Raw genomic sequence first — 72089 nt, 5'->3', positions numbered from 1 at the left:
CCTTATGGGGCTCACTGAATAGTAGTCTTGTCTTGATTTAATCACACTATCTGGCTCTAACCACACCATAGGCCGCCAGACTCAATAAAGCCACTGCCCTTAGCTAATTACTGCCCCCAAATTCACCATTTCCTGCAGTGAGCCACTGCCCCCAATCCAGCTCACACATTTGAACAGGTGTGTTCTTGTACTCAATCACAATCACTTCAACCATTTAGGCCAAGACAGGACCTCAATAGCTAGTCAATCAGAAAGCAGAATGACCAGGATGTTTGACCACCAAAAAATAGAAGGGACCCCTCCACATTACATAATGCCTTAACAAATCCCTCCTGCCTTTTTAATACTCATAATTTATGTTGTGTAATCAGCATCATTACACTATAAATTAGCCTGTGTTATCTTACTAAGCTACTGGTTCCTCTTGGAACCTAGCCTACTTTTGAGGGGTGGCAATCCTTAATAAATACCTATACTTGGATTAGAGGTGGTCTGACTCTGAATTCTTTGAGATGGTACCACCAGAATATACCATGAAACCTCAACATGACCATATCACCCTCCCCTGGCCAAAGAGCTGAAGTGGCTCTCTATAGCCATTTGGATCAAATATAAAATCCTCAATTTGGTTTTCTGAGCCCTGCAACTGGCCTCTTTTTACCTTTTCAATACTCTTAGATTTGACTCTTCTCCATGCCCTCTATGATCCAAACATGCTAGCTTTCTTGTAGTTTGTTCACCCATAACATTCATCTCCTGCTCTCTCCCCCTTCCCTTGCTATCCCCCATGGCTGGAATGACCTCTCTGTACTTCTTGGCTTTCCTGGACTCTTTCAAGACTCAACTTCAATCTCAGCCCCTTCATCAGGCCTTCCTGGGTCACTGACCAGTATTATTCATGTCTTCTCTTTCAAATTACTTCCATTTACACCATATCAATCTTGTTTGTACATAGTTGTTTGCATGCTGTCTCATTAGAATTTCAGCTCTATGAGATCAGGGCCTGTTTTTTGCCTTCATTTGTACTCAGAGTGCTTAGCATAGTGCCTGACACATAGAAAGCCTTTAGTGATTTACTGACTGACATATCAGTCTTCTGGTCTTCACTGGTATCCATTATTTTCTTCCAGTTTGTGAAAGAAAAGAAGATAGTTGTTAGATGAAATAAAATGTTCCAAACAACATGTGAATCTGTCCAGGCCAAGATTCTGCATGGAGGCTCACCCAGGGAGATTTCTGTCCTTACAGAAAGTAAACATAGGGTTAGAAATAGGGATTGGGCCTATGATTTCATTGGTAGAAGCAACTCCAAGGCGAGTAAGGACTTCTCCCCAAAAGTTTGGCACACATTCTCTAACTTACGGGCATAGTTATTAAGAGCACTGAGAGGGCTTTGCCCAGGATCACTCAGCCTTTGTGTATCAAAGGTGCCCTTTGAGCTCCAGATTTCTTGGCTTCAAGGACAATTCTCCATCTACTAAACGATGCTTCAGCTAATATGAAACAAAAGATACTAGTGCTCAATATTGATAGCAACTAAACAAGAAATGAATATGAGCACATTTCCTGAAAATCAGTCAACCGAATCACTCCTACAGAGAAGAGACGACTTAGTTTGTGGGGAAAAATCCTGGCTAGAATTCAGCAATAATGAATTTCTTTTCCCAGTACATGTACTTGTAGCTGTCTTCTTACATGCTAGACATTTATCCATTTGAACTTTAATCTGCAAATGCCTACTCAGAGAATGCTAAAGCAACACCCCCAACAACAGGCCGACTGAGAGGAGAGGGAAACCGGGCAGTTCAGCAAAAGTCAAATGGAGTTAGGCAGCATGACCCAAAGCTCTGACATGCAAGTCATTAAAAGGAGCTGAAAGTCTCCCTGTTTGAGGCATACAAAGATTAGTTGAGCCTTAGTGGAGTGGTAGGGATTTGGACCTAACCCAACAGGGCTGAGGGAATAATGCTGATGTACTAGATTTTTCTCTGGTCAAACATCAGCCTAGACACATCACCCACAGGACTGATGAACCCTACTATGTATGAGGATCTAAGCAACTGGGATTTGGTACAGTTTGGAAGATCCTGTGGAAGGCATGGGGGCTTGCTTTGATTCAAGAGGATCAAGAACTCTCAATGGACTCTAGAAAAAAAGAAACAGAAGAACTCTGCTCTGTTCCCAGAGCTGAAGATGTCTTAGAGATTGATTGTCACAGATGGATATTGTGATACTGCAATAATGAATGATTGTCCCATTCTGAGGCTTCTCTCCACTGACCTAGATCCAAACCTCTTGACATATTAGCAGACGGTCTTGGAGGATTGGTACTTGATCGCTCCAATGTGATGGGATAGTTCCTCCAAAGATGCCCCTTTCATGACTGCCAATCTTATCCAATTCTTGGTCAGGTCCTCTAATCATGTTGCCACATGTTCCAACCAATGTAATGAAGATATTCATTTTCTCCAGAAAATCTTAAAGATGGGATTTGAACCCACATCATAGAAAAATGAAACCAAAACACCAGGAAACCCACCTCAGATTTAAGCAAAGAACAAGTATGGAATTAGTCAGATAGATTCTCGGGAAGCTTAAGAAAACAATGACAACCACTAAATCTTACTCCATCCAGGGATCTTCTCATGGTACCCTGTATGTTACAACCTGTGCAAACCCAAAGTGTTCTTCTCTGTTGCCCTCTATGGGTCATTTTTTTACTTCCCTGAGATGGCAATGGTCTACTACTATAAGCCACACAAGACAGAGAGTTGGCATAGTTGGGAAAGTCATCACTCCAGGGACAACTTGGTGATAAGCATCTCTTCATTGAGCTAGGCAGCTTCTTGGAGAACCACTTACAGTGCACCCATGAAACCCTTCCATCTGAGTAGCACCCACCAGAGTTAGTACTTTCCTGCAGTCATCTTCAGGGACTAGGCTCACCTAGTTTATTGAGGATAATCAGTCCAAAAGTGAACAGGATTTTATTAGGTATTTACTATATGCCAAGCATATTATTAATTCCCGAGAATACAAAGAAAAGCATTAAACCAACACAAAAACCCTATTCCCACAGTTGCAAATGGTGACATGCAAGTGGTGGAGGAAGTATCCTCCATATCCAAATATTTACATAATTTAGATTATTAGATATTTACAATTAAATATATTATATGTGTAATAAAATAGATATTTAGAATATCTAAATATTTAGATAAACCAAAGATATGTTCAGAGTAGATGGAAGGTGATCTCAGAGAGAAAGCACTAGCAGTTGGGAGTGAGGAGGGCAGTAAGCCTAGCAACACACTGGAGCTCCTTGGGGGGTGACATAACTCACTTATACCTATGCTTTTGAAATAGTACCTTCAAAGTGCAGTGGAGGATGTTGGAGTTAGAGCAACCAGTTAGAAGGGCATCAACATATTCTTGCAGTGGGGTGAAGTGGGAATGGAGAAGAGCAGTAACTGTGAATGGAGAAAAGGGAATATGTGGGAGAAATGCTGTGGAAGTAGAAAAAAGGATTTGGCAATGGACTGAATCTGAGGTTACAAGCTTGGGTGACCAGGAGGATAGTGGTGGCCTAGACAATGATAGCTGGTCTCAGAAGTGGGGAGGCTTTGGGGTAAAAGCTAATGTCCTCTGGTCTTGGTCCACCATTCCCAGAGGGACTCTCAAGAATCCAACAAATTGTACCCATTGGCTGGAGTTGTGAAGTGCCCATTGGAAAGGTCTTCCCACTGAGGAACCACTGTGGATGATCATGCTATGTATCAATGGGCCCAGGGCTGTCCACTGCCCATCTCAACCCTTAGAAAGCTAAAGTCCTCCGCTCATGCCTTTTCTCCAAGAGGCATCATGGTGTATTGTTAATAGCTCAGGCTTGGTCTTGGCATAGGCCTAGGTTTATATCCCATCTCTGATACTTGCTAGATGCTGTGTGATCATGGGCAAGTCTCTTAACCCCTCTGGCCCTAACTGTCCTCCTTTGCAATACAGAAAAAAAACACTTTAATTATCTTTTTGGCCATGTGACTCTGAGCAAGTCACTTAATTGCTATCTGCCTCAGTTTTCCTAACTATAAAGTGGGGATCATAATGGCACAAACTTCACAGGATTGTCATGATGGTCAACTAAGATAGATAGTCTCTCTCTCTCTCTCTCTCTCTCTCTCTCTCTCTCTCTCTCTGTCTCTCTTATCCTGAGGTATGGGGAATAATGCCCCAAGTTTCAGGTCCTCCTTACTATTATATTCTGAGGTCTTGAGCTCTTCTCTCCACTCATAAGGCATGGATAGGGCCCCCAGCCACACTGTCCTGCAAATGATCTTGCTCCCTGTGGTCCCCAAGGTGGGCCTTGTCCTTTCTGCACTGGAATTGAAACCAGGGCCTCTGTTCTCCTGCAAGTGCCCACAGCCAGTGGGAGTTCCTGCCCCTCTGCTATTGCATTCATGCTGTGTGCTAGCCCCTTCTCTCTGTAGCCACAGCCTGGAACATGTCTGGTCAGCACATCTGTGCTTATCACCCATAAATAGTGTAAGGTTCTTCAGTCTTCTTGTACTCAGTCATGAGACCCCAAACTGTCCATAAGATGAAAGTTTCTAGGACTGGGGCTCTTTCCCAACCCAGCTGCCCCCAGGGCTTATTGTTTATTGATTCTGCAGAGTTGGCTTGGAGGTCGCACTTCACTCAGGCAGATGTACCCGTGGAAGTGGAGAATCTTTCCTGGGGTCTTCTCAAGTTGTCATAGGAGGACAACTGCTTTACTTCAACTTTTGTTTATTTCTGCTGCTCTGTGTTTCCTCTGAGGTGATGTTCTGTCTTTTTTGTGGAGGAAATTTGGAGAGCTGAAAGTTTTTTGACTTGCTCAGTCATCTTCTTAGAATCTTCTCAGCTGAAATACTTTCACTACATAAAGAGAAGATGGGGCTCATTGGGAAAGACCCCAGTGTTGGGAAAGATTGAAGGCAAAAGGAAAAGGGGTCGGCAGAGGATGAGTTGGACAGAGGAGTGTCATGGAAACAACAAACATGAACTTAGGCTTTGAGAGACAGTGGAGCTAGAAGGGCCTAATGTGCTATGGTCCATGGGCTCATGAAGACTTAGACACAACTGAATAACTGAACAACACCAACAAAAAAATCTTTAATGTTAGAAATGTAATTGTTTTGGGGTACCATGAACCACACCAATATAAGACAGCAAACTTAATTGATAAATGTTGTGTGTGTTCTGGCTAATCTACTGACTTTCTGCTCTCCCCTCTCCCATCCCCTGAGACACAACAATAGAGAAATTAGGCCAGTTAATAATAACCCAACAATGGCCTCTAAGTGTTCAAGTGAAAGGAAGAGTCAATTAATGTGACAAACTTCATTGTTGTCTTATTTTAAGAAATTGCCACAGCCACCCCAACCTTCAGCAACCATCACCCTGATCAGTCAGCAGACAGCAACACTGAGGCAAGACTCTCTACTGGTGAAAAGAGTTCCACTCACTGAAGGCTCAGGTGATGGTTGGCATTTTTCTAGCAATAAAATATTTTTAAAAATTAAGACATGTATATTCATTAAAGATATAATACTATTGCATGCAATCAGCTACAGCATAGTGTATTTTTATATCCACATCCATAATTTTATATCTATTGGGAAACAAAAAAAATTCATGTGACTTGCTTTATTGCAATATTTGCTTTATTGTGGTGTTTTGGAACTGAACTTGTAATATCTCTGAAGTATGCCTGTGTAATGGAGAAATCTACAGTATAACCTGGTGAGAATTGAAGAGATGAATGGCCTGGGTACTTTCCTTAAGTGGAGGATCTAGATTAAGGAGCTATCCACTGGAAGGGAGAGGCCACAGGGGCAGAGGGGACTTGTAAGGTATAGAATGATTTTCCAGGAGGAAGAGGATTCTGCAGCAGGTTTCTGTAGTAGTCCAAAGCGCAGCCCTTTGAGAAGTGAAGAAAAGACAAGATCCAGGAAAGGGGTCAACAATTAGACCATTGCCTAAGATATGTGGATAGAAGGAAAGTGAGTCAGAGATCTTAACACAAGGAGGCCAGTGGTACTTCCAGGTATCATGGAAGCTTGGTGGGGAAAGTACGTGACTTCAATATAGCATGTATAACACACATATACACACATATGTGTGTATACTATATATAAATATGTGTATATATGTCTGTGTATATATGTCTGTGTATATATGTATGTGTGTGTGGTTTTATTAGTATAGGAGAATTCCTTGTGTAGATATTTTCTCCACTGACCAGACTAGCATGTGCTCTGTAAGAAGAAAATTGCTTCAAAATCTAAGAGATTAAGTGACTTGTCCAGTGTCACACAGTCGAGATGGGTCAAAAGTTAGACTTGAACCTAGATCTTCCTGACCTGGCCCTAGGGCTGTCCCTGCATCTGCTGTACCATCTTGCCTCTCATAAATAATAAAGGAATATAATAATTACTAAATCTTAGCTATGCCTGCTAATGGTAGAGCTCACATGTATAAAGTGCCTTCTAAAGTACTTAGACACTGAACAGCCTGCTAAAACTATAAGAATAGGTTTCAGCACTTCAAATTACATCTCTTGCTTAAATATTCAACCCCATTATGAAAGCAATTGATTTGAGCAAACTCATTCATGGAAAGTTCATGGTCTTTAAAATCTGTGACATATCTCCCTGGGCTCAATTCAAGTGATAAATGTAGCCTCACAAAAAACAGACAGAGATATTGGATTTTAATTTAAGATTTACGAGGCAAGTCAAATCTTCGGATGGAGTAAAGATAGTACATCAATAAAACGTATTCCTGGCTGAGAGAGGCATATGCCCACATGAAGCTGATGAGTTGGGAGTCTCAAAATCCAAATTCAATCAAAATGTCTCATTTGAAGCCAGTTACCTCAAAAGGGAACATTTGTAGGGTACAGGAAGAAGCACATTTTGTTTCCTTCACTGGGCTTAGAAATGAAGAATTTCCAAATCATGTGTACGTACGCGCCAGGAGGGGTCTTGGACACGACATCAATCTCTCACCCACTCTCTTCTAAACACTGTGCTAGGCAGGGAAGATGTGAAGCCAAAGGTCAAAGGAGTTCTGCCCTCAAGGAGCTTGTAGTCTATCAAGGGAGACGACAAAGTTGTACAAAAAACAAACCAAAACAAAACAAAACCAAACCCCCCAAACAAATACAAGGTAAGTTGTGAGGAGGCCAGTGCTAGGATCTCCTCCATGAGGCGGTACCATGAGGTAGTAGGTAGAGTGCTGGACAAGGAGTCAAGATAAATCTGGGTCCAAATCCTACCCCAGACACTAGATGTGTGATTCTCAGCAAATCATTCCAATGTTTTTGGCTTGTTTTCTCATCTATGAACAGGGATAATTACAGCACCTACCTCATGGGGTGTGGAAGTAGCAAGTGAAATAATCTATTTAAATGCTTTGCAAACATTAATGTGCTACGAGAATGTTTATTTTTCATATTAGTTGCTAGGGATACATATGCACACAGATACATATTTATAAAGAGAGACATCTACATACATACATACACACATATGTATATGTCTATTCAAAATTGATCAGTCCACAAACTTGTTTAAATGACTACTATGTGCCCAGTACTATGTTTGGAGAATGGAAATGGATAATGAGTTGGATTCAAAATTGGCTAGGTCCTGGGTACCTTTGGGAAACATTATGACATTGAGCCCAACCTCCTTTGGGAAACAAAAGCTCTTTTGAAAAATGCCAGCGACAATCTCTTTCCAGTGCAAGGCATAGAATTCTCTGAAGCACCTAGAGGTGCATGGAGATCAGCATACCCCATTGTGAACAAGGGAGGAATGAGTAGGAAGAGATCTCAGAGAAAGATGTCAGAACCAAAGAAGCTAGACTCAGCAGAGAGAGAATGAGGGATCCTGGGCATGGATGGCCTGCAGCTTGCTTTAGCAGCCATATAAGGCCAGGAGAAAGCCAGTTGAGCACTGGGCACACAGGGCAGAGCCTCTGGGGGTGACTATTGGAGACTGAGGCAGAGAGTTGTGCCAGATGGATAGGCCTGGAGGGGGAGCTGGCCATCTGCACCAATATTCCCGAGGTGATGAGCTCATAGATCATTTGGAGTCATTATGTTCTGGTATGGGAGGGAAGGATAAACAAAGATATTAAGAGATTCCCACACAGTATGGATTAGAATAATCTCATTTAAGTCATCAAGAGAGGTAGTGGTGGGGCATAAATTATAGCCCATTGTCAGGCAGAAGACAGCTGCATTCACATCCTCTTCCTAATGTTTATAGCACTCTAACATTGCTGTTTGCCTGGCAATCCTTCTGGCCACGGCAATATTGTCTAAGCATTCAGAGCCTTGCCCAAGAGAAAATACCGCCAACAATTATTATAAGGCCATGGCTTGGCCTGGGGCCAACCTCTCGGTGATGGACTTCTCCAACGTTAGCCAACCTGGACCTTAGGCAGAACACACACAAACCATCACTGGGATTCAGTCTGTGGCCTGATGCCCTTGTAGTCGGACATTCCTGGCTCTAGCTTAGACCCTATTAGCGCAGCTTTCTTCTCCAGGAAACACAAACATGAAGACCTCTGATCTCAGATGGATTTGTTGTGGTGTGACCTATTCACACAAGCCTCTTGAGGATAGAAGCTACATTCAAAGGAGGAAAGTGATAGAGAACAGATCTTCCTGAGAGTTTAAAGATTGATTCTTACCATTCTTTACTATTCTTACAATTTGTGAAGCCTAGATCTGATGGCACTTCGAAGAATCTAGTGTAAAATGTGAAATTCTGGAGAAAGGGGTTTGGCTGCCATCCTGTAGGTGATGGGCATCCACTGAAGGGTTGTGATATGATCAAAGTGGTTCCCTAGGAAGAGGGGTTAAGCTGTCGGTGACCTCTAGGGTGGATTAGAGGAAAGGAGAGACTGGAGCTAAGAAGATGAGTCAGATAAGGAAAGAAAGCTACTTGGAGGGATCTGGGTTTGAATCCCAGCTTGGATACTTCTGGTTGGTGTGACCTTGGGTAAATCAGTCAGTAAGTTCTCCAGCATTCATTAAGCACGTTGTTGATGTTCGGCCTTTGTTCTCCAAGAGGACCATGGCATCAGGAAGGTGATGTCACGACTCGCAACAGAGGGTATCATCTGCTCAAAGGAATTAAAGACCTACAGAGAAAGGCAAAAGACAGTCCTTAGTCTCAAGAAGCTCACTGTCTGATGAGAGAGATAGCATGCAAACACTTATGACAAACAGGCTATGGATGGGACAAACTGGGGATGATCTTGGGGGAAAGTGCTAAGATTAAGGAGGACAGGGAAAGGCTTTCTGTAGAAGGTGGGACTCTAATTGAGACTGGAAGGAAGATAGACATTAGGAGGCAGAGATGAAGAGGGAGAGGGATGTGGACCAGACAGTTAAAGTGGCTGGAGGGGAGAAATTTAGTGTTGTGTTCCAAGAACAGCAAAGAGACCACTTTCACCGGCCTGCAGAGTTTATGGCAAGGAACGAAGTTTAAGAAGACTAGAAATGGAGGAAGGGACCAGGATATGAAGGGAATTCAAGGCTAAATGGATGATTTTCTATTTGATCCTGAAGGTTATAGGAAGCCACTGGAGTTCATTCAATAGTAGCATGATGTGACGTAGTCAGGTTTGTGTTTTAGGAAGCTCCATTTGGCAGCTGACTGCAGGAAGGATTGACATGAGGAGAGATATGAGGCAGGGAGAAAGTCCAGTAGCTATTGCTATAGTTTGGGCATGAAGGGATAAGGGCCTTCATTGTGGGGTAGCAACATCAGAGGAAAGGAGGAGGTATGTTTGATCTCTTCGGTTAGGAAGGTAGAAATGGCAGAACTTGAGAACTGACTGGATATAGGGATTGCGAGAGTGAGGACTGTGAACCTGGGTCATTAGGAAGATTTGGTATGAGAGAGAAATAGGGAAATTAGGAAGATGCGAGAGTTTGGGGGAAAAGAAAGTGAGTTAGGCAGCCAGGTGGCACAGCAGATAGAGGCCTGGGCCTGGAGTCAGGAAGACCTGAGTTCAAATACAGCTTCAGACACTTCCTAGATGGGAGTTCCTGGGCAAGTGAGTCACTTTGCCTCAGTTTCCTCAATAATAAAATGGGGATAATAGCACCTACCTCTCCAGATTATTGTGATGATCAAATGAGATCGAATTATAAAGTGCTTAGTACAGGGCTTGGCAGACAGCAAGCACTACAGAAATGTTAGCTATGATTTTTCAGTTTGGGACATAGTGAGTTTGAGGTGTCTATGGAACATCCAGTTCATGATGAAAGATTAAAGTTCAGGGGAGAGAGTAGTGCTGCACAAATAAAGCTGAGAATCATCTATGCAGAGATAATAGCTGGATCTGTGGCAGCTGATGAGATGACCAATCAAAAGATGACTGATAGGCAGTTGGAGATGCAAGACTGGAGGTTGAGAAGAAAGTAGGGCTGGCCAATTGGATCTGGTGGTCTTCTATGACTATATGACTAGATGAGCATTGAAAGCTTGGAAGTTGTTGAGATCACCATTTAAGACAGTATAGAAGGAGAAGAAAGGAAGGCCCAGAGCCCTGGGGGACTGCAATAGTTTGTGAGCACGACCCAGATGAAGATTTAGTAAAATAGAAAGAGAAGCAACAGCTAGATAGGTAGGAGGAGACCCAGGAGAAAGCAGTTTCAAAGGCTCCATGGTCAAGAACAAAGTGGATGGAGAAAAGGCCATTCGATCTAGTAATTAAGGGATCGTTAGTGACTCTGGAGAGAGTAGTTTCAGCAGAATGATGAAATCAGAAGCCAGCCTGAAAAGAGTTAAGAGAGTGAGAGAAAAGCAAGTGGAGGCACCTATTTGACATACTCTTCTCTCAATGTCACTTGGCCTTAATCACGTATCTTGTAAAATGAAAGGGTTGAACAAGATCCCTTTTGATTAGATGAAACCTTCAAGGTCACTGTTGGTATTCAGGCATGGGGGGGAATGAGAACTGGGATTGGATTGGGGGCCTTGGAAAGAGAGAGGAACTAAACCCACACAACCTTTTGTATTTATTCTGTTCTAAAATCCATCCAACAACCAATCAAACAAGAAACATGTATTAAGTTCAGGCATCATGCTAGTCAGTGTCTCTGAGAAAGGCCTCATCTCTAAAATATACAGGGAACTGAGTCAAATTTATAGGAATACAAGTCATTCCCCAATTGATAAATGGTCAAAGGACATGAACAGGTAGTTTTCAGGGGAAGAAATTAAAGCTATCTATAGTCATATAAAAATGCTCTAAATCACTATTGATTAGATTAATACAAATCAAAACAACTCTGAGGTACCACATCTCTCCTGTCAGATTGGTCAACATGACAAAACAGGAAAATCATAAATGGTGGAGAATATGTGGGAAAATTGGAACACTGTTACATTGTTGGTGGAGTTGTGAACTGATCTAGCCATTCTGGATAGCAATTTGGAACTATGCCCAAAGGGCTGTAAAAATATGCATACCCTTTGACCAAGCAATACCACTTCTAGGGCTGCATCCCAAAGGACTCATAGAAGTGGTCAATGGACCTGTACCTACAAAGCTCTTATAGCAGCTCTTTTTGTGGTGACAACAAATTGGAAATCAAGGGGACGCCCATCAATTGGGGAATGGCTAAACAAGTTGTGGTATATGAATGTAATGGAATGCTATAAGAAATGGGGAGCAGATGGACTTCATAATAACCTGGAAAGACCTACATCATCTGATGCTGAGTGAGGGGAGCAGAACCAGGAGAACATTATACATGTGGTATCTGTGATGACTAACTTTGATAGACTTGGCTCTTCTCAGCAATACAAGGTTCAAAGACAGCTCCAAAAGACTCATGATGGAAAAATCTCTCCACATCCAGAGAAAGAATTACTGAGTCTGAATGCAGAGTGAGGCAAACTATTTGCTCTCTCTCCTTTTTCCTTCTTTTTTGGTTTTGTTTCTTCTTCCTCATGATTCATTCCATTGGTTATAGTTCTTTACAACTTGACTATTATGTAAATAACTTTAATGTGAAGGTATATGTAAAACCTATATCAGTACGTGCCATCTTGGGGGGGGAGGGAAGGGGAGGAGAGGGAGGGAGAGAAAATTTGGATCTCAACAACTTGTGGAACTGAGTGTTGTAAACTAAAAATTAAAAAAAAAATTAAAAAAGAAATAAAAAACAATAAATGAGCTAGCTCTTACCCTGAGGTAGCTAACGTTCCACTGGCTTGACCTAGACAATGTCATATCGGATCTTGGACCTAGAATCCCATATCTATTTTAGCCCATATTGATTTTAAAGTTTGGCCCAAGATTAGGAAGATGTGTCATTGGCTAACAAAAGGGACAGTGAAGATGGTGCTTAAAAAAATGGAATCCTTTGTTCAAGCCTCTAATCTCTCCCTAGTTCCACCAAAACTAGCCGTCTAACTTCACAATGCTTTTTCTCTTGCGCTGGGTCCATTTCCCATCCTATGTTTGTACCTGATATATGTCTTGCATAATTCTTCCAAAAGAAGTCAATTATTTTCAGGGATGACAGACTGAGAACACTGTTTTCTGGGGAACTCACACTCAAAGCTGCATTTCCCAAGATGCTCAGGAGCCTTGGACAAGATCCCCACTCATTTATTTTCATTGAATTTACTCCATCAAGAAAAACCAGAACAAGGTTTTGCTTGTTTACATTCTCTTGTAAATGGTCCCCAGCTCCCAGAGGCACCCTCCTCTCTTGCCAACCTGGGAGCTGGGGGAGAGGCCCACAAAGGCCTCTTTTTAAAGTGCCAAGGTGCTGAGTGGGCTAGCTGGGCTAGCTTGACTTACAGCCAAGGTGCAGGAGCAGATGTGGCCAGCCACGTGTGGCTGGGTGTTTATATTTTCTTCTGGGATCATGGGATATGTCTTTGTGTCATGTCCTGATCCAGCTTGTGGGCCTGAGAATGTGCTGCTTTCTGATGCCTCTGGCTTTGTGGAAAGAACATCTATGCATTTCTCAATTCAATTCACCTCAATTTAATTTAATTCCATTTAGATAGGTCATAAAAATGATGAGCTACAATAAATAGAATGCTTAAAGGTTTGCAAAGCACTTCATAATGACCCCATTTTAACTACATAACTTCAGGAAGCAATTGTTAGTAATATTCCCATTTTATAGAAGAGGAAACAGACAAATATAAAAGTCAAGGGACTTACCCATGGTCACAAAGCTAGTATGTGTCTGACGTCTGACGTCCAGTGATCTTTCCATTGTGCCCTCTAGGGGGCATCAGCAATGATATAGTCAAACCCCTTTATGTTCTAGACAAAGAATCTGAGATCATGGAGGTGGAGTGACTTAGGGTTACACACCTGGAGAGTGGACCAGGAGGAATTCAAACCCAGGTCACTGGATTCTTCCTCTGCTTTCCCAAGTCACACGTGGACTCCATAAGGGCAGGGATTATCTCATTTTTGCATATGCATGTGCAGCCTCCAGCATAGTATCTGGCACCCAACTGATACTTAATAAATGTTTTTCAATGAGGTGGCCCAGTAGATAGAATGCTGGGCCTGGAGAAAGGAAGAGCTGAGTTAAAATCCATCCTCAAACAGTTCCCAACTGTGTGATCCTGGACAAGTCACTTAATTCCTGCTTGCTTCGGTTTCCTCATCTGTAAAATACGGATAACAACAGCGCCTCTTTTCTCCCCAGGATTGTTGTGAGGGTCAAATAAGATACTAGTTTTAAATGCTTAGCACGCTGCTTGGCACATGGTAAGAGCTATAAAACATTAGCTATGATTATTTTTGCCCATTTGCCAATCCGTACTCTTGCTACACAATTGGACTAGTGCATTTTCTTGATGGAACGCTTCCTTGAAAGAATCTTTTTATACCACATTCTGTACAAAAGTCATCACTGAAAATATGTTGCAGCCTACTTGGATCTATCATATAATTCTTCTTTGCTTCTAGATCATCTGAAATTTTGAGTCTTTAGTGATTGTGGCATTCAATAAATTATTTAAAAGTAAGGCCTTTATTAAGCATTTGCTCTGTGCCAAGCATTGTACTAAGTTCCAGAGATAGAAATACAAGCGACCAAAATGGTCTTTTCCCTTAGAAGCTTATAATTTATGGAGGGGAACCAGCACGCACAGGGGCGCCGGAAAGGGGGTGGTGATCTAATAAGGGGAAAGGTTACTAGCAAGGAGACAGAGAAGTCTGGAGAGCGAGCTGACCTGGGAGCTAAGGGAGCATCTCTGGCGTCCCCCATGAAACAGCAGTGTCAAGTAGGAACTCACCAATAAGGGGAGCAGACAGCCAATGTCATTGAACATTGAAAAAAGTGGCTTGCAAGTGTATAAGCCTCTTGAGATTGTTAAAATTCCTGTACTATCTGCCCATTGTCATCCCTCCTGCTCTCTTCCTTTCATTCATTTCTAACTAAATGGAGAGGGACTAATGGAAAGACTGGCCATTAGTCAATGGACCTTACAGACATGGCAGCTCTCCAAGGCTTTCTCCTAAGACATCGGCACCTGTGCTGGTGGAAGGTGCATCAATATGGATGAACTTGCTGTGAGGGATGCCAAGTCAGAAGGTAATTTCAATGAACAGGCCAAGAGGGCCCAGAAACAGCCTATACCAGCAAATATAAGCTCCTTGCCAAAGGGCAGAAGCGGCAGCGAAGGGCAACACTGATATAGAATACAATCTCATTTGTAAAACACCACCAGGGAAAATTTTGTTTAAAAAACAGGAAAAAGCAATGGAGGTGAAAATAAATGTATTGGAAAGTTTGGTGTGAGTTTCAACCTCACTTTTCCAATGAGCACTCATGAATAGAAAAGGCGAGAGGACAGTTAAGAGGCGGAAAGTGAAACAGGTTTGCTGAAACTTCTATAAGGATCTGTTTTTATCATCAGTGACAGTGGAACCATGACATTTGGACCCTAATATCCCAGGTCTCCAGTGTCTTTGCCAAGCAAAGTACAAATGGAGTCATGAAGAACTGGACACTACTAAAAAATGACTGAAGAGCATCCTAGGTCTCAAAGTGCTAAAATGAAGCTAAGGGGTGCCAGAATACACAGGCTTGGAGTCAGGAAGAGCTAATTCCTTTTGGGCTGCTAGGGGGCATCAGAGTGGACAGAGGAGGCCTAGAGTTAGAAAGACCTGAGTTCAAATTCAGCCTCAAATACTTACTAGTTCTGTGGCCCTGGGCAAGTCACTTCTCTTTCTGCCTCAGTTTCTTCAAATGTGAAACAGGATAATAATAATACCTACCTCCCATTGTTGTTGTGAGGATCAAATGCGACAATATTTGTAAAGCTCCCAGCACAGTGCCAGACATGTAGAAGGCACTTAATAAATGGTTCTTCCCTTCCTCTCCCTTCTTTGCTGTCCAGAAGTCAAATTATACTTAAAGTAGTGATTGGGAAGAGTGACAGAAGCTGATCACATGCACACTGAGGTGCTCTGTGTGGATGGGCCAAAACTGAGAGGGTGAATTCCAACATGTGGTGACATAGGCAAGTTCAAAACTATCTTCACAGGCAAGAATGTTGGGGGAATCTGATGCAAGTCAGCATTGGGATGTGGCAGCCCAGAAAGCTAAAGCAACTCCAGACTACATTACTGGAGACATGATATCAAGGAAACAGGAGCAGAGGCCCTTGGTACTTTGAAAGAGTTGGACCACCTCTAGAGGATTCTATTCAATTCTGGGCACCGCATTTTAGGAAGGAAGGGAGGGAGGAAGGAAGGAAAGAAGGGAGAAAGAAAGGAAAGAAGGAAGGAAATAAGAATTGTAAGTGCTTGTTATGTGCTAGGCACTGTGCTAAGTACTAGGGATACAAAGACAAGCAGAAAGAAAGACCACACCTGGCCTAAAGGAGCTTACATTCTAATGAAAGGAAGACAGCACTCGAAAGGGAGCTGAACAGTGGGGTGCATAATGAGGGCATTGGATGAAGGTTTGGTTTTGAAGTCCAGAAAGTCAGGAAAAAGACCAGGAGGAGAATAAAAGTGGTCTGGCCTGGCACATTCCACAAAATGGAGGTCCAGGAAGAACTCATCAATGGCAAGGGGCTGGGCAGGCTTGGAGGAATACTTCAAGAGTGAGCAGGCCAGAGGGGTAACAAGCTATCCTAGGAGAAAGAGGCTCCAGGAATTGAGGGAAGCTCCACGATGAACCAACAATACATCGAGGATGCTTTTGAAGTCCAGAAAGTCAGGAATATGGCCAGGAAAAAGTATGAAAAAGGAGAAAGGATGTTAATCTGGAAAACATTGAAAAGAAGGCAAGTGCCAGGCTGAAAGGCTTCCCATTCATTCCCTTTAAGTAATGGTGAAAGAGAGTGGGGAGGTTCAACCTGGATAAAAGAAGACTGGGGATGGAGGATTATAGTGGTTTTCAGGTGTCCGAAGGACTCTCAAGTATGAGGCAATTGACTTTTCCTGCTTATCTTTAGAGTGGGGAACCAGGAGCAATGACCAGATTTCACAAAGAGAGACCTGTTAAAGGCTTTAGCTTCAAAAGCCAAGGTCCCCCAGTGTATTCTGGGCCATCGTAGTTGTCCTGATCCATATCTGATCACCAGACCCAGACGGCTCCAGAGAAGAAAGGAGTTCAGCCTCCCAGGTTCGGCCCATTCGCACAGAGCACCTCAGTGTGCATGTGATCAGCTTCTGCCACTCTTCCCAATCACTATCCTAAGTACAATTTCACTTCCATATAGCAAAGATGGGACAGGAAAGGGAGAAGCATTTATTAAGTGCCATCTACATGCCTGGCACTGTGCTGAGATCTGTACAAATATTGTCACATTTGATCCCCACAACAACCCTGGGAGGTGGGTATTACTATTATCTGATTACTTTGCACAGCTCTCCCTCCTTTCAATCCAATTCACTTGCATGTCATAGCAACACACCCCTGATGTCATGATCTCTTCTGAGAACATAAGGTACATACCAAAGACTAATTACAAGGGACTCAGTAAAGGCAGTTTACTTTTTGTGCATGTAAAATGTAAACTGTATGTCTGAGATTGTTACTAGTAATTGGGTAGTTCATAAGAAAGACTGGGGTAGACCTGAATCTGATGTGACTTTAAAGAATAAAACCATTTAGGAACAGTCAAAAAGAGTTATTATTTTATACAAATGAGGTATGAGAGGAAGAGCTGACAGAGGAATTAGATGCAGGAGGATGGTTGGTAGTTCTGGAACCCTACTTTCATTGGGAATGGGTTCACGAGGGAACAATACGTATATATTTAGAGGAGTATAAATTATAAATTCAGAAAGAAATAAAACCCTAAGGGGATAAGGAGGGGGAGAGGATAATGGAGGGATCTCTAGAGGGGAAGGTGAGGGAGTGGGTTAAAAGGGGATATAGAAGGGTATTTAGATGAATGGGGATAGGTAGATAAGGGAGGGATCCTTGGAAGGGTAAAGGAGGAATCTTTAGAGAGAAGGGTAAGGGAATAGATCAAAAGGGGTTATAGAAGGGTGTTTAGATTTATGGGAATGGGAAGATGAGGGAGGGATCCTTGGAGGGTGGGGTAGGTTAAGTAATCGGAGGGCGAGATAGCTGGTAGAAGTAAAGTAGAGGAGTTAGGAGGGATAGGAAATAAGAGATATGCACAAACAGAAAAATAAAGATCAGAAGTAGAATTTGTTAGAGAAAGCATATGTCTATGTATGTATATATGCATGTGTATATATGTATATGTGTATCTATAATTATACATAAATATATCTGTGCTTAATTGTAGCCTTCTGTGGGGGTGTGGGAGGAGGGAGGAAAAAAGAACAAAATCCAAAGTGCACAGCAGAGGACAAAAGAAAACTAACAAGGAAGCAAAGAAAAGCTGGACAGCTCTGAACACAACACATACCATTTATTATATAGGCTTTCTTGAAATGGAAATTTATTGCTGTATATTTTGAATCCTCTCCTACCTTCTGCTGTGCACGACATGCTTTTTTCCCCTTTTCTTATTTTCTATTCAAGTTTCAATATTTAAGTTTATGTTTCTTTTTCTTTTCTTACTGTGTATTTTAGTTTCAGTAATTAAAAAATATATCATAGGTCAACATAAGAAACTAAATGGGAATTTTTTGGGAGTTTTGTAAAAGCTACAGATGACATGCAAAGGCCAGCAAATGACACAGAAAAAAGTTTAGAAACTCAGAAATGCATAAAACATATGTATAGCATTGTAAAATATCAACATATTTTATCTTTTAATACCATAATAATCCAAACTCCTTCTCTGATGTTCAGGGAGGGTCCAAAAATTTTACATGGATTTTCCAGATCATGGGTGTCACCCTAACACCCTGCAACGTAGAAGGATTAACTGTAGATGTCTTTGGTGAGCTCCCTGTCATTGTGGGCTTTAGCCAAAGACTGGATGATCATTTGTCACATGGGGGGTAAAAGGCTTTCTCATAAGGCATTGGTTGGAGTTGTGGCCACGGAGAGCTTCCAGTTGGGAAATTCTTTGATTTCCTGATAATCATTGCTGCATATTAATAATATGATATGATACAATATGATATAATATAACATAATATAAGACATAGCATAGTATAACACAACATAACATAACGACATAACATAACATAACACAACATAACATAACACAACATAACATAACACAACATAACATAACACAACACAACACAACATAACATAACATAACACAACATAACACTACATAACATAACATAACATAACACAACCGTAACATATCATGATATAATATAACATATAACAACATAATATAATTAAAGACACATAATCTATTCACATGTTATGGGGGAAAAACCCCACTGGACCTGATCACTTTATGTCTCTGGGACTCTGTTTCCTCACCTAGAAGATGAAGGAGGTCAGACCAGATGGCCTTTAATGTCCTTCCAATCCTAAGTTGATGGTTCTTTGGTCTGATGTTCATTTTTATGTATGTCTGTATACCCCAGACATTACCTGAGTCCTACTGTGAAAATTCATCTAATTTGATCCTCTCTTCTTACAGAAAAGGAAACTCTTTTAGTTTGGGGAATTTCGTCAGCTTAGTCGCGAGCATCCAGCTGGCAGAGTAGAGCCACATGAATCCTTTTGTATTTGTTCTGCTATCTAAAATCAGCCAATCAGCCAACCAATGACCAATAACCCAACCAACAAGCATACATTAAGTACCTTTTATGTCCCAGCCACCATGCTAGGCAATGGGGTCTCCTGACTCCTCGGTTCCTGAGTTGCTTTTTACTCATTGTACCATGTTTCCAAGAATCTTTTCTGTATTGTTTTTATCAGCAGCTTTGGGAAACACCTTGGGACCTTTTATTTGATAACATCACTAATTAAGAAATAATTGGGATCTTAGAGATCATCCTACCATCTCATTATCCCACTGATTTCAAGATGAGAGAGCCTCAGTCAAGGCAGAGAAAGTGATTTGCCCTAGAGCACAGGTAGTGATGATCAAAGGTGGGATTTGAATGAGGGCCTCTCATCCCAAAGCCAAGTTCTATGGTACCATGTGGCTGTTATATAATGAGCTGGCTTTGACATAGAACTTTAGGCTTTGCAAAATGTTACACGTGCAGATCTTATTATCTTCACAAGGACCCTGTGAAATGATTGCTACCAAATTTCTAATTTTATAGACCAAGAGCCTGAGCCCTAGTCAAGTAACTTGACCAAGGTCACACTGGTACTTAGCAGTAGAGGCAAGATTTGAACCCAGGTCCATTCAGTCTCAATGTCTATCATTCTTTCTTACTGAACTATGCAACCTCTGATGGAATAGAAAAGGCCCAGGACTTGGAATCAGGGCACACCCAAGTTGAGCATCTTACCTCCCCTTCAGGGCAGTTCTCTGGACTATAGATTTACTCTGTCTAGAATTTCATCTGTTCTTAAAAAATGTGTTATATTAGGAAGGCAGAATTTATGATTTCAAAGAGAATCTCATATGTGCCTTAAAAGGTCTGGAACCACAGGATATAAGGAATTATCTAGGCAGAAGGCAGGAGAACTAAAGCATGTATTTATACTCCACAGTAACAAGCCCACAAACCAGCGTCCCCATTTTGATATTTTGATCAAAAGCTTCCAGGCCCAATAAGTCCGCCTCACAAGGGTAACCAGGAGGCCACAGAGAAGTGAGATAGTATAAGGCAAAATCGTATACATGCTTCCCCTCTGCGGTGAAAAGATTACCCACTGGCCTCCAGTCCTTGCTCAGCACTCCAGTCAGCTCTGCTACTGGCAGCTCAGCTTCGGCTGTAGGAGTCTCTGGCTCCAACTGGAAAAGGAAGAGAGGATCTTCAAGCTGTCCTCTCCCCTCTTATAGAGTTTTTGACATCATCAAGTGCCGCCTGAATGACCAGAGCCGATTGGTTCTTGACTTGGCCCCTCCCCCTAGCGTAGACCAGGTTAACACACCTCCCCTCAGCCAGCCCCATGACTCATCACACAGGAAGTTCTCTGATTCCTGGCATGGTCGCTGGGCTTCCTGCCCCAGAAGAGCAAGCCCCAGTGTCCAGGGAAGCTCAATGAGGTAAGCTGAGTCATTCAAAGAAAACAAAGTCCATTCTGGTTACATGTGTGCAAAACACCAAAGATAGAGAAAGAAACGCATAGTCTAGAGTTGCTAATGAATATTGATCCCAAAGGATTGCACATAGCTATCAAATAGAAGGGCAGCTAGGTGGCACAGTGGGTAGAGTGCCGAGCCTTGAATCAGGAGGACATCTTCCTGAGTTCAAATGTGGCCTGACACTAACTGTAAGATGCTGGGCAAGTCACTTAACCCTGTTTGCCTCAACTTCCTCATTTGTCAAATGAGCTGGAAAAGGAAATGGCAAACACTCCAGTATCTTTGCAAAGAAAACCCCAACTGGGGTTGAGAAGAGTCAGATGCTAGTGAAAATGACAAAACAACAAAATAAAAAAGAACCCAATAATCTGGCAACAATTCCTCAGAATGACCAAGTTAGATTTCTCTTAGGATTTTAAGGATGGCTCCGAATGAGGACATTACATAGTATAGTGAGAAGGATGTTGGAGTCCAAGGACCTGGGTTCAAATCTCAGCTCTGCTGCTCACTCTTTTAGGAACTTAAACAATCTTCGGCCTCAGTTTCCTTCTTTATGACATTAGGAATTTAGACTGGATAACTGTTAAGGTCTCTTCCAACTCTAAATCTATAATCTTATGTTAGAAATCATAGAAACCACATGATTAGAGAATCAGGTATAGAAAAACCTTTAATAAAATGCAGGACTTTTGTTTTCTGCTGACTCCTCAATGCTTAAAAAAGTTTAGTGATGGAAGGATTTTTTTCCTTAACGTGATAAGGGGAAAAACAAAAGCACAACTTTTTAAAGCTGAGATAATATTATAATGGAGAAAAATTGGAAGATCTTCCACTAAGAATGGTAGTTGGTGGTGTAGAAGGGTGTGTACATTCATTGTTATCATTAATCATAATTCTAGGCACTTTAACTTTAGCAATAAGACAGTGAAAAAGAATTAAATCAGTCAATTCTTTGATTATTTCCAATTTATCCCGCTTGTAATGAGCATACATTGTAATCTCCTCGGCAGCAGGGACTGGCATTAGCCTTTCTTTGTATCCCCAGTGCCTGACAGCATGCCTGGTACACACTAGGTGCTTTACAAATGTTTATTGACTTATTGACTCACAGGATAGCTATAGTAATAAGAAAAAAAGAATTAAAATGCTCAAAAACATTGGAAAAGAGAAGTTTAAAATATCTTTATATGTGAATTATTTGGAAAACCTAGGAGAATCGACAAAAAATAATTGTGATTATAGTTAGGTCTACCAAAACTGTCGGATATAAAATGAACCTACAGATATTATCAGAATTTTTATGTACTACAAGCAAACAGAAACTCATAAAAAATTAGATTTAGCACTGGAAGGGACATTAAAAGTCATTGAATCCAAACACCTTATTTTACGAATGAGAAAATGAAGGCCCAGAGAATGAGAGTTAAAGAGCCTGTAGACGTTAGAGGCAGGATTTGAATCCAATTCTTTTTGACTACAAAACACTAGCTCACAATCCACTAGGCCACATTACCTTTTCAGTATAAAATTGAGAAATATCATTTAAAATATATTTAAAATTTTGGCAATAACCTATCAACACAAAGGAACTTATAAACTATAAACTTTTTGCAGAAATAAAAGAACCAAATAATTAGAAAGGGCTTCAATGTTGATGATTCATTGTGCTAGTTCAGTAAAGCATCATAGGTTTTAGACATGAGAAGGATCCTTTTGATGATCAGGAAGTAGAAGACATTAGAACGCTTTTGAGCCCTTGAGGGCAGGAGCCATATTCACTTAGGTTGTGTTTTCCTAGCACCTAGAACCATGCCTAGCACACATTATGGTGCTTGATGAATTCTTGTTCATTGATACTGAAAATAAAATATAGATTTAATATGTGATGTAGCAAAAACTACCTAGTTATGGAGTCAGAGAACTTCGGTTCCAAACCTGGCTCTGTTACTTATTAGTTGAATGACCTTGGCAAAGTGTCTGAAGCTCAGAGTCCCTTTGTGTGAAATGAGGGCTCTGCTGCAACTCAAATCTAATCTAATTCAACAAACATTTTTCCAAAAAAAATGTTTATTACAAGGGATGGCTCTCTGGGAGGGGAAGGGGAATAGATCCTGGGGGAAGCTATGGTGACATAGAAAATAAGAGGCATTAATGAAAAACTTATTTAAAAAGAAAACAACAACAAGCAGGCAGCAGTTAGGTGGTGCAGTGGATAGCTCACCAATTAGGAGGACCCAAGTTCAAATCTGATGTCAAACACTTGACACTCACTAGCTGTGTGACCCTGGGCAAGTCACTCAACCATGAATTGCCTTGCCAAAACAAAACAAAATGCAACTGGCATTTGTCAAGGGCTTCCATATATCCAAGGCACAAGGATGTAAAACTGAAATATTAAAAACTTTCTTCCCTGAAGGGGCTATTGTGGATCGAATCCAAGAAGCTTCCCAGCTCCAATCCTATGAGTCTCCAAAGTACTTTGAGGTGGCCCTCTGGAGAGAGCTCATAAAGCCATATGTAAAAAGTATTGCCCAAAAGGACCTTTGGACTCTCAGAAGTTTTGTGACTGCCTGTGTTTGTTGAGAGATTAGTGATGTCTGATTCTGTAATGATATATTTAGAATAATCAGTTATTTTCTCATTATTTTTAGCTTTCAAAATTTTAGAGGGGTATAAGATCCTTATTTAGTTAGTAATATGCAAACATACATGCGTACTCTATAATATAGATGTTTACATACATACATGCATGCTTGTATATATGCGTACTAGTTTGTGCCCAGTTAGATCCTAGCACTAAAAGACCCAGGAGGTTCCAACACAGCACACTGGGTGGATCTTCTCTGTAGGATTCATTGGAAGATATGGACAAGAGTCCAGCAGAATATGGATGAGGTTTATGATTTTCTGTGCTCAAGGAGGCATGCCAATCAATGAGATTTCACATACATTAAAGCAATGAAGACCTTAGTGAAGACAGTACAAAGTGGTTGTTGTTCGGTCACTTTCAGTTGTGCCTGACTCTTCATGATGCCATTTGAGGTTTTCTTGGCAAAGCTACTAGAATGGTTTGCCATTTCCTTCTCCAGCTCATTTTACAGATGAGGAAACTGAGGCAAACAGGGTTAAGTGACTTGCTCAGGGTCACACAGATAGTAAATGTCTAAGGGAAGATTTGAGCTCAGGAAGATGAGTCTTCCTGACTTCGGTCCTGACACTTTATCTCTCCTGCGCCAAGGTAGGGCCAAACTCAAACCCACCCTAGTGGTTATACTAAGACTGAAAGGTCTATAAAAGTTTAAAGGCATTTTATACAAACATTGACAAAGGTTTGATGTTAGTTAGGCCTGCTCTGTATTTCCATAAGTAAATTGCATTCAATTCAATTCACCAGCTGTCTACTGCCTTTAGGTTGGTGGGTGTCAGATCTGGCCTCTGTTTCCCTGACCTTCCAGGCTGAAGAAGGCAGCCTCTCCGTTTAGTTTCTCTCCTTTGCTAATACAATCTCCCCCTAAGTGCAGTTCCATTCAACAAACATTTCTAAAACACCTACTACGTGAAAGACACTGTTAGGTGCTGAGGATAGAAAGCCAAAAATGAAAAACCTTTGCTGCCTACCGGGGCTTACATTTTACTTGAATTATAGTAGGAATTGGATTTACCAGGCAGCCTGGATTCAGGGTCTTGTTTCTTACTTGGTGGTTGACCGGAGATTGACATAGGATGGAAAAATCGAATTACAGGCCATCGCCCAGAGGTTTGCCACCAACACTGTGAGCAAGCCCATTTCTGTGAGATGAAGGCTCCTTGCCAAACCTAGACATTTCAATGCTCCCTAGGAGCTTGAAGGCCCCCATTCATCACACAATGTCATCTTCATCTGGGGCATGCTCTCCAAATAACTTGACATTTAGTCAGTGAGTTCTTTCTTGCAGAGGCTTACACAACCTTCATTCATCTCTGGGTTCCTTTCTCTTCTGCCTTCATTCTTAGAAATAGAACCCTTGAAGGGAAATCTCTGCAAGAAAACAGACCCACCAAACACTGTCAGAGTTTGGGGATCTTAACAGTTAATGTCAGACACCAGCCTTCCTTGGTTCCCTCTAGTCATATGCTTTTTCATTAATACATTAAGACATGAAAAATAATGAGGAATGTAGCCCCCAGATGACATTGAATGATTAAGGTTGATGAGAAAATCCCAAAGAACAATCATGCAATTCAATAAACTTCTGATGGATGTCTTTTCTTGGTGATTCCTAAATATTTAAGTCAGACCCTGAATCACATTGAATTCTGAGTTGAGAAGATAATTTTCTCATTCCTAGTAAACTATGGCTCCCCACCATATCTTTGAAATGATTCAGTTCTAACTCTGGGGCTCTCCCATGGACCAGTACCCAACTAACCTTTTCCTGGGACACAGATTGGAGGACTCTGTGGCTCAGAGAAACCATTTCCAATGTTCACTATTGGGGTAGTTTAGGTATGAGGAACTGTTGCTTCTGGGGTACAAATGGGTTCAGACATCTTTTCTTAGTCCATAGCTGTGTTGGGGGTTTGCCCACAAACCTTTGGGCAAGCATTACCATTAACCCAGTGGTTTTGATCACCCCAATGAATGTTCTGGGAAGGACTGAGTTTTCACCCAGCCAAAGTCTGAATTCTTGGGCCCTGGAGTATATTAACTTACATGTTTGTGGCTTTTTTTGCATTATTCAATCCAATAGACATTTTTAAAGCACCTGTAAGGTGCTAATTACTAGGAATTCACAGATTAAATACAAAATAGTGTTATTTAGAGGAGTATATAGACTACTAAAAACTATACAATTTGTACACAGGCCCCTTCCACCTTAAAATATATAATTTCATGATCTTTCTAAATTTAAGATTGAATACAAGGTAATTCAAGGCAGGGGAGAACATGTTTTTTTCAGGTGTGACAGGTCAGTAAGCATTTATTATGCATTTGCTTTATGCCAGGAACTACACTAAATAGCGGGTGAGATACGAGGAATGATATGGGCAGCAGACCTGGGACTGGAGGCCTGGTGCCTCCAACTGACCACTCTTCCCAATATTCTGGGGCTGTTTCTCCCAAACCTTCCCCTGGAGAGTCAGACGCTCTTGCTCAGGACAGTTGCCAGATACTGTTGAGTGAATCTCATTCCTTTTCTCCTTTCCAAGCTGGAAAGACAAGCCTTCCTTGCTACGAATTGGATGTTAGTTATTTTTCCTTCCAGTTTCATTCATTCTTCCTTCCAGACTCATTTACATCTTCCTCTATGCCCATTAAAAAAGTGGCTATAGCTTGATATCCCCCAACACATCTAACCTGTTTAGTCTCTGCTTGGAAGTTGGCAAACATCAGGTTTTGGAGAAGTGGCTAAGAGGAGTGGAAGCAAGTCCCTGATGGACCATATCCATCTCGGCATCCTTCATCTCTGCTCTGAAGAAAGAAGTACTGGATGACACTGAGCCCTCCAAGAGACGTGGAGGGAGAACGTCTTCTCATGTCCTCTTTGGGGCTTTGCTTGTGATTTAAATTTCACAGGATTCAATTTCAATTTTTGCTGTTGTTATTTTTGTTTATACTGTTAGAGTAATTGTGCATTTTTCTCTGGTCTTGCTTACTTCATTTTTCAGCAGTTAATGTATATTTTTCCATGCTACTATGTGTTTTTCTATTCACAGTTTCTTTTTTAATTTATTTTTTATTTTTAGTTTATAACACTCAATTCCACAAGTTTTTGAATTCTAAATTTTCTCTCTCTCCCTCTCCTTTTCCCTCCCTCCTCAAGATGGCATGTAATCCAACATAGGTTCTACATATACCTTCACATGAAACTTATTTATATAATAGTTAAGTTGTAAAGAAGAATCACAACCAACGTAATAAATCATAAGAAAGAGGAAATGAAACCAAAAAAGATGGAAAAAAGAGAGAGAACAAATAGTTTACCTCCATCTGCATTCAGACTCCATAATTCTTTCGGATGTGCATAGCTTTTTCCATCATGAGTCTTTTGGAGCTGTCTTTGACCCTTGCACTGCTGAGAAGAGCCAAGTCTATCAAAGTTAGTCCTTACAGATACTATGTGTCTGTAATTGTATATAATATTCTCCTAGTTCTGTTCCCCTCACTCAGCATCAGTTCACATAAGTCTTTCCAGGTTACAATGAAGTCTATCTGCTCCTCATTTCTTATAGCACAGTAGTATTCCGTTACATTCATATATCACAACTTGTTTAGCCATTCCCCAATTGATGGGCATCCCCGTGATTTCCAGTTCTTTGTCACCACAAAGAGAGCTAGTATAAATATTTTTGTATATACGGGTCCATCTCCCACTTGTGTGATCTCTTTGGGATACAGCACTAGAAGTGGTATTGTTGGGTCAAAGGGTATTATTCATAGTTTCTAACAGAACAACAGTAAATGTTATATTCATATACCACACTTTGTTTAGCCATTCTCCAGTTAATAGACATCCACTTTGTTTTAAATTCTTTGTTTCTAGTTTATTGTGCTGTTATAAAGATATTGGTATGTATAAGGCCTTTCTTTTTGTTACTGACCTTTGGAGAGTAGATGCCTTGGGATGGTTTTTCTTGTCACAATTCAGTTGTGTTTCATTCTTCATGACCCATGGACCATTACTGTCCGTGGAGTTTTCTATGCAAAGATACTAGAGTGGTTTGCAATTTCCTTCTCCAATGGATTAAGGCAAACAGAGGTTAAGTGAGTTGCCCAGGGTCACACAGCTAGAAGTGTCTGAGGCTGGATATGAACTCATGTCTTCCTAACTGCAGGCTCAGTGCTGCATCCACTGAGCCACCTAGCTGCCTCCTATAGCTATATCCCTAGGGGTAGTATTTATGAATAAATGAGTATGAACAGTTTAGTCATTCATTGTATAATTCCAAATTGCTTTCCAAAGCAATTGAACCAGTTTATAGCTTTGCCAACAAAGCATAAATATGCACATCTTTCCATGAGCTCTCCAAGACTTAATATTTCCATTTTCTCATTTACTGAGTGACATAAACCCTAAGAAATTTTTATGCTAATTGTCCTTTGTTCTTCATTTTCTTTTTTATTAATTAATTTAGTTTTGGTTTTAGTTTACAACATTCAATTCCTCAAGTTTTTGAATTTCAAATTTTCTCCTCTCCCTCTCCTCCCCCCTTCCCACCCAAGATGGCTTCCAATCCAATATAGGTTCTACATATACCTTCACACTAAAAAAATTTTCACAATAGTCAAGTTGTAAAGAAGAACTATATATAACCAATGGAATGAACCACAAGAAAGAAGAAACAAAACAGAAACAAACAAAAAAAGAGAGCAAATAGCTTGCTTCAATCCACATTCCGACTCCACAATTCTTTCTCTGAATGTGAATCACTTTTTGTATCATGAATCTTTTGGAGCTGTCTTAAACCTTGCATTGCTGAGAAGAGCCAAGTCTCTCAAAGGTAGTCCTCACAGAAGCAATGTATCTGTGGTTGTGTACTATGTTCTCCTGGTTTTGTTCTCCTCACTCAGCATCAGAACACAGAAGTCTTTCCAGGTTATTATGAAGGCTATCTACTCCTCATTTCTTATAGCACAATAGTATTCTGTTACATTCATATACCATAACTTGTTTAACCATTCCCCAATTGATGGGCATCCCCTTGATTTCCAATTCTTTGCCAGTACAAAAAGAGCTGCTATAAATATTTTTGTGCATGTGGGTCCTTTTCCTATTTGTATGATTTCTCTGGGATACAGCCCTAGAGGTGGTGTTGCTGGGTCAAAGGGTATGCACATTTTTATAGCCCTTTGGGCAAAGTTCCAAATTGCTCTCCAGAAAAGTTAGATCAGTTCACAATTCCATCAACAATGCATTAGTGTTCCAATTTTCCCACACCCTCTCCAGGATTTATGATTTTCCTTTTTTGACATGTTAGCCAATCTGACAGGAGAGATGCGGTACCTAAGAAATGTTTTGATTTGCATTTCTCTAATCAATAGCGATTTAGAGCATTTTTTATATGACTACAGATATCTTTAATTTCTTTCTCTGAAAACTGCCTGTTCATATCCTCTGACCATTTATCAATTGGGGAGTGACTTGTATTCTTATAAATTTGACTCAGTTCTCTGTATATTTTAGAAATGAGGCCTTTATCAGAGACACTGGTCATAAAAATTCTTTCCCAATTTTCTGCTTCCCTCCTAATCTTTTTTGCATTGGCTTTGTTTGTACAAAAACTTTTCATTTTAACGTAATGGGAATTTCATAATGCTCTCTATCTCTCATTTGGTCACAAATTCTTCCCTCTCTATAAATCTGAGAGGTAAACTATTCCTTGCTATATCCAAATCATGAACCTGTTTTGACTTTATTTTGGTATATGGTGTGAGATATCGGTCTATGCCCAGTTTCCGCCATACTATTTTCTAGTCTTCCCAGCAGTTTTTATCAAATAGTGAGTTTTTATCCCAGAAGTAGTAGATCACTATAGTCATTGATCACTGTGTGTTGTGTGTCTAACCTATTCCACTGATCCACCACTGTACTTCTTAGCCAGTACAAAATAGTTTTAATGACTGCTGCTTTATAATACAGTTTAAGATCTGGTAAGGTTAGGCCACCTTCTCTAGCATTTCTTTTCATTAATTCCCCTGATATTCTGGACCTCTTGCTTTTCTAGATAAATTTGGTTATTATTTTTTCTACCTCTATAAAATAATTTTGGTACTCTAATTGGTATAGCACTAAATAAGTAAATTAGGCAAAATTGTCATTTTTATTATATTAGCTCAGCCCAACCATGAGCAACTGATGTTTTTCCAATTATTTAGATCTGACTTTATTCTGTGAAAAGTATTTTGTAATTGTGTTCATATAGTTCCTGCATTTATTTTGGCAGATAGAGTCCCAAGTATTTTATAATGCCTACTCAGAAATTTTTACATTTGTTGATAATGATTCAGAGTATGCTTTCTTATCATTGGCAATAGATTACTTTTTTTGAGAATGGCTTGATCATATCCTTTGACCTTTTATTTATTGAGGAATGTCTTTTGTATTTCCATATTTGAAGATCATAGGATTAATCAATCAGTCATCTATCATTCATTAAGTAATTAGTATGAGCCAGGTTCTGTGCTAAGCCCTGAGAATATAAAGGAAGGCCAAAACAAAACTATTGCTTGCAACAACCTTACGTGCTAATGGGGGAGACGATGTGAAAATCACTACATATATAACATGTGGCCACAATGGAAGGTAATCTCAGAGGGAAGGGCCTGGAGGAGGGAGCAGACCAGGAAAGGCCTCCTTGGACCCATTCTTCACTTGGTCTACCATCTAATGTATCCTCTTTCATATTTCCATTTCCTTGGATCATAGACATAGAAATGCAAAGACCCGAGAGGCCACTGAGTCCTACTCCTTCACTTTAGAGGTCAAATGTCTTACCTAGTATCACCCAGTTATTAAGTGTCTACAGTCACATTTGAACTCAGATCTTACTGGTTGCTACTCCACATTACCTCTAATTAGGTGAAAGTGTAAGAGATGAAGTGTAAAAGAAAATGCAATTAGGAGATTGGCAGGCAAGTGAGAAGAGAGAATCTCCATTTCGGATGTACAGTTCCATAGAGTCTGACTTGAAGTAAAAAGACCAAGGAAAGTCCTGATTTCCTCCAGAAGATTTTTTTCCTTTAAGGATAGAATCTTCTGTTGGCCAAGATTCTTTTCCCAATAGATTAGAAATAGATAGCATTTATATTTCGGGAGAGAAAATGCTAATTCCTTTAAAAAGAATATGTCTATATACTATAGGGTAGATATATTTTGCCATCATAATTGCTTAAAATAAAGTGGAAGCAGCTGCCCTGTTGAATTCTGGGTGTCTGCTAAAGAAGTAGCTATAGCCACAGTTAACAACATAGATGGATACAACATTAGCCCAGGAGTGTGACACTGAATCCTGGGCTGGCTCTTTAACAAACTCCAGAGACCACTATTTAAGACTTGTAGCAATGGGAAGCCAAGAGGCTCATGGGATTAACCACAGCTTTGTGAGGATAGGGAACATAAATGTCAAGGTCATTAGAATCTTCACGTATTTCCTTTGGCATGGCCCCAAATGTAATGTGCTAGAAACCCAAATCTAGACCATGGCCTGTTCTCATGAAATATGCTGTCAAATATTTGCCTATTCATTGATGCGATCTGAACTATTTTTCTGGACATCAATCTTAGGGTAGGGAATTCCTGAGTTCAAAGCCTGCCTCAGATACCTACTAGCTATGTGATTTCAGTCAAGCTACAACCTCTCTGAATCTTAATTTTCTCATATATAAATTTAGGAGGCTGACCTAGAGGGCCTCAAGCATCCCTTTCAGCTCTAGAATCTTTTTATCTACTCTTCATACCATGATAGAAGAGGATAAGAGGTCATCACCACGGAAGAATCAGAACCTTTATGGCTTGCCATGAAACAAAGAATATATCAGCTAGGGGCCATCCCATTGGCAAAAACCTCCATACTGAGCTCAACTAATCTTCTAATTGATGCCATCTGTCATTAGGAATCTGTTGAATTTTGGAAAATGAAGTCTTCTTTGCTTTTTAAGGCACTAAACCATGTAAAATGAAATATTAATCTGCCATAGACTCTTGGATCAGCCAAACTCCCGCAGCCTATAGCTGTGTGATCCTCAGCAAGTCTCTCTACTCCGCTTTCCCCATTTGGAAAATGGGGAGGGAAAGGGAGGGGTTGGATCTGTCCCTTCCAAGTCTTTCTATGACTCTCTGATGATCCTGCTTCATACCTTTACTAATTTCTTTTGAACATCTTGAAATCCCCTGTTTGGGGGTAAGGATGGAGGGCCATGAAAAAGTTACACTTGATTGTATTTGCCGGCATACATGCGTCTATCTTGTCTTCTCATCAGACCTTCATCAATGGATCTTCTCTTTGAAAACACTTTAAAATTGGCTTTGTTGTTCAGTTACTTTTCAGTTATGTCCAACTTTTCTTGACAACACTCCTTTTTTTGGCAAAGATATGGGAGTGGTTTGCTATTTCCTTCTGCAGATTATTTTACAGATGAGGAAACTGAGGTAAACAGGGTAAAATGACTTGCCTAGGGTCACAAAGCTAGTAACTTCCTGAGGCCAGATTTGAACTGAGGAAGATGAATCCTCCTGACTCCAGACTAGGCACTCTATCGACTGTACCACTTAACTGCCCCTTAAAAGTGGTAGAGTCTAGAATAAAAACAAAACAAAATATTTTTTCATGCAGAAAATTCCCTTTAAGATTTATAAATAATATACCTTGGAGGCATTAATCCTTACACAGGACTTTATTGCTTTAAAAAAATTATGTATTGAACAGTCAATTGGCCAGCATTTGAATGACTGCTATGTCCCAGACACTGAGGGTAGAAAGTAAAAATGAAAAAGTCCCTGTCATCAAGAGCTTACATTCTCTCTGTGTGTATGCGTCTCTGTGTGTATGTGCATGTGTATGTATCTATGTGTATGTGTGTGTGTGTGTATTGTGAGCTGAGGGTGGTGTCTATATATATACATATATTTGTCTATATATCTCTATATAGGTATATACCTCTCTGTGTTGTGTATATATATGTCTACACACATATATGTAATAGATACTATAGCTGTGCAAAAAAAAATAGGGTAATATTTTTTTTGGAGGGGGTGGGATGGAGGAGGCACTATCAATCAGTTGGGCAGATCGAGAAAGACCTCAGATAGGAGATGTTTAGTGCCCTGGGTCTTTTGTTGTTGTTTTCCCACTCTAACTGGAAATGAAGTGGCCACTAATTGCTCAATCCCACTGATGATCAACAAAGAATGCCCTTCTGCATTTCTGACTGGCCCAGTTCATCCTTCTTTAGGTAACTTGGCACCACCCTTAATCCTTGGGACTCACCATATTGGCACTCATCAGTGCAGCTCCTCAGGAAGATGTAGCCTTGCTGCAGCTCAGAACTCCCGAGCTCAAGCCATCCACCAATGTCAACCTCTCTGTTAACAGGGACTAAAGGTGTGCACCGCCATGTCTGGTCACCTTGACCTGAGTTTTGAAGGATACTGCCCCTCCATTCCAAGGACCCCAGTAGTATCAGTATCTGGTCTTACACTTTCCTCTCCACTCAAGATGTTGGCATTTTTGAAAACATTTGATTGACTCTAAAATCTCTTCTAACTAAAAAGTTCCGTGATTCTTTGATGCAATCAATTCAACCAAGCCACAAATCCATTCAAAGCAGTTACCTGACTGATAAATCCATTATATCAACACCCAAAATCTATCCAGCAGTGCCATGAGATAACCCCTAAAACACATGAAATTCACAGAGGATACATAAATTTATAGTTAATATATCATGTACTTATTTAAAGACCTACAGATATTGCCTCTGGGGGAGTTGAGCACAATAAGCATATTTCATTTAGAGGTGGATAAATACTTCATTTATGCTGATCCATCTTTAAGAATGGGGTAGCTAGGTGGCACAATGGCTCTTAAGTCAGGAGGACCTGAGTACAAATCTGGCCTTATACATATATTAGTTGTATGACCCTGGGCAAGTCAGTTAACCTTGTTTGTCTCAGTTTCCTCATCTGTGAAATGATCTGCATGGGGAAATGGCAAACCACTCCAATATCTTTGCCAAGAAAACACCAAATGGGGTCACAAAAAGCCAGATGTGACTAATGGACTAAACAACAGAAACAATCTTTAAGGATATGTCATCTTTGAAGAATCTTGTGGTTCTTGCTTTTAAAGAAAAGCTCTTGGTCGTATATCAGAGGGGGTGGACCTTAAGTCATGTTCCTAATGTTGGTGGTAGAGCAGGGCTAATACAAAGGTACATTCTGGTCTTTTGGTAAACAATGGACACTTATATGCTAACTGACAAGAGGAAGGGAGACATTTTGTGGCCATTGAATACATTGGACCTCAAAAATTTTGTTGGAACCAGCAAACTTGGCTTCATTAATTCTCTAACCAACTTTTCCAAACATTGCAGATGTGCAGGGAAGGAGCATCTGGCTCATGTGCAGAGCCCATCAGCTTATTTATATGGAATCTCCACATGGATGACACTACAGAGCTTTATGCAGCAGAATTGGGGAGAGAACAAAGGATGCGTGGACATTTGGTAACTGGTTCTGCTCAGCTATGGGCATCTAGGTGGTGCAGTGGATACAATGCCAGGTCTAGAGTCAGGAAGACCTGAGTTCAAATCTGGCCTCAGCCAGTTCCTAGCAGTGTGACCCAGGGCAAGTCACTTAACCCTGTTTGCCTCAGTTTCCTCATCTGTAAAGTGATCTGGAGAAGGAAATGGCAAACATTCCAGTAGCTTTGCTAAGAAAACCTCAAATGGGGTCACAAGGAGTCAGACACAACTGAAAACGACCAAACAATAACAAAATATGATCAGCTAACCACTTGGTGAAGGGGCTATACTCTGGCTTTGAAAGCATTCAAAAAACCTTGTTGGCTTTGGTAACTGCATTTTTGTCACATTTTATCTCATTGTCCTCAGCTGCTCTTTGATGGTGTGACAAGTGTCCAATGGAGAGACCATGCTCTAAGGGAAAGGGAAAGGTTCCCGTTGGGGACCAGATGACCCACCCCCAGAATGAAGCCATCTTGGCTTTTTCCTTCCATTTTAAGCACAGGAAGTGCAATCTCTGATCTGGATCAGAACTAGAAGTTATAGGAATCTGGGAGTAAAACTTCAGGGCAAGTGTTGTAACCAGCAAAATCTAGATGTTCCAAAAAGTTGAGTTTTGTATGTACCTTTGATAGCTAAGTTCAGCAGGACTCCTCCAGCACTGACCAGCCTTTAAGCGTGAACATCATAGGACTAGTGCTATGTAGCAGCCAAGCTAAGTTTTGAAATTCCTTTCTCCCTTCTCCCCGCCTCCCTGAATGATGTGGTATAGAAGGGATTGTGAGGTAAGGTATTGGAGGAAATTTGTCCTTGTATATTTTTAAAGTCAATATCCCTTTGTAAAAGCTCATCAATATTAAGTAGTTAAACAGAACTGGGGCTCTTGGCTACTAACCCTATAAAATGGAGGGGACATAGCACATAGACTCTGAGATACCCCTCAGACCCCTTAGGGGATTTTAGCACTCTGAGGGAATGATATAGCCTGCCTGGCCAGAGCACCTGAGTCACTTTTGCCCTGTTTGCTATCAGAGTGGATGGCACATACCAAAACCCTGTTTATCCAACATAGATACTTAAATGGACCTGACATATTGCTAGTATAGACTCTGGACTAGGTCCTGTGTGACTGATTCTAACAATAAACTTTGTTACGAAGCTGCCTAAAAACTAGTCCACTTGATCATAATGCTGAAGCATCGAAGACGTTTACATTTCAGTCACTATTCTCTGTTTAAGAAGGTGAGGAAGCAGTTAAAACATAAGTTCCAGAAAGATTCTCATCTCAAATGAACAAAACCAAGCTTTGGCCTTAAAGATGTGGGTGCATAGTGTACTTGGAGGCAGGAGGACCTGAGTTCAAATACAGCCTTGGATATTTACTAGCTGTGATACCCTGGGCAGGCCATAGTCTTTCTCTTGGCCTTAGATTCCACATCTAGAAATGGGTTTATGAATAGCACCTACCTCCCAGGTCTGGTGTAAGGATTGAATGGGGAAATATGTCAAAAAACAGAAAGTTCACATATGTGGAATACCTCATTCATGGAGGAGAATGTTACTTCAGTTTTCCAACATGACCATGGTATCATTGATGTGATGGCAACAACAGCAACTGCTTTAGGGTTTGTGAGCATTATCTTATTTGACCCTCACAACAATCCTGAAAGGCAGCTCTTATGATTATCATCCTTGTTTTACAGGTAAGGAAATTGAGGCATAGGATGATTAAATGACTTGTACAGGGTCACTCAGCTAGGTAGTATCTCAGGCCAGCTTTGAACTCAGGTCCTCTTGACTCCAAGACTGGCACTCTATCAACTGCCCCCCCTAGCAGCCAGCTAGGAATGAAAGCTATTGCAAATGACGGAGAAGAGAGTGGGTACTGAGGAAGTAGAGGTATGACTTTTCCGGACGTTTAGCAGTAAAGGAGAAAAGAGGGACGTGAGAGAAGAGTCAAAAGAAGGTATTATTATTATTATTATTATCATTATTATTATTATTATTATTATTATTAATGGTAGTAATATTAATTTGGAGAAATCTGAGTTTATTTGTAGGTAGATGGGAAGGAAACAATAGAGAGAGAGAGAGAGAGAGAGAGAGAGAGAGATTAAAGATGTAAGAGAGAAAGGTGAGGATTACCATGGCAAGGTCTTGGTGGAGGCTGGTCAGCATGTCACCAAGGGCACAGGTATAGTGATCGGTTTCAGTGACCATCAAGTAGACTTCTTTAAGGTGAGGGAAAGAGGATAGAGTGCTTGATAACATAAAGCCCTTCTGAGGAATCAGGAAGGATAGTTGGAGGAGCTCACATTGGATACCTCCAATCTGCTCTGACCCTTTCTTCCTTCCGAAGTAGAAGCACCTGATTTCATAAACTAATTGCATTGATCCAATAATAGAAGACTAATGGAATACCCCTGGAGTTTTCCCAAGTAACAATCTATTGCCAAGGTGATACTGTGTTTTTGGTTGTCTAATTAAAAGAATTAATTATTTTGAATTTTAGGCCAGTTAAGAGAAATACAGTGCCTTATTTCTATAGGTTGATTAGGGAATTTGTTTTTTGCCTGAACAGGCTCTGGGACACTAAGTCACATTGTATAGACATAGAATTTTCCCTGAGTTCATGCTAGTAGATTAAATTCAGTTTAATCAACATCTGCCAAGCACCTAAAAGGGGTGTAGTGCTGTGTGGGTGAGGTAGAAAGGGATCCAAAGGTGAATAAGTACAGAAGTGTACTCTCTCTTGCTCTGTCTCTCTGTCTCTGTCTCTGTCTCTCTCTCTCTCTCTCTCTCTCTCTCACTCACTTTCTTTCTGCCATGGGTGAGGACATAATGGTAAATAGACACGACTTTCAAAGGTGGGAATGTAAACAAGACAAAGTAGGAGAAGAGTGTGTTTGTGTGTGCAAGTATGCATGCTCAAATGCTCACACCTATGTTTGGGGTTGTATTCTTAAGGGACAGAAGGAAGAAGAAGAGTGAATAAAGGAGATAGAAACGGAATAGATGTAGTGATTGAAGGGGAACCAGGACAGCGTAGGGACCCAGAAGCTCAAGGTTAGGAGTGTCAAGAAGGAAGCGGAGAGGAGTCAAGAAAGATGACAGCTGAACCAAGGCCATGGGATTTGGCAGTTATGACATCACAAGATCTTTGAAAAAGGAATTTCAGTGAAATGGTGGGAGTGAGAGGCAGGATGTTAGAATCTGAGAACTGAGTAGGTGGAGAAGATGGGGAGGTGGATTAGTCCTTACAGATGTTTGACCCTGCAGGCCAGGGATGAGCAAGAAGGAAGAAGGATAGGGCAAGGAATAGGGTGGGTGTCAAATCCATTTCATTGTAAGAACTAATATTTCATCCACTCACTGTTTTGAAAAATAGAGCAAGAATGTTCCTAGTTTAACTATGGACTTCAAATGCAGGGCCAGAGGGAAATTCAGCATTCACATGGTCAAGACTAGAGTCCTTTGTTGCCAAAAAGTAAAAATGTTAAATATTTTAGAATGATGCAATGGGCCTGGAGACAGGAAAACTTATCTTCCTGAGTTTAAATATGGCCTTAGACACTTACTAGTTGTGTGACTCTGGCAAATCACTTAACCCTGTTTGCCTCAGTTTCCTCATCTGTAAAATGAGTTGAAGAAGGAAATGGCAAGTCACTCTGGTATCTTCACCAAGAAAACCCCAAATGGGGTTACAAAGAGTTGGACGTGACTGAAAGGACTGACTAATAAAAATGCAAAGGGTGATGGAGGCATGCACTATGGGTGTGAATAGGTTTTAATACATTACCAATCAGAAAATTCACACAGGACATGGTGAATAGTTGTCATTAGACAGAGAAGGTGAGCTGGTCAGTCTTATATCAAGTGGGAAGGGTAACCAATGGAATCTACACAGTGTGAAGAGAACTCAAATTCACCTGGGAACCAAAGTTGCTGAAGATGGGAAGGCATGGATGGGTTGCAATCTGCATCTTCGGAAAGAGCCCCTGCATTAATGAGATCAGAGATAGAGCCAACCATCAAATCAGCAGCTGTTAAGGCTGATGCTAAAGACTTTTCCCAGGTGTTCAGACATTTTGATAAGCTTGTTTCATCATATTCTTGAAAAATCGTCGAGAATTGAGATAAGATGTAGCTCCTTTCCCTGGGCAGGGTCCCTCCTGATATAAAACCTAGCTTGGTGAATACTCTCGGCTGCTTTCTTCCCAGGTTCTGTCCCAATCAGTATAGTTTACTTCTTCTCTAAGGAAAAGTTCATTTGTTGAGGAGTCACTTCTGTATGCACATAAAATCTGAATCCTAAGGAAGGAGATAACAGTATTGTGTCACGTTCCTGAATTGTACAAATCATGCCCAGCGCTCTCCTGGCGAGCAGGAAGCCAATGGCCCCTAATCCTATGCTTGGCAGATAGACACACTTCACAAATGCTTGCTGGTTGATTAACTGATTAGATTGTCTCCTCAAATACAAGGCTGGTAAGCCTAGCAAGCCTCAGTTATGCAAAGCTCTTTCTTTCCAGATAACTCAAAGTTGACGGAAAAGCAATGCCACCTATTTTTTATTTGAGATGGAAATGATTACAAGACCCATGGCATGCTTTTTTAATTCCTAGAACAAGAAGTTCTCAGGTAGCTTACTGTGTTCTTGTGACCCAGTGTCCTCATAAGAAAGCAGTTATTGTCCTGGGCTGCAGAACAATGATGGCCTCAGGCCCTTCTGAGATGGACTATTTGCTCCTTCCTGCAGGAAATGTGTTTACCTTGAGGTCTCATCTGGGTGATTTAAAAAAGTTGCTTTAAAAGTGCTGACTCATTAAAGTCCTTTTCTTCCATGTGAGTCAGACCAGTTCATTTCAGTCTGATCAGAGACTCTGGAAACATGGCTGGGCTGGCGGAATGGGGCTACAGACTGCCTGGGGCAGCCCGCTTCTTTCCCTCTAACTGGCTTTGAGTTTAGAAATCACATAATAATGGGCATCTATATAGTTCATTAATGTCGGCAAAGCCCTTTCCATACAGAACTCTTTTGAACCCCACAACCAACTTGCGAGGTAGAATTGGGGAGTATTATCATTGCAATTTTACCAATGAGAAAGCGGAGGCTCTATGAGGTTATGAGACTCATTCATTTTCATGCAGCCAAGAAGGACTTGGAGCGGGACCTGACCTGGCCTGGGAACTTCTAGACCCCCGATGTCACAGTGTTTCTCATACATGACAGCTCAAAGCCCTGCTTGTTTCTTCAGAGTAAAGGGCCTGCCCACTTGAGCTTTTGATCATAAACTTTCCTGTATTTGTTGTACTCTCTCTTGTTGGGGAGTCAGTGGGGAGTTGGGAAGATGCTTGGCTCTTGGCTACATTTCAAATACATGAGGGTGCCAGGCCTCTTCTCTGCTGTCTACAAATGCACCAAACGCACCCCTAAACTGAACACAAAACAAAACAAATCAAAACAAAAACACTTATTTCACCCCTGCCATCTCAAATGATTCTGCCACATCTCTCTTTTCTTTCACAGCCAAACTCCTGGGTGGCATGGGGGGAAACAAAATCTAACCGTAATCATTGTCTACATGGCTTCTTCTCCCATTAACTTCTCAACCCTTTTAAATCCAGTTTCCAACCTCATCACTTGAGTGAAACAGCTCTCTTTCAAGTTACCAGTTACCAAATTAGAAGGCCTCTTCTCATTCCTCATTGACCTCTCTCTCTCTCTCTCTCTCTCTCTCTCTCTCTCTCTGTCTCTCTCTCTCTGTCTCTCTCTCTTTCTCTCTCTCCTCTCTCTCTGTCTCTCTCACACTCTCTCTCTCCCCCTCTCTCTCCCTCACTCCCCCCACCCCAGTCTCTCTCTCTCCCCATCTCTCTCCCTCACTCCCCCCACCCCCTCTCTGTATCTCATCAACTCCTGTGGGTCACTGATCATCTTTATGCAGATGACTTCCTTATATGTATAGCCAACTCTAACCTCCCTTGAGATATCTCAAACAGAGCATACCTACAACAAAACTTAGTATCTTTTCTCCAAAACCTATCCTTCTGAACTGTCCAATTTCTGTTTGGAATAATCCCATTCTTTTTTTATAGAATAACCAAATCTTGACATGGCCCTCAGCTCTTCCCTCTTACTTCCCCTCCCCCATACCTAATTAGTTGCCAACTCCTATTATTTCTACCTCTCCAATATTTCTCAAATAAATCCCCTTCTCATCACTAACATGGCCACCATCCAATTCAAGCCTTTATCACTTCTTCCTGATCTTTCCCATCTCCAATCCAATCTCAGCCATTGGTCTACCAAATTAGTTAATTACTAGGCATTTATGGAGTGTCTACGGATACTATAGGCACTATACTAGGCCCCAGGGATTCAAACACAGAAACAAAATTGTCCTTATTCTCAAGGAGTTCCTGTTCTACTAGATGAATCCCCAGTTTTTTTCAAGGTATCCCTCTATGGAAGGCTTTTCCTAAATCCTCTAGTCATTTGGGCTTTCTGCCTCCCCACATTATCATGTGTGTGTTTCTCTGTTGACATGCTCCATACTATCTCCACCCCTCCCCCAAGAGAATATTAGCTCCTTGTTCATCCAGACCACTTTTTATCTTGTATTTGGGTCTCCACACTTAGCATAGACTTGGTACCTCATAGGAGCTTGATAAATGCTTGTTGAACTGAATTGGGTAGATTGGCGATCAGACTGCAATGACCTCCAAGGGCAGTTCAATGGGGAATGGAAGAATTCTGAAGGCCTGTAGCCTGAGTCTGTGGCATCAGTAGAGTGGGCACCACTATTTGATGGCAATTGCCCTGACCCGGGGTGCTCTGTGGGCTCTAAGTCTGTTGGTAGGGAAATATATTTCAGGGGGAAAGAAGTTGCATGCATTTTAGGAGAAAAATCACAGAATTCTTCAGCTTAGAAAACAAGGAATGTGATTCAGACTCATTTGTTACAAACTGACTCCACTGACTAATGGGTTTTCTTTAAGAAGGGGATTCTTTCTATTGGATCAACAAAGCTGGAGAATGGTGACAACACGAACACTAGATAGCTATAATAGGAAAAGCACCTCGCTTTTCTATAGGCGTTTTGTTTTCAGAGCACTTTCCTCGCAGCAAAATAACTTATGAGGGGGTAGGTAAGCATTAGTATTTGCTTTTTATTTTTAAATTAATTTTTTAAAATTAATCCAAATCTACCTTCTCTGCTGATCAATTCACTTTTGCCCTTCCCACCACTGGAAAGAAAGAAAAACAAAGGCCTTATAACACATATGTATAATTAATCTTGTCCAGTGAAAAATACCATGTCTCCATCTGCAGCCTGTTTAGGACCCACAACTTCTCTGTCAGGAGGCAGGGAGCATGGTTGTTATATGAGAGTTCTCTGAAGTCACAGTTGGCTGTTGTGCAGATTACAATTTTTAAGTCTGTTCAAGTTTATTAACACTTTTTGTTTTAACAGGGGAAGAACACAAGGCCCAGCCTGAGGCCTAGAGAAATTAGGGACTTGCTGACTGTCCCTCGGCTTATAAGGTTTAGAAGTGGGATTCACAATCAGGCACCCAGACTCTGGGGCCACTTCCCCAGCTGTGGCTCCAAGAGGCATTGTCAGAGAGCACCTGGAATGCAGAGAATTAAAGAAGAGAGATGCCCAGCCCTAAGCCAAACTGACACCTAAAGTCAAGATGTGATGCCCCGTAGCTCCCCTGGAAATACATTTAGGCTTCCCCCTTTGCCTCAAGGTGCCCAGTAAGGGCTTTATTCCTACAGAGTGGAACAGTAGGCTCTTTGGGCAACTTGGGAAGGGTCTAATACCTCTGCCCAGTTGTTAGTTGTTTAGGATTTAAAGCATTTTCTCTTTGGGGGTTTTTTGCACTTGGATAAGGTATTTTTAAAACTAGAGAAGCCTTCAAGACCCAGAGGGATGACTGAGTCATGGTGGTGTGTTATATCTGCGTGAATGCATGTTGACTTGGGAAGGGGCTTGGTGGCATATTTTCCCCATGGGAGCTTTTCTTCCCCAAGTGAGAACATTTCCTTGCTATGGAGATCACCACCCCAAAACCCTGCTTTGTTATATTCTCTCGATTCCTCTCACTGTTGTCAGAAATGCCAGGGGACTTAGCTGCCACCAGTTACATCATGCCCCACCTGGACCCTGTCCCTATGGCAACTCTATCCCAAACTCATCTTATCACCAACTCCTGCTGGGCTTTTGTTTTTTCGATGGCTCACTTTCCTATTATTGGTCCTAGTTCCTGGTAGTTTTTTGTGTGTAGTTCTGGGATGGATGTAGTCATTTATAGGTTTTCATTGATTTATCATTATTCATTTATCTTTATTGTGAGGGTTAATATTTTGCAAAAATAAAAATTCACAACACAATCAGAGATAAATGAGGAAATTATATTTTACCGAGAGTAACCATCACACCAAACAAAAAACAATATTACATGTTTTTAAAATGCCATAATATCTAAATTCATAAGTAAAGATTAACTAAATTTCAAGATGTATATAGTAAAATACTAGTGGCAGATTGTAATCTTTCTCAGAGTTGTACAAATCCAACAGAAATGAAAATTATAGAATAGAATAAATTAAACTAGAGCTAAAAACATTATATCTTCTAAATGAGAATGCTAAGAATGCACATATTTCTTAGCACTTCATGAAACTTTGAAAAAATTGACCATTCATTAAGGTTAAGATATTTCACAATAAATATACAAAGGCAGAAATAGCAAACACCACCTTTACTGATCATAATGCAATAAAATGCTAATCTGTTCAGGGTGCGCAAAGAAAAGACAAAGATTTAACTTGAGACTTAATAATGAAATCCTAAGTATCAAATGGGTCAAAGAAAAGATCATAGAAACAACTAATAACTACATGAAAGACAGTAGTAAATACCATACCCAAATTTGTGGTTTGCATTAAAACAGTTCTTGGTGTAAACATTATGTCTGTGAAAATAAAAGGATAGAATTAGCAAAACTGAATAAACATACAAAAATTAGTGGCCAAATAAGAACATTTAAAATAAGTATAAAATATTAAAATTAGAGGAAAATAAACAAGAAAATAATGCCATAGAAAGGATAAACAAAACTAAAAGCCAGTTTTTGAAAAGACTAACAAAGTCATTGAAGCTTTAACTAGCCTTATTAAAAAAAAGAAGGAAGAAAGAGAATCAACAGAATAGCATATAAATAAAATAAAATCACATAAAAACCAGAAGATTTAAAGAAAAAAGATTTTTATAACTTACCATGAAAAGTTTTATATGATCAAAATGGAAAGCACAAAAGAAATAAAGGATTGCCTCATAAAATATAAAATATTTTAAGTAACAGGATTCTATAAGGGAACTCCAAAGGGTAATGGGGGGAAACTTCTGCTCCTAATGTATGTATTTACAGAAGAACTTTATCAAACTGTTAAAGAACAATTAATGCCAACACTACACAAAATATTCTCAAACATTGTAAAAAAAAGACACTCTTCCAAAGTCTTTGTCTGAGACAGATACAGTCCTGATGTCACCAAAGGCTAATGTAAATAAGAACTACAGACCAATAACTCATTAATGAATGAATATTAATTTTCAAAATTAAATTCCTGTCCAATTAGATTTCTTTATCATTATTTGGTCTGGTGTGAATTTCGGCATTTTGCTTGAGTGGGTACGTGGGCACTGAGTGCTTCGCCTCCATTTAAGCAGCCATCTAGCCTCCCAGAAAAAAAAATAAGCTCCTTGAAGGCAGGGGATATTTTTTAAAATTTTGTTCTTGTGACCAGTGTAGTGCACATGGTAGGAACTTACATTCCTGTTGAATAATGTTGAATTGAATAATAATAATAGGACAACTAGTATTATATTGATGCTGTAATTTTTATTGTAAAAAGGAGGCTTTATACCCAGAAATTTTGAAAATCATTATTTTAAAGACCTGAATGGAGGTATAAGGGAAATCTATGGAAGTTACAATATGAACCAAGGATTGCAGCTCCTAGAAGGAGTGGTTAACGAAATTGAGAAAGGAGGTGTTGGAGCTATGACCCCTGTAAGTGGGTCATCTATAGCAAATAGGCGGTCACTTACGCTTACCTTTAGTTGTTCTTCATCAAGAAGATAAAATGAGTTAACTTAAATTGACACAGAAAGAATTCAGTCATACACATGGATAATCTTGCTGACAAAATAAATTGTGAGTTTGGATGCAATTTACCAAATTTCTATTAAACACCTCCTGTGCATTAGACACTGTGCTGAAGGTTGGAGAGCATACATATGAAAATAAAATAAAATAGTCCTGGACCTCAAGGAGATGTTGTTCTATTGGAAACACAGCCATGTACTCATCAGGAAGCTGTTGACATCATTTACAGCTAATCCTCCTTAAATATAGTACTTTGTTGAAAACCAGCTAGTTGTAGATCTAGACCTCAATCTTTCTAAATACATCACTTAGAACTTGAAAAGATTGTGTGTAGAATGAAGGAATCATGGTTCCCTTTAAAATAGCAACATTCCTTTTGCCATTCATGACAGGCTTTTCTGTTCAAGGATCCGGAATTTCATTAACATGGGTACTCCCTCCACCAATGCAGATCTCCAACCTTCTGAAACTTGACGGGCCTTCTCTGAGAACTGCCATGTTTGTTTGTCCCCTGCTGACCTTTCTGTTGATGTTTGTTTTTTTCTGTGTAATCTTTCAATGGTTAATGTTTCATCAATGCTCTCTTGTTTCCTTTTTTGGTTCTGTAATTTCATTCTAACTTATCCTCCTTTCCCCCTTACTCCTCCCGCTGCCGCCCTGCAAAGAACCATACCTTATAACAATAAAATATCATCCTCCTTAGCAGAAAGGAAGGAGCTCATTTGACAGAGAAGTGGAAGCAGCGGGATGCAGGGAGATGAGAGAGGGCAAGATGAGATGGTGAATGGCTGTTGGTTCAATTTATCTGGAGCATAAAGTATGCAAAGGGAAGATGAATGAAATGAACTGGGAAGACAGGTTGGAGCCATACTTGGGATAGTCTTGATTGCCAATGTGAGAGATCTGTCCTTTACTCTGAGTGTAATAGAAAGCCAGTGAGAGTCTCTGAGCAAGAGAGTAAAATAAATGAATGATGAATAAATAAGTAAATGAATGAACCAATGGAAATCATTGATGAAGTGCTTGCTATGTACCATGTCCCATGTGAGTTGTTAGGGGTACAAATAGAAAAGTGAGACATTCTCTCCTCTCAAGGGGGCTGATGGGGTTGGGGACAGGAGTGGGTGACACATGTAAAGCAGTGGTAGCCAGTTTAGAGTGTTTTGGTTTAGAAAGTCACATGGATGGTTGTGGGAGGCAGATTGTGGGGAAACATTATTTTCTCCATAGCAAGGGGAGGGTTAGATTCTTGTGACAGCTACAGGAAGACAGAAGATGCCCTGGCTACATGAGATATGATCAGGTGTCTACTTTGGGTCAGTTCTGGATCAACAGGAGATCACTTTGTAGAGGGAGTCATACTGAATTTCTCCCTGGGACTGCTGCCTTACGTGTAGCAGATGCCTTGAGATTTTGGTATTGTGTGAATTACTTACGTGTAGAATTCAAAAGAACAACTACATTTTGAAGCTCCTTGAAGGCAGAGAATGTCTATTATTAACACTTAGCACAGTGCCTGGCACATAGTAGATGCTTAATAAATATTGACTGATTGATAATAATAAGTACATTTTCAAAGTACTTCACAAATTTCACAGTTTTCAAAGCACATTCATCACCACACTCAAAAGTAGGTAGTGCAAATATAATTTTCCCAGTTTTTTGGATGACAAAGCCTAGGCTGAATGTACAAAGTAGTTTGACCAAGGTTACAATAAAAATAAGTGTAAGAGGTCTAAAACCAAGTGTTCTCACTCCCTGTCTAGAGACTTTTCTGCCACCCATCCTCATGTCTCTGATCCCAGCTCACATTTTAAATGACTATGAAGTGTAAGGGGTTGTGCCACCCAGTGTGGACAGATTTAAAGACAAAAACAGAATACAATCATCCCTGCCCCCAAGGAGCTTACAGATATAGAGAAGTTGGGAGATCATTGGATCTTCCAGATGAGTTAGAAGGAATTTTTCAGTGTCAAGATTTCCTCCTTGTGCCTGACTACATCGCATTGTCTCTCTAAAAATACCATATTCTAAAATAAAATTGAATGTTACTCACTGAAATGAAGCAAGAAACTCACAGAGTATTACTTTCTCCCCAGCCAAAAAAGATTTTGCATTGAAAATCACCATCTTATTTCAATTAACCAACCAAGAAACACATTTAATGAATGCCTACTTTGTGCTAGACACTATGCTGGATGCTAGAGACACCAATACAAAAAGAAAGTGTCTGGCCTCCAGGAGCTTACATTCTCTGGGAGGCAGAGTAGACGCACAGGGAGGTAAATACAGATTGTGTGAAAAATCAATACAAAGTGATTTCCAGGTGGATGGGGCCCATGCAGTTGTGAGAACCACGGAAAGCTTCCTGGAGGAGGTGACAGTTAGGCTACTCACTGAAGTGACAGAAGTTCTTGATTTAGTAGTGCTGTGGAAGGACAGATTTTTACGCGAGGACGTGGGGGTGAAACAGCAAGCAGGACAGGTAGTGAGGCCATAGTGGCTGGAGCAGAGAGCACTTGGAGGGGAGGGAAGGAAAACAGGAATCTGGGAAGAGGAGTGGGGGCTGGATTATAGCTTTACAAGTCAAATTGTAATTTCTTGAACGTGGAAAGGATACAGTGAGACCAATGCTTTAGCAATGTGCATTTGATCGTTGTATAGAAGATGGATTGGAGCCAAAAAGAGCCTGGAGATGAGTCTAATTGGGAGGCTATTGCAGTAATCCAGGTGAGAAGTGATGAGAGCCTCAACTAAGGTAATTGAGATGAGAGTGGAGACATGAGGAAGGATGGCAGAGATGTTGGGGAGGAAGAATTGGCCCGATTTGGAAACTGATTGATCGTGGGGGATAGAGAAAGAAGAGAATCCAGCATGACTCCTAGGGCATGACTTTTGGAGACTAGAAGGACGGTGGAGCCATTGGCAGAAACAGGGAAGTGGGCCATCATCTTTAGGTCATTTGCTTTTGAAGTGAGCATTTCTCATTGTGGAGAATTTTTCCTTATGTTTTGCTGATAAAACTAAAGAAATGATGTCTAATTAATCCTAGACTCAATGTCCCAGATGGCTATTTCCCCTAGCTCTTGTGACTTTTTTTCCATCCCTTCCCTTTCTTTCAGGTTACCAACTTGGATATCTTGCTGCTGGCAATGTTTTTTCTAGCAGCCCTCTTCTTCTCCATATTTTCCACTTCTAATCTGTTTTATACAACATATACATGATTGTTAAAATTGTATCTGAATTAAGAGTAAATTGGCTGTAAGTGAGGGAGAAGGACGACTCCGCTATGAAGCTGATTGGGGAGCTCCTGCCTGGAAAGGGCCATTTACACTATTCTGACTCCTCATTTTTCTTTCTCCCTTCAGCTCCACCTCCCACCTCCAAACCCTATTGCTTCTAAGATTTAAAAAAGACACAGAAACAAAAAAAAAACAACACAAGTTCTTGAACCCAACATTTGAGATCCATTGTAACCTATGTGGATGGTTGAATGCAACACTCCATGATTTCTCATTCATACCAATATTGCGTTGCTAGGTAATCCCTGATTTAGGCCTGTATTTTCCTGCCTATAGGCTGTCACCCATCCGAGGAAAGCACAACCTCTTTATTTCAGCTTTGATGAAGTACTTCCATTCCTAGGCCTAGTGTCTTCTGTTCTCTGACCTCCAATCATTTGCAAAGGCAATCCTCCATGCTTGTAATGGTCTTCCGCCTTCCAAAGTCATTTCCTTAAGGCACATTTCTAACCTTGCCACTTTCCTACTCAAACAAGGTCATTGACTCCTCATTCCTTCTAGGATTAAATATAAGCTCTCTAAATTGGCAATTAAAACCCTTAACAATCTGACTCCAACACACCTTCCAGCAGTTTTCTACCATTGAGAATTTCTTTGTTTTGGCTACACAAACTCATCTCCCACCTCCATGCATTTGTACAGACCATCTCACATACTTAGATTTTGCTCTGTCCTCTACTCTACCTTTTAGAATTGTTCTCTTTCTTCAAGGCTCAACTCAGGTGCCCTCTCCTCCATGAAGCTTCTCTAACTCTTCACCAATGAAAGAGACCTTTCTGGCCTTGAATTCCCTTAAACAACTTGTTCTGAATCCCTCCTTTGCTTCTATCTTTGCTTATATCATTCCCATTTCTATATATTTCATGTCTTCCCTCCATCCTGAGAAGACTGGAAACTCCCTGAGGTTAAGGACTGTTTCATTTTTTATCTTTTTATACTTAGAATCTCTCACAGTACCCCAATACGGTAAGTGCTTAATCCAGGATGTCTCCTGTGTCTGCAGTTAAAGGCAATATACCACTGCCCTGGGTTCAAACCAGGCTCTGATGCTTACTGCCTCTGAGTAGTCACTTAATTTTTTTCTGCCTCAGTTGTTCCTCTTTAAAGGGAGTCCTGTAAGGTGGTTCATAGGACTAAGCTGATGTCTCTGTGCTTCTGGGTAGTTCACTGAAGCTGGGGGTCCTCTGTGGCAATCCTGTGCCCTCAGGTACAACTGCATTCCTGTTACAAAACATCCTCTCTACCTGTCAGCACTGAGGTGGTGGCTGTCCCTGTGATGGGCCTGCTTGTGGGGAGGAGGAGGATGCTCATTAGAAGCCCTAAAATGAGCAGTTCAGCCTGGGGAGTTGGATAGCAGAGTCAGATGGTAACAGGAGATAACAAATGTTTCGGGCCATCTGCCTCACTTCCTGCTCAGAGCTGTCGTTTCGAATGAAACATCTGACGTGTTCTTCTGAAATCAGCATCACAGGTTGGCTTTATCCTGGTATTTCACTGCTCAGTGTTGGATCCACAAGCACCATGTGCTTCCACTGTGGCTGATTGTGTTCCCATTCAGGTTAATTGCCTTAAACTGGCTTTCAGAAATAGACTCTCTTTACGGACACCTTTTCTAACTGTAATCACAGAGAAATGCTGCTCCAGTGACTTATTCTGAGAAAAATCAAAATGTAAGAAGGCATAGACAACTACATCTATGTGATTCATATCTTTCTATCTATCTATCTTTCTTTCTTTCTTTCTATCTTTCTATCTATATTATTTATCTGTCATCTTGATTTATGTTTCATAAATCTGTCTATCTGCAAGGTTTATCAGCTCTCAAAATCTTATTCTTTTAGTCTTATGGGGATGATTTAAAAATTGATAAGATTTTTTGCATTTATGCTAGTTCTTAGGTGTTTGTTTTTAGTATTTGAAAATCATAGTTTCTTCTTTGACATACTCCATGAATATATAACTGCATTGGTATTGATGTACTTGGTAACAACACTTCAGATAGACCTAGAAGGGGACGCACAATAAAAACATTTGGGGAGGTGGGTGTCGTGGCTCCACCCAATACTCCCCAGCATAGAGCCAGATTAATATGTAATTGGAAGATATTTAGCAAAATAAATAAAAATACAATAAAACATAAATATCACATTTTAAAACTAAGTCAATATGCAGTCCCTAGGGATCCTCATGTATGGATTAGTGGCCCAGTTTCTATTAGAATTTTGAATCACTGTCCTAGGACATTATCTTGGGAAAGATTGGTGCATTCTTTCTAAAGTGATTTCCATCCCAATGCTTTGCCTTATGGGCTACTACTCCAATGCCAAGCCACCAGGGTCCAGCTGCCACACTGCCCCTATCCCAAAGTCTACCTCTCCTCTCCCAAGCCAAGAAGGTATAGAGGCAAGATATTTTCATGGATGGGCCTCTCTCCTGTCTGCCATAGAAAAAGAATTTATATCAGAAGGAAGAATTCCTATCTGTGGCTCTGTTATTTCTTAATTCATTTGGTCCTGCTTTTGCATGTCCATTTGATTATTTGTTCTAGTTAATGTATGCAGGCCTTATTTTTGGCAAGGGGGCTGAAATTTCCCAGCTGAGATGAGAGAGTAAAGGATCATAGAAGGTGGAAGACACACAGTATTGGGGAAGAACTGAGCTCTGAGGACAGGAGAAGGCCCAGATGTCCAGTTGCTGTTGAAGGGTGTTGATACTCTAAACTGAACATAATCACAAGCAGTTGTAAAACTGCCTGGTTTTCCATCCTATTTTAATGACAGATCTTCCTGGATAGAAATTTTGCCCTTTCTATCATTATACCACTGCTAGAACCAGGTGAATTTATTGTTCACTGTCTACTTCCTCCCCTTCTTCTGGCTCATTGTTGCCTGGCAAACTGGCATTGGTTACCCTCCAGAGTTTCCTGCTTTCTCTAAATCTTATTTATTTGCTATATGTAGTTTCATAATGAATTTTGTCTCCAGATAACAATAAACTGATTTTTATTGCATTCAGACTAAATGTTTGTTATAAAGTAGTAGAACACATTTGGGCTTGGGGCAGAGAGGACAAAAGTGACCAGGTGAGACCAATGGCTCTAGATTTAACTGTGAGCCAATCTTAAATCTCTCTCACCTGCTCTCCTCTCCCCTCCCCTTCTCTCTTTTCTTCTCTCCTCTGCTCTCTTCTCTTTTTCCCTCCCCTCCAAGGAGAACGGCTATACAGGTACTACCTTTGTATTGAAACTTTGCTGAAATACCTGGAGAAGTGAGGTGTCAGTTTGTTGATTCAGAGGTAGAGAAATTATTTAATGAGCACTTATTCAATGCTAGATTCTGTATGCTGGGAATGAAAATACATTCAAAATGGTACTCTTGAAGACCTTATATTCTAATGGGAGATGGCACACAAAAGTGAGCTGGGAAGTCAGGTAGGGCATAGGCAAGGTGGAAGAGAAGACCAGGGACTAAGTCCCATTGTGAGTAAGGTGATGCATGGGCTTCCTTCTGAATTGGTCCTCTTGGCAAGAAGTTAGCAATCAGGAGAAAGGGACCTCAGACCAGAAGTTTCTCTATGGTGAGAAGGTGGTAGAGGAGGAAGAGAAGATCAAGTTTGGAGAGAGTTAAAGGATACTTCTCCCTATAGTGTTTGATTGAATCAATATATTTGAATGAATGATTAATAAAGATCTATTAGGTAGTCGATATATATTAGGCATTTTAGAAGATCTGGGGCTATAAATACAAAAAAAGCAGGATAGTATCTGCTCTCATAGGCCTTACATTTTAATGGAGGAAGGCAATACACATAGGAGCACTGTGACCAGGGAGGGGTGTTTTGGTCAAGGAAGTCTCAGCAGTGATGATTTGAGTCATATGGCCATATCAGCAATGGTAAAGTCAGTTTGATTACTTTTCCCAGAGAAAGACAAAAAAGGAGTGGTGTATACATGCTGCATAGAAGAAAGATGACCAGGGGGCACTGTGTTGGGTCTGGACGACAAAAAGGGGGTGGTGTATACATGCTGCATAGAAGAAAGATGACCAGGGGGCACTGTGTTGGATCTGGATGACAAAAAGGGGGTGGTGTATACATGCTGCATAGAAGAAAGATGACCAGGGGGCACTGTGTTGGGTCTGGAAGACAAAAAGGGGGGTGGTGTATATATGCTGCATAGAAGAAAGATGACCAGGGGACACTGTGTTGGGTCTGGAAGACAAAAAGGGGGTGGTGTATACATGCTGCATAGAAAAAAGATGACCAGGGGATACTGTGTTGGGTCTGGGAGCATGGTGAACTTTCACCAATCATGGGCATAGGGCCAAAATATTGTCGATGGAATGCTAGGTTATAGGAGGATGGTGGAGAGCAGAGGCATGCAATGAAAGTGGCCAGAGTGCATCATGATAGGTGTGAGGGCACCTAAACATGACAAACTTGCATCTGTGAACTGCTTATCTCTCTGTGGAGTGCCAGCAAATAACAACAAAATGAAAGAAGGAAATAAAATATTTCTGTGATATACACATTCTAGAGAAAATGAGGTATATATTAATTTGGAGCTCGATGACTTGGACAAAGAGGGAGAAAGGTAGAATTTTATAGCAAAGAAAGCCCAGATTTCTGGCTCTGTAGTTGGAGTTGAAATGTTTAAGCAAAAGGAGCATGGGGGAAAAGTCTATTAGATAATTAAAACTATTTGTGAATGTCTTCCCACATTAAACTCCACCCCCCTTTCAGAGAATGTAAGAACTAGAAGGAACTGTTCTAGTCCCACCCCCTCATTTTATAAATTGTGAAACCAAAGTTCAGAGAAAAGAAGTTTTGCCAAAGGTCACACACATAATAAGTAACAGAGCTGAGTTTTGACTTTTTCATCAAATTCAGATAAGAATTGTCCTGGAACAAGTCACTATCTTGCTATTATTCTCCATATTTAATGTTCTGTGAGCTAGTAAACAAGGACATAAAATGTTTTTGGTAGTTTATTAAAATATGAGAACAGAAGCCTAGCTTTTGTGGGTTCATTGAAAAATCTTGAGGATGATTCTCGGAGCCAATAGAACAATGGGGATAGTAGGTGCCTCCTGTTTCCACCTGGTTTTTATTTTTCTTTGAGTTTTTTGATTTGCCCTTTTTTGATTAAGAGATTTTGTGAATGAGAAGGGACAGAAAAAGGACAGTCATGAGAAATTGCTGAGAAAGCAATCCGAGTAAAAAGATAACGACTCAAAGCCAAATATCCTGTCTCCTTGAGTCTAATTCGCACATACTTGATACGTGGACTTTGTAGTGACAACTACAAAGTCCTAACACCTAGCATTCTCAAGGACTATTACCCAATTGTTGATTGTCATCTCAGAGGTGTGTTTTTGTTTGTCATGATGAGGTAGAGGTGGGTCATTTTACCGGGGTCCCTTTTGGGAGCAGTGAGATTGGTCAAGACCAGACCTCTAAGTGGGCCAGAAGAGAACTTGAACCTCAGTGAGAGACCCTCAGCACTGAGAGCAGGGGATGCCTGTGCTTGGGCCAGGGTTAAGACCTCAGAGTTTTCTTGGAAGAACTAACTGGATGAAGGTGAAGGCTTGCCACTTGCCTGAGAGCTGATTGGAACAGAGCTGAACTTAAGACTCAAAGAAGAGCTGAGATTGGAGTGGAGCTGAGCAGAGCTGAGGTTAGAGTTCAAGGAAGAGCTGATTTGGGAGAAGAACTGAAAAAATCTCAGAGCTCAGGAGATACTTCTGGAAGCAGAAGGAAGCCTGGAAAAAGCCTGGAACCATATCTCAGAATTTGTATTACCACTTGCTTCCTGAAGTACAAATCTTTCAAAACCCAGCATTGGAAAAGCTCTTTAGATCCTAGGCTTAGGGTTTCTGTTTTTGCTAAAAGAGCTTGATAATGCATCTGAATCCCAGAGAAAGAGCAGCTAGCAGAGAAGCAGCCCCACTCAGCAGAAGAGTGGAAAGATCTAGAAGAGAAATATCTCAGTCCACTATTGACTTGTACAGACTGTTTCCAAAAGGGAACTGAGGATATGAAGGACTGAAGTTCAGATCTGTGAATTGCATTGTACATATATTCTCTACTCATGTTCTTCCTTGTTATGTTTCTCTAAGCGTGTCCAGCCTTCTATATGGATATAACATGTATTAATGGGAGTGTATATCCCAGGGTCAATTTTGTGTTTTAATTATTCTGGCTTTGCCTTCTATTTTGTAAATGTTCTTGATTAAGAATGAGTGGTTGCATCTTGTCCAACATGTTGAATGAAGAGCACACAGATGAGGGCTCATGAGCTATTGTCGTTAATGGTAGAAGTAGAGCTCTTCCCTGCTAGGGTTACTTCTAATATTCTGAACATAAGTAGTAGTAATGCAGTTGCCCTTTCTGGGAACCTGCAACTTATCAATATGGTGGTTGGCTGGGTAACTGAGCCAGCTAAGAGAGAGAAAAGAAAGAAGAGAAGGAGGCGGTACTACACTCCATACTACATTAAGAGCATGAAATATTGTCATTCTATGCAGTTTTGAGATGATGAATATTTAGTATGGTAATATCTACAGAAAACATTGTTCTTAAATTTCCTTGGGTCCATGTTCTGTGTGGGTGATCACGGGCTATGGTTTTGTCTGTGATGAAGATCTCGTTCCAATATAGTTTGTTTGTTGGATTCCTAAGGATATTTGGAGGATCGTATTTGTAATGCAGGAATTTGTCATATGTTATTCTACGACAGATGGTGAGCTTCTAATGTATAATTCAAGCCTCCGGACTGTGCCTTCCTTGGTACTTGGTAGGTGCCAAATTCTTGTAGTCTGTCTTGATATATGGCAGTCTTTCATTTCCTTGAATCATCGGCTCACAATTAGCATGTTAGGTTTGGCAGAAGAAGCTCTTCTCCCTTGTTTGCTAGATGTTTTTCTGTGCTTGAGACACGCTAGGTTTATCTTCCTAACTCCCCTGTAGGTACTAGACTCTGCAGAGATTACCTGCATATAGTTTGTGGTGGCAGTGACTTTGCATCAATATCACAAACACATCCATCTTGTTATGGCTATTTTTAGTATGATTATTTTATCTGATTCTTCTCATCCTTTTTGATGAGTTTCAGATCAAAGTTGTCATAGGATCAGTCACTCTGCTATTACTCTTTTATATTGTTTATGCAGACAGAAGGACTGCCTTCTCAAGTTTAACAAAAGTTTTAGGATGTCAACTCATCACCTATAGGCTCACAAACCAATTGGTAATAGCCAATAAACATTTATTAAGTACCTACTATGTGCCAGGCACTATGCTAAGTGCTAAGGATACAAAAAAATGACAGTCCCTGTCCTCAAAGAGCTTATAATCTAATGGGGGAAGATGATATAGAAAAGCAAGCTGGAAAGAAAGGGTGGTACCCAACTTGGGGCAAAGTAGAGAATGGAGAAAAGTCCCAGAGGAGTGCAGGCAGGGGAAAATGAGTGGAGGTCTGAGCTGAGCTCCTCCTTAAATGGAGCTCATGGCCCCACCATTGGATCCAAGGGGCAGAGGGTGATGATGAGGTGGATGCTGAGCTTTTCCTGCTAATGAGCTTCCTGGGGCATGGTGCAGAAGGTCCAGAGCCATGCAGCCAAGTGAGAAATGAGGAAAATAAGTATGAAATGAGCAGCCTGTGTGCCAGGGCACAACACCAGGGCTGGCATGCCCCTGGTTCCATTCCCACACAATTTTTATCTTCTCAGGTAGCTTGGAGAATCTGGGCATCTGCTGCGGCAGCAGCCTTTGTCCTTATCGTCACCATTGTCATCATTATTCAAGCATCCTTGACATGCCTTGGCTGTGTGTAATGTTGGGCAGATCACTTCAACTTTCCATACTTTAGGCAAATTCTCTTTAAGGCTACGAGTTACAGAGAAGGTGCCAAGCTGCTTTCCTTTCTGAGAGTTCTCTATACCAGGAAAATTAGGGATCTCATCCCTACCCCTTCCACCAACATCATTATTTTTCATTAAAATCTGAGGCAGAATTTTAGCCCCTCTACATTCTTCCCAAAATCCACCAGGATTGCATCTGGGTCACTAGAAGGCAATGGGATTGATTCAGGCCAATAAAGCTTGGGTGCCCCTTCCCAATAAGCCTCAGGAGCCCAGAGCTTACCAGGCTAACAGGCCTCTGGACTTTCACCAGCTGCCAGCCAAGCCTTTGAATCCTTCCTGGTGCTTATTTCTGCTCGGAACCGGAAGCTGTGGTCTGTACTATTTGCCAATGGTGAAAGTGCTGACAAGGTGAAATGAGACCACAGGTGCCCCTTGGGCACGTTGGACTTCCTGAGGCAGGAGTTTCATTTTTACTTCCATCATGTGTCATTCGACACAGAAACAGACTTTGAACTTTCTTTGGGGGTGTCCAACCCAGCTCAAATATCACCTGGGTTTTTGTTGATGTGGTTACAGGGGTTGCTGAGTCACCAGCTTCTTTGGGGGACTCTGGGTAGTGCCTCCCCTAAAAAGAGCATGAAAGATTTAAGTAGTTCCTGGTAAAAACTTCAAGACCTTTACCTTAGCAGGCACTGAACTACTATCCCTGGCAGGTTCTCAATTAGCAGAACAGTTAAATAACGATGTCTGCGCCTGGGACAACATGAGGTACAGAGAGGGAGGAATGGGAAAGTCTCATTTGAGATGTGGAACCCAGAATACTCCTGGAAGAGAGGAAGGAGGAAGCAGTCCAGCTACTGCTCCTGAGGTCAAAAGGTAGTGATTAAGTGGCTTCAGAGGGACGGGAGTAGTAAAGACAGGGAAGTGCCCAGAGTACAGTATTATCCTCTACTTTTAAGTGTTCCAATATAGGACAAAGCCCAAGTCACCTCTCCCTAATTCTGGGGAGCTACATCCTTAGTCAAAATTGTAGCTGGAATAAGTTGGGCACTAAGGGAAATGAATGCCTTCTCTTCAGGATCACCTTTTAATATTTTTGTAATTAAAAAATTAAGATTATTAAACAACAAATGTAAGCTGGAAATAAGGCCCACTTGTTAGTCCCAGGACTATGGTCCAGTATCAGTGGGAGCATAGGGGCAGGACAAAAGCTAGGCCCACAATGCCTAAATCAAGCGAAATAATTGGGATGGCTGGTGGCCCCAAGGAAACTCTCCCTCTTTGCAACCTCCCAGCCAAGCCAGCTGAATTGCTTCTCCCCATCCTTGGGATTGCCTTTGCTGCTGCCTTTGCCGTAGCTGATTTCCAAGACTGGAATATTTCGCCTCTTTACTTCCAACTCTTGAATTCCTGGCTCTATTCAAGATTCAGATCTGGGGCTACCTCCTACATGGGGTCTCCCCAAATTGTATATGCAGCTTTCCTTTGGGAGAAACACTATGGATAAAGCACTGGACTTACCAGGAAAATCAGGGTTCAAATCCCGTCCCAAACACTGGCTGTATGACCCTGTGCAAGTCATTAACTTCTCAAGTTTTCAGTTTTCTCTTCTGTAAAATGAAGGGAATTGGACTTGATGACTTATAGGGTCCTTTTCAGCTTTGGATTTCTGCTCCCAAAATCTATTTATATGTGACCATGTTATTTTCTGTCCCTTGCTCTCTCCTGCCCCCATTGCCCCCCAGCCCAAATATGTTCCATAAGCACAGTAACTGAGTTTGCATTTCTGGTACGTACATACTGTCTGAGCCTTAGTAGACATTTATTTTCTTTATTTTAATTAAATTGAATGGAACTGCAGGTCAGAGCAGAGTAGGGCGCCAGAAACCACAGAAGCAGTGAATATAGTGGGAAAAGCACTGTCCTTAGAATCAGGAGACTTCGATTCAAATCCTTGTTTTTCTACTTCCTACTTGGGCAACCTTAGGGCAGTTATTTAAGCTTTCTTGGTCTCAATTTTCCCTTGTGTAAAATCAGGGGTTTATTAGGTCATCAATGGGCCCAAGGTCCCTATTGTACCAATATGAAGCCATTTTACCTTCCTTGGCATGTCCCACTTCTCTGGCCCCCATTTCTCTCCTAAAACAAGGAAAATGTCTTTCATAATCTGTTCTCTGCCTGATGACAAAGGATTAAAGATCCCTGACTCTACTTCTTAAAACAGTAATTAGATGGGGAAGAAAAGCCGCTGTCCTTTGAGACAGCTTCAGCTCTAACCTTCCCTGTGTCTGAGCACAATCATTTTCTGTGTATACATACCCCAAAGAATCCAGGAGAATCAAAGCTGGAGTGTTGGTTGGGATAGTCAGGAGTAGAAGGTGAGTGCCTAATATGACATAGAATCCCAGGGTCAGAGATTGTGAGCTGGAAGGGATGTTGGATTCAGCGAGTCTAACCCTCTCATTGTACCGAAGAGGTTGTTGTTGAGCTGTGTGTTGTCCTTTGTTTTCAAAGAGGACCATGACATCAGGGAAATGATGACATAGCTTGAGGGAGGGCTGTGCAAGGTCACCAGGCTCACTTTATCTTCCAGAGCCATCTGGGTCTAGTGACCAGATATTCATCAGGATGACTGGAGATGACCCAGGATGCAATGGGAGACCCTGGCCCTTTTAGGCTCAGGCCTTTTCATGTACTCACTTAGACCAATGAGGAAATGGAATCCAAGGGAGAGCAAACGGCTTCAGATTAGTATAATAGTCCTGGGAGGGACCTTGGGGGCCATCTTGTTCAACCACTTCATTCTGAATATGTAAAAACTGAGAGTTAGGAAAGCCAAGCTACTTGCCCGAGTTCACACAAGCAGTAAGAGTCCAAGGTGGGATTTAAGGCCTGATCCTTTGTCTTAGCCCAAGTGGTTTCTTCAAGAAGCTAGTGTCAACCACAGAAGTCAAACCAGGCCCAGAATGCTTCTATCCCACCCTCCAACCAACCAACAAGGAGCTGATTCATTCATTCTGTAAGTCATTCACCCATTCATTTGTTATTTTTTCCTCTTAATTTTTACATATTTGAAATGCATGAACAGAAATGAAAGTTTTGGCTATAGGCAAAAATCCACTTTTTAAATGGTTCATTCATGCAATTAAGGTTGGATAAAACAATCCTGGGAAGCACCCCCCCTGAAATACTAATTTTCTGTTAAGATATTTTCAGTGTATAATAAGACAGGTAAAACACAAATACCTTGATAAGCAGTCTCATCAGATGTTGACAAAATGTGTTTTGGAGAGTAATTTTCATTATGTTAGATTATGAGTATTAAAGGGCCAGAGCCTTGCATTGTTAAGGATAGAATTCGAGTGGGGGCAAAAATGAGGTTTTAGAATGATCCCTGGGCCTCGAGTCAGAAAGAATGATCTTCCTGAGTTGAAATCTGGTCTCAGATACTGACTAGCTGTGTGATCCTGGGTAAGTCACTTAACCCTGTGTGTCTCAGTTTCCTCATTCATTGTTGTGTTTTGTCCTTCAATTTTGAAGAGGACTGTGACATCAGGAAAATAATGACACAACTTGAAGCTGATTTTGATTTGAATGAGAGAGGTCTGTGCAAGGCCATCAGCTTCACTTTCTCCTCCAGAGCCATCTGGGTCAAGTGGCCAGATATTCATCAGGTCAGATATTCATCTGTAAAATGAGCTGGAGAAGGAAATGAGAAACCACTCCAGTATCTTTGCCAAGAAAACCATCAATTGGGTCATAAAGAGTCAGATATGACTGAAAAAAAATGGATGAACAACAACTTAGAATAGTGTTACAGGGTATCTTCTAATAGTGGAATGTAGGGGTCCAAAAGGACATTCACCTTGATGGCCAGCCTTGATCCTTCCTTCTTATTCAGAGCTGTTGAAGGTGGATAGATTCAGTCATTCCAGCCCACCAACCTTAACAGTGCACTTATATAGCAGGCACCAGGGAGATAGTTCTTGACCTAAAAGAGTTTACATTCTGAGGAGAAACTGTGTGTACAGAGAAAAGTCAATCCTTACAGATGTTCCCTCTATCAGCAGATCTCAAACTTCATGCCTTAATAGGTACTATTTCTCAAGATGCCACAATAATAAATTAAAGTAGAAGCAATTCACTTGGTGGCCAACCTTCTTGTGATGAATTTGTCTGAACTTTGCTCTGCTTCTGTTTGGGTAAGTAAGTCATTGCTTGGGAACCTTTTGAGCTTGGTGGTATCACCACAGTGAGTAGAAATGCAAGGACTCCTGCATTCATCCCACCATGAGGCACTGCCCTTGGATGGCCTTGAAATTCTTGTTCTTTTTGGCATCTGTCAAGAACAAAACACTGAGATGTGTGCTAGTGAAGCTTCAGGCTTACAGGAGAATCCTAAACTGTGGGCTATGGAATCCAAAGATAACACATTCCACTCCATAATTAAAAATTTCCCATTGTTTATTCACCATTCACCCTTGTGTGTTTACATGTTTTTGCTTTGCCCTCCTACTGAAGTTTTAATATTTCTAAGAAGTGAGTCACAGATATTATGGGAAATGGTGAAGGAAACATGGGGTTTTCTTGACTGCCTGCCTGGGGAACACAAATCAAATAAAACCATACAGCTTTAATCTTTCATTTCAAATTATGAATATAAATCTTCTACCTAATCTAATCAGAATTTATGTTATTACTTCAAATAGTTTCTGTAAAATTTCTTGGGATGTATACAGATAAGGAGATTGAAAATTCTTTCTTACATGCTTACATTATGCTAAGTTTTAGGGCTGCAAACTCAAGCAAGTAATAGTCTCTGCTCTCAGGGAACTTACATTCTAATGGGGAAATGCAACACATAAAAAGGGAGGTGGCGGGAGGTGTCCTTCTAAATGCCCTCCCTGTCCAAAGGCACAGACCTTTGGAGACTCGGTTACCAGTAGGGAGGTGGCAGAGGTGATGGTCCCAATGGAGAAGGCTTGGTGTGGACTTAGCTAGGCATGTAGTTACTGTTTATGAATGTTTATTGATTTGAATGGATGACTTTATTTCAACTCATTTAGGCATTTGAGAATTGTATCATTTTTTTTCAGTTCAAGCCATGAACATTTGTGGAGCACCTTCTAAGTATAAGACAGTGAGCCAGCTGTTTTCTTGCAGAATCCTAGAATTTGAATGTTTGAGGGGACTTCAGTGGCCTCTAGTCTGGCCCATACACCAAAGGAACTCCTGTTATAACAAAGGATTCCCCAATCTCTTCGTGAAGATCATCAGGAAAGGGGAAACATCACCTCTTGGATGTCCCTCTCTGCTCTAAATCATGGCATACCATAAACATCTTACAACAATAAAGGCCATCTAGTCTTATCCATGACTGAATCAGCATCCCCTGGACGGCATACAAGCCAAGTTGTCTTCTACTCTTTGAAGACCTCCAGTGAAGACTAGCTTGCCACCTCCTCCAGAAGCCTTCTATTCCACTTTGGAATGGTTCTTATTGTTAGAAAGTTTTCCCTGTCATCTGGGTTATTTATATGGGCACACCTTGCTTTCTCTCAACAGAAAGTAAGCTCCTTGAGGACAGGGATGATTTGGTTTCTGCCTCTGTATCCTTAGTGCTAGATATGTGCTTTTCCTGGTAGGTGCTTAATAAATGCTTTTTACTGAACTGAATCTTGCAGTATATTCAGACCTACTTCAGGTCTGATTATCATTCTAATTGTCCTTTTTTATATCTCATCCTCCTGATAAAGTTATATCACAAATTCAGTGCACAGAACTCTAAAAGCAAACAATGTCAACCTTCAGATATGTTCTGATCAAAGCAGATTGCAACTGGACTATTGCCACCATGTTTGGGATGGTATACATCTATTAATACATCTAATCTTTCCTTAGAGTCTCTGTCTCCTACTAGAAAGGGGTAGCTGCTATTATCAAATCCCCCTTTTGGTCTTGGGATATGAATATAAGTTCACAGGATAGAATTTATATATGCATATATATAGATATGTAAATATATATATATATATACACATACACACATATATATATATTTCATAGTACATATATACTATAAATTTAGAGCTAGGAAGGACCTTAGAGATCATCAAGTCCAACATCTTTATTTTTTTTCAACATCTTCATTTTGCAGATGAAAAAATGGGGCTCAAAGAGGTGAGGACGGATTTGAACTCAGTCTTCCCAGTTCTAATTTGCTTAACCTTCAGAGTAATGCTGAGGCTGCCTTACTAAGAACAGTACTTTTCTACAATTTAATTGAATCTTATAGGTAAGGTACTTGCAACTGGAGGGTCATCAAAGAATTTATTTTGGGGGAGATTCAAGAAGACAGGTTCCAGCTTTTTATGCAAATCCAAGTTTTTGGATGAAATAAAGCAAGTTAAGGCCAGGTTCTGGGACTCTAGGTTCTGTGGATGGAGCTTGATCCCACCGCTCAAGTACAAGCTCAGTTGATGATTTTCAGTAATGAATGTTCTCTTCTGTTAGAATCCAACCTAGATATCAGTTAGTATGGTGGAGCAGTGGATAGAGTGCCAGCCTAGAGTCAGGATGACTCATTTCCCTGACTTCAAATATGGCCTCAGGAACTTACTAGCTGTGTGATATTTGGCAACTTAATTCTGTGTGCCTTAGTTTCCTCATCTGTAAAATGAGTTGGAGAAGAAAATGGCAGACCATTCCAGTATCTTTGCCAAGAAAACCCCAAATGGGGTCACAAAAAGTCAGACACAATTGGAAAACAACTGAATGTCCAAACACCTCATTTTATAGATGAAGAAACTGAGGCACAGAAAGATTATCCTAGGATCATAGAATCATAAGTTTCCAGTTAGAAGGGACCTTGGAAGTCACTGAGTCCAACCTTCTTATGTTATCGATGAGGACAATGGAGGCCCAGGGAGCAGAGCAACTTGTCCCTGGTCACACGTAATGCCAATCATGGCAGCACATCCGAGGACTGCTGCTGTGATCAATTTCAGGGGTCCAATCGCACAGTACAATGAGCTCTCTATTTAGCAATAAATCAAAGCATTGTTCAATAAAGCATAGCATAACATTCATGGCAACATCCTCAAGCAGAGTATATCATTCAGCTCATATATCTCATACCACTCAGTGTGTCATATGGCGCATAGCACATAACATTGCATTCAGTAGTATTCCCCAAAATACATGTTTACACAGCAGGGGATCCCAGGCTAAGGTCTTCCTTAGCACAACATATCCTTAAGGGGTAACAGAAAATACCATACCATCTATCCCTAGGTAACAGCAAGAAAAATCTCCTTCATCAGTACCAAGCATCCAAGTAAAGTCCTCTTTCACCTTGACCTGAGGTTGACCTCCAAGTCCCATGGCTCCTCCTGTGTAGGCTGACTGCTCCCAACTCTTGCCTAGATTCACACACAGGCAGCTCTCCGTTCCTGCATCAGGCCTTAGCTCATGGATACTGCTCCACTCCAAGCTCCTGCCTGACAGTAGGCTCCAGCGGTTCCTGCCCACAGTTTCTGTTTCTGGGAAAATGAAGCTTAACAGGGCAGCAACACACACCACCAACACCACCATTTCAATTCACCTGCAAAGTCCAGAGGCTCTGTGTTAACAGCTCAGTTCACTTTAACAGCTCTCAAAAAGGGCTTAAGCTAAGCCTCCTTCCCATGGGCACATCTCTGCCCTAGAGCTCCACTTGCCTCCACTTCCCTTCAAAGTTTGGAGGCTCCTTCAGCAAGTCTTTTCCATCAAAGGCTTCCGGGCTCTTAGAGATCTCCTCTCTGCTCTAGAGATCTCCTCCCAGATCTCTTAGGTCTCTTGTTAGCTCTTTTAGGTTTCCTCTCAGCTTGCCTGCATTCTCTCCTCCCTCAGTTCTCTGGTCTCTACTCTCTGCTCTGCACTCTCTCCACAGCTCTCTGAGTTTGGTAGCTCTCTAGTCTGTAGATTCTCAGCTCTGCTGTCTCAGAGTTCTTACTTCTTCTCCTTGGGCTGAAATTCTAACCTTAATGGCTACCTTCTGGGTATATACACTCTTCTTAGGGCCTCACGCCCAGTCAGTGAAAAGGTGTAGGTCTAGGGTTAGCCCTTAGTAAGTAAAGTGTATAGGCCTGACTCTAATCAAGCCTCTCTTAACTGGCCCCACCTGAGGCCTATTGAATGGGCAGGAAAGATCTTTAATCACTGACTGGCATCACATCACATGAGCAATAAATCAAGTCTTTTGGTTCCAAGTCCTACACTCTCTTCATTGTCCTCTCTTCTTGTTCTTGCTGAGGTTTGGATTCTGTTGAGATGATTTTCCATCTGGGGGGGGGTAATATTAATTCTCTTTGGCCTTAGAGTCATACTTAATACAGGATTTCTTTCTGTGGATTGAAATACAACTCCTTAGACTGGAAAGTTACTTTTTCAGGCTCATTTGAGAATAGTTCAATGCAGTGGTTACTGTGACCAGCTTCAGGACTGGGAGATTGCCCAAATGAGCCTATGTCTGGCCAGTAAATAGGTCAGTGCAGAAAGGGTTTCTCTCAATAAAATAATGTATACAATGAATACAATGTAAGTGGAAAGAATAACTATGTGCACACATACACACACACATCAAAAGTGAGCATGACAAAATTATAAAGATCAAGCAGGACTCAGAGATATGAGAGGACAGCCCAGTTCCACCCTTCATGGAAGTAAGAGGTCCACAGCTATTACACATTGCCTATGTTATACTTTTTCAGTATATTGATTGGTTGTTTTGATTTCTTCTTTTTTTTTCTTTTTGGGGCATTATTTACATTAATTTATTTATTATGAGTTTGCAACATTCAGTTCCACAAGCTTCTGAGTTTTAAATTTTCTCCCTCTCCTTCCCCTCCTCCCTCCCCAAGACAGCATGCAATCTGATATATGCTGTACATATACATTCATATTAAACATATTTTCACAGTAGTCACATTGTAAAGAAGAATTGTAACCAATGGAAAGAAACATGAGAAAGAAAAACAAAATGAAATAAAACAAAAGAGAGAGCAAATAGTATACTTTCATCTGCATTCTGACTTTGTAAGTCTTTCTCTGGATGTGGAGAGCATTTTCCATCATGAGCCTTTTGGAATTGTCTTAGGATATTACATTGCTGAGAAGAGTCAAGTCTATCAAAGTTAGTCATTGCACGATGTGGCTATAACTGTGTACAATGTTCTCCTGGTTCTGCTCCTGTCACTCAGCATCAGTTTATATAAGTCTTTCCAGGTTTTTCCTAAGTCCATTTGCTCATCATTTCTTATAGCACAGTAGTATTCTATTATATTCCTATAACACAACTTGTTCAGCCATTCCCCAATTGATGGGCATCCCCTCTATTTTCAGTTCTTGGTCACCACAAAAAAGCTGCTATAAATATTTCTGTACACGTGGGTCCCTTTCCCATTTGTATGATTTCTTTGAGATACAGCTCTAGAAGTGGTATTGCTGTGTCAAAGGGTATGCACATTTTTATAGCCCTTTGAGCATAGTTCTCTTTTTTAGAAATACAATTTGCTTTGTGGGATGACTCCTACTGAGTGGGAGAGGAAGGGATATTGGGGAAAAAAAAACTATGATGATGTTAAAAAAGACATCAGTTCAAATATACTACCCTTTTTTAAAAAGTCCCTCACTAGGACTCACCGTTGACTGGCTGTCAAGTTGAGGTAATAGCCAGAGTCATTCTAGGAAGGCTGATGATAGGATGCCAATTCAATTTAATTAGTCAAGGACCACTAAGCACCTACAAGGTTCCAGATACTGAGTTAGGTGCTGAGGATATGAAGAAGGAAATAAAAAGTCTCCACTCTTAACTAGAATGACTTGGTTTCTGCTGGGAGAGTCAACACTCACTGCTAGATTTCAAGTTGAGAGTGTTGAGCCAAGGCAAAAATGTCAAATAGGAATTTTGTCTTGTATTCTGTCACTTCTTGGAAAAGTGACCTTACCTCCCTGGGCCTCAGTTTCCTTTTCTGTACAATGAAGAGGGTGAGTAGGCTAGAATACCTCAGAGGTGTCTTCCAGCTTTAGATCAATGACAGCTCTACAATTCTTTCAGCACTTACTTCTTTTTACTTTCATAGGTGACATTTCATACAATCTCAGATTCTGAGCAAGAAGGATCTCAGGGGGCTCTCCAGCTTGACCCATACTGAATGAGATTCCCTTTCGAAATGTCTGGCAAGTCATCATCTAGCCTTTACTTAAAGACCTTTATTGAGAGTGAAGCCACTAATTCCCAAAGAAGCCCACCTCACTTTTCGCTCCCATTGTCACTCCTGACAAATTGTCAGGAAGTTGGTTTTGTTTGTTCCCTCACAGCAGCCCTGAATTTGCCCCTTGTGATTTCTAACCATCGTTCCTGGTTCTATCTTCTGACGCCAAGCAGAAGAAATCAGTTCTCTCTTTTGTTCTTCTTCTAATACTTGAAAGAAGTAAAAGATGAGATAGATTTTAGTATGCACTAGGTTGTGATTAAATATATCACTTCAGACAAGGAACTCCTGCTATGGAACTCCCAGCATCAAAGCAGATCATCAACTTATCATGATTTCTAGTCTAGGGTTACATGTTGACATAGCTGGTGTCCATCAGAAGCACAATTTGAGTCTGGATCTTCCCGACTCTAGGGCTGGCCTTCTATGCACTATGCCTTACTGCCTGTCTACATGTATTTGCAGAAGAAATCCAAATCGAATGTTCTTTCCTTTACCCAAGGTTGCCGCTATTAGAACTGGTGGCTTCTGCTGCTCTTGTTGTAGTCCTCACTGGGAACAAAATCTATAATGATAGGGTATTTTATTATTGCTCACAGGTCTCTGGACCTCCTTAAGCCATCATGGGTTATTCTTGACAGATAAGGGACATTGGCTTTCACTGGCACCAGTTCCAGAGAACTGGTTCTGCTCATCATTACATCCATAGACTCTGGGGAGTCCCCAAGGACAGTAGTTTTCTCTCTTTGGGGTCCAAGCATCTTCCTTGGGTAACCCCAAGGTAGTTTGGCAGCTGGACCTTCATGGTACCACCCCTAGAGAGCAACTGAGGTCCTCTTACTTAGCCCTGTAGGGGCAACTATGGTATCACTCTTTTTCCCCAAAAGATCATAGTCCTGCAGACAGAGCTAGGAGAAACCTTGGAGAACATCGAGTCTACATCCTTCATTTTATAGATTAAGAAATTGATGCTAAGAGAAGTTAATAAGTTCAAGGTCACAGAGATGATTAGTTACCCGGTTCTCCTGACACCAAATAAGCATTGCATTTACAAGCAACACAGCAAATTATCCCCTTCTTAATTTCTGCTTCTCTTCTTTTTGGCTCTGTGGGGGCAGGACTATGGACTGGACTTTGACCCAGAATTCATTACTCTATCCTCTAATGATGTTTTCCTAGGGAGCTACAGGAAAGAGCCCATTGATCTCTCTTTGCAATGTTCCCATGTAAGTGCTTAGGAAGAGAGGGCCATTCATGAAATTGAGTTCCAGGTATTTCCTTCGGTATCTTATAGTTCCCCAGTGCAGATGTGCTGTGTTGGCAACCAAAAATGGGCTCCTTAGCACTTAGTCAACAAGTGCCCTTGACTAGTTTGGCTTTTTCCCCTGAACTGAATGCTGTTTGTATGTTGGACTGGAGTAAGCTTGTCGGCCCCTTCACCTTGCTTCCCTTGCTTAAGCTGATGGAAAGAACCTGTGCTTTCCCGGTCAACCCCTTCACCTTGCTTAAGCTGATGAAAAGAACCTGTGCTTTCCTGGTCAACCCCTTCACCTTGCTTAAGCAGATTGAAAGAATCTGTGCTTTCCCCGGCGTACCTTACACCCCCGCAGAAGCCGGATGGTTAAAAGCAGCTCCCGTTGGAGCCAGAGGCTGCTATAGCCACAGCCACAGCCACAGCCACAGCCACAGCCACAGCTGAAGCAGGAGCAGGAGCTGCCAGTGGCAGAGCTGACCTACGGGAGGAAGCTGAACAAGGACTTCAGGCAGGTGGGTAATCTTTTTACCATAGAGGGGGAAGCATGATTTTGCTTTATGCAATCATGCTTCTCTGTAGCCTCCTGGTTACTCTTTCCAGGCGTACTTATTGGGCCTGGAAGCTTTTGATCAATATATCAAAATGGGGTTGCTGGTTCATGGGTTGGTTACTGTGGAGCCTAAATATATGTTTTGATTCTTCTGCCTTCTACTTTGAGAATTTCTTATATCCGGTGGTTCCAAACCTTTCAGACATGTTTATGATCCTCTTTGAGATTATAAACTCTGCCCTCCTAATACATGTGCTCAATTCTAAATCAACTATGCTAGTAATTCAAGGAATTCCAAGTATCTATACAAGGCAAGGAAGGACTATTGGAAGTCTTCCTTGTACTCTCAAAATAGTTCCTATAAACAACTGCTACATCTATGTATGAGGCCAGCTTGGGCATATATCTTGGGATGATGTCAGGAATGATTCAACTCAACATCATATATCAATTACCTACTGCTCTATGCACTTCATACTATGCTAGCTCCTGGCAATGCAAACACAAAAATGACAGGGACCACATGCTGTCTTGAGGAGTTTTCATTCTCTTGGGTCTTAGAAGACTCTTTAGATGAAGGCCCATGAATATTCTAAATTCTCAAATATTAGATTCTAAAATATTAGAATATATTTGAGTCTTCCCATTGAAACTAAATTTAAAATCTTTAAAAATATTTTATCTTCCCAATTACATGTAAAAATAATTTTAAAATTCTTTTTTTTAGAATTTTGAGTTCCAAATTCTCTCCTTCCCTCCCTCCCCTTCCTCCTCATTGAGAAGGCAAGCAATTTGATATGTTACACAAGTGCAATCATGAAAAACATATTTCCATATTAGTCATGCTGGGAAAGAAAACACAGACCAAAAAACCCCAAGAAAAATAAATTTTTTGAAAAGATTTTGCTTTGATTTGTTTTCATACTACATCACTTCTTTCTCGGGAGAAAGATAGCATTTTCATTATAAGTCCTTCACAATTATCTTGGATCATTGTATTGCATAGAATAGCTACAATGTTCACAATTGCTCATCATACAGTATTGTTATTATGGTATACAACGTTCTCTTGGTTCTGCTCATTTCACTTCACATTAGTTCAGATGAGTCTTCCCATGTTTTTTCCGAGAGCATTCTATTTGTCAGTTCTTATAGTACAGTAGTATTACATTACAAACATATGCCACAATTTCAACCATTCCCCAACTAACTGATGGGCATCCCTTCAATTTCCAATTCTTTGCCATCCCCAAAAGAGTTGCTATAAATATTTTTGTATGTATAGGTCCTTTTCCTTTCGTTTAGTTTTTATTATTTCTTTGGGATACATACCTAGCATTGGTATTGCTGGCTCAAAGGTTATGCAGGTTTTATAGCTCGTTGGGCATAATTCCAAATTGTTTTCCAGAATGATTGAATCAGTTCACAACTCCACCAACAATATATTAGCTTCTCAATTTTCCCACATCCCCTCCAACATTTGTCATTTTCCTTTGCTGTCAATCTCACAGATGTGAAGTGATACCTCAGAATTGTTTTAATTTGCATTTGTCTAATCAATAGTGATTTAGAGTATTTTTTCATATGATTATGGATAGCTTTGATTATTTCATCTGAAAAGTACCTGTTCATACCGTTTGACCATTTATTAATAGGGCAATGACTTGTAGTCTTATAAATTTGACTCACTTCTCTATATACTTGAGAAAGGATGTCTTTTTCAGAGAAACTTGCTATACTTTTTCGCAGTTAGGATTAGTAGCTGTGCATTTCCTTTCATTCTATCCCCCATTTATCTTACTCTCTCCTTTCACCCTGTTTCACCTGAAAAGCCCAACCTTCTGATTACTGCCTCCACCAATTTGTCCTCCCTTCTATCAGCCTTCTCTTATCTATTTTCCTTCCTATTTTCCTGTAGGGTAAGATAGATTTCTATACCAAACTGAGCATGTATGTTGTTTCTTTTTTAAGTCAATTCTGATAAGAGTAATGTTCAAGTGCTCCCTGCACCTCCCTCATTTCCCCCCTCCACTGTAAAGTCTCTTTCCTGCCTCTTTTATGTGAGATCATTTACCCCATTTTACACCTCTCTTCTCTCTTCTCCCAATGCATTTTCTTTCTCACCCCTTAGTTTTAGGTTTTTAAATGTCATTCCATCATCTTCAGGTCATCCTTGTGCCTTCTGTCTACATATACTCCTTCTAACTGCCCTAATAATGAGAAAGTTCTTATGGGTTACAAGTATCATCTTTACATATAGGAGTGTAAACAGTTTAACCTTATTGAATGCCTTGTTTTCTCTTTCCTGCTTTTTTGTTCTTGATGTCTCAATCAATCGTTAGCTTCTACCCACCCAATTCTCATTGTTAAGGAATTATTTTCTTTAATGAGTTTTGTATCTCCTTTTCCAATTGGCCATTTCTATGTTTTAGGGAGTTCTTCTCTTCAGTGGATTTTTGTGCCTCTTGTACCATTTGATCTATTCTGTTATTTAAAGTGTTATTTTCTTTGGTACTTTTTGGTGCCTCATTTACCTAACTGTTGATTCTTTTCTTTGATTTTCTTGTGTCACTTTAATTTCTTTTTCTTAATTTTTCCTCTACCTCCCTTATTCGATTTTTAAAATCCTTAGAGAGCTCTTCTAGGATTTTTTTTAAGGCCTGAGACCAATTCTTATTTTTCTCCGAGGCTTTGAATGCAGAAGTTTTAACTTTGTCTCCTTCTGATGGTGCACTTGATCTTCCCTGTCACCATAGTAACTTTCCATGGTCAGATTCTCTTTTTGTTTGTTTGCTCATTTTCCAGCCTATTTCTTGATATTTTAACTTTATGTTAAAATTGGGCTCTGTTCTCAGAGTGGAGTGGGCACTGTCCTAAACTTCATGTTTTTTCTGTATTTTTTTTCAGTGCTAGTTCTGGAGGGGCCTGTAAGTTTTCATTTCTTCCAAGGTGGTATGATCTAAGAAGACTTGTGTTTACTGCCTATTCTCTGGTCTGTGAGTGAATGCCAGCATTCATTTCTGCCCTGGAACTCTGACTAGGGTCCCTGCTCCCCTGCAGCTACAAGATCTGGTGTACTGGTGCTCTGCCTTGCCCTGGGACTGGGACGCAAGACTCTGAACTGGATCAAAATATGGGCAATGCAACAGAGTCCTGCACTCAGTGCCAACAAAGTGATCCCTGTAATTTCCTTCTGACCAGTTGTCTAACCCCACCATCATCTGTAGAAAGGCCTGCTATCCTAATGGCATCTCAAAGTCAACTCTGCAGGTCTAAATTGGACCTTTCCTAGTTAATTTTTTACTGTGTGTGTGTGTGTGTGTGTGTGTGTGTGTGTGTATGTGTGTGTGTATGTGTGTGTGTATGTGTGTGTGTATGTGTGTGTGTATGTGTGTGTGTATGTGTGTGTGTATGTGTGTGTGTATGTGTGTGTGTATGTGTGTGTGTATGTGTGTGTGTATGTGTGTGTGTATGTGTGTGTGTATGTGTGTGTGTATGTGTGTGTGTATGTGTGTGTGTATGTGTGTGTGTATGTGTGTGTGTATGTGTGTGTGTATGTGTGTGTGTATGTGTGTGTGTATGTGTGTGTGTATGTGTGTGTGTATGTGTGTGTGTATGTGTGTGTGTATGTGTGTGTGTATGTGTGTGTGTATGTGTGTGTGTATGTGTGTGTGTGTGTGTGTGTGTGTGTGTGTGTGTGTGTGTGTGTGTGTGTGTGTGTGTGTATGTGTGTGTGTGTGTGTGTGTGTGTGTGTGTGTGTGTGTATGTGTGTGTGTGTGTGTGTATGTGTGTGTGTGTATGTGTGTGTGTGTATGTGTGTGTGTATGTGTGTGTATGTGTGTATCAAATTTTACTGTTTCCCTTCTAAGTGTGGGGGGGAGGTAAGAGAGAGAGAGAATTTGGAACTGAAAATAAAAATTAATGAAAACATAAAAATAAAAAATAATGGATTATAGAACAATGTGAAGAATATATATATATGTATATATGTGTATATATATATATGTATATATGTATGCACACAGAAAAAATTTGAAGATTTATCTGGTCCACTGGATTCTAAAAAAGCTCAAAGTAAATGGAATAGTGTCATGCTTGTTTAGAAAGGGAATTGGAAGCCTGCTGAAGAACCCAAAGCTTTGTTGTGTTGTTTGTTTGTTTTTGGTTTTTGGCTCTTCTCTTCTCTCCCACTATGGGCTTCACATTTCTTCTTGACTTTTACATATGATTCACATCAGTTGATTGAACAAATCCAGTTGGAGTTCAGTTTCTGATCCTTGCAACAAGGAGAAAAGTCCCCACTCTTTGTTTACTGTATTCATCTTTCTTTTTTGTTTTTATCTTTGATCACGGAAATCACCAAAATTTTGGTCACCCTAACCCTGAATATTCTCATCTGAGAGGGGGTGGGTAATGTCAATCCCAAACTTTTTTCTCCCAAGACTTTAGCAAGCTTGTGACATTAAATACTGAACTAAAAAAGAATCAGCAATTTGTAAATAAATGCCTTTTGACAATATCCAGTTCCTAACTGATGTAGCTTAAAGGTTTGTATGGACCAAAGCTTGAAATTCTCTACCAGTTTTAATGGCATTAAAACTCCTCATTCAAGAAAGTGCCAGACTTCTTGCGGGAAACCCCCAGAGACCCAGGCCTCCAACACCCTCATCCTCTAGGAATTTACCTACAGGTTTAATTATCAAAGTGGAATTTCTACAATTTAGGTTTCCTTTGATCATCAATAGCTTGATGAGTAGAAAGGAAGAATCTTTTTAGAAAGTCGAAAGGTTTCAGATTCCACTTCT

This window comes from Trichosurus vulpecula, chromosome 5, assembly GCF_011100635.1.
Source record: "Trichosurus vulpecula isolate mTriVul1 chromosome 5, mTriVul1.pri, whole genome shotgun sequence".
Classification (NCBI taxonomy): Eukaryota; Metazoa; Chordata; class Mammalia; order Diprotodontia; family Phalangeridae; genus Trichosurus; species Trichosurus vulpecula.
The sequence above is the reverse complement of the archived record's forward strand: the minus strand, read 5'-3'. Positions refer to the sequence as shown.